At 36.6% G+C, this 68,083-nt stretch overlaps 12 protein-coding genes and 1 non-coding gene across 20 annotated transcripts; 7 read left to right on the top strand and 6 right to left on the bottom strand.

The window, feature by feature from the left end:
- The first annotated feature begins 270 nt into the window (after nt 1-270).
- On the top strand, nt 271-2,979 carry LOC132170868 (lysine histidine transporter-like 8). The gene is made up of 4 exons (XM_059582005.2): nt 271-736; nt 824-960; nt 1,053-1,477; nt 2,288-2,979. Exons 1-4 carry the CDS (start codon nt 312-314, stop codon nt 2,900-2,902), a joined length of 1,602 nt encoding a protein of 533 aa, XP_059437988.2. The 5' UTR covers nt 271-311; the 3' UTR covers nt 2,903-2,979.
- A 1,654-nt stretch (nt 2,980-4,633) lies between these two features.
- On the bottom strand, nt 4,634-11,165 carry LOC132172269 (DHHC-type zinc finger family protein). The gene is made up of 11 exons (XM_059583743.2): nt 10,955-11,165; nt 10,555-10,669; nt 9,646-9,720; nt 9,466-9,537; nt 9,197-9,334; nt 8,799-8,832; nt 7,906-8,015; nt 7,122-7,208; nt 6,748-6,831; nt 5,564-5,629; nt 4,634-5,191 (listed from the first exon to the last, which is right to left on the bottom strand). The coding sequence occupies exons 1-11, from the start codon at nt 11,010-11,012 to the stop codon at nt 5,017-5,019; spliced, it is 1,014 nt and encodes a 337-aa protein (XP_059439726.1). The 5' UTR covers nt 11,013-11,165; the 3' UTR covers nt 4,634-5,016.
- A 3,612-nt stretch (nt 11,166-14,777) lies between these two features.
- LOC132173011 (GDSL esterase/lipase 6-like) lies at nt 14,778-22,489 on the top strand. Its single transcript, XM_088512416.1, has 9 exons — nt 14,778-15,104; nt 15,594-15,740; nt 16,013-16,204; nt 17,222-17,471; nt 17,729-17,896; nt 20,722-20,898; nt 21,096-21,220; nt 21,385-21,612; nt 22,208-22,489. Exons 1-9 carry the CDS (start codon nt 14,778-14,780, stop codon nt 22,487-22,489), a joined length of 1,896 nt encoding a protein of 631 aa, XP_088368542.1.
- Nucleotides 22,490-24,032: 1,543 nt separating this feature from the next.
- Nucleotides 24,033-27,301, top strand: LOC132172044 (putative F-box protein At1g65770). 4 transcript variants are annotated; one of them, XM_059583472.2, is made up of 2 exons: nt 24,033-25,258; nt 25,729-27,301. In XM_059583472.2, the coding sequence occupies exon 1, from the start codon at nt 24,072-24,074 to the stop codon at nt 25,254-25,256; it is 1,185 nt and encodes a 394-aa protein (XP_059439455.2). In that variant the 5' UTR covers nt 24,033-24,071; the 3' UTR covers nt 25,257-25,258; nt 25,729-27,301. The 4 variants fall into 4 exon arrangements, with proteins under 4 accessions (XP_059439455.2, XP_059439454.2, XP_059439456.2 ...); XM_059583471.2 differs by having other exon boundaries at nt 25,789-27,301; XM_059583473.2 differs by having other exon boundaries at nt 26,333-27,300.
- A 1,041-nt stretch (nt 27,302-28,342) lies between these two features.
- On the top strand, nt 28,343-29,776 carry LOC132170806 (F-box protein SKIP23). The gene has a single exon (XM_059581919.2). It carries the CDS (start codon nt 28,369-28,371, stop codon nt 29,635-29,637), a length of 1,269 nt encoding a protein of 422 aa, XP_059437902.2. The 5' UTR covers nt 28,343-28,368; the 3' UTR covers nt 29,638-29,776.
- LOC132170805 (F-box protein At2g17036) lies at nt 28,817-32,603 on the bottom strand. Of its 4 annotated transcripts, none has more exons than XM_059581916.2 (2): nt 31,305-32,603; nt 28,817-28,906 (listed from the first exon to the last, which is right to left on the bottom strand). In XM_059581916.2, the coding sequence occupies exon 1, from the start codon at nt 32,462-32,464 to the stop codon at nt 31,307-31,309; it is 1,158 nt and encodes a 385-aa protein (XP_059437899.1). In that variant the 5' UTR covers nt 32,465-32,603; the 3' UTR covers nt 28,817-28,906; nt 31,305-31,306. The 4 variants fall into 4 exon arrangements, with proteins under 4 accessions (XP_059437899.1, XP_059437901.1, XP_059437900.1 ...); XM_059581918.2 differs by lacking the exon at nt 28,817-28,906 and adding an exon at nt 30,091-30,108; XM_059581917.2 differs by lacking the exon at nt 28,817-28,906 and adding an exon at nt 30,166-30,451.
- Nucleotides 32,604-34,415: 1,812 nt separating this feature from the next.
- On the bottom strand, nt 34,416-36,844 carry LOC132172000 (putative F-box protein At1g65770). Its single transcript, XM_059583419.2, has 2 exons — nt 36,755-36,844; nt 34,416-35,933 (listed from the first exon to the last, which is right to left on the bottom strand). The coding sequence occupies exon 2, from the start codon at nt 35,811-35,813 to the stop codon at nt 34,614-34,616; it is 1,200 nt and encodes a 399-aa protein (XP_059439402.2). The 5' UTR covers nt 35,814-35,933; nt 36,755-36,844; the 3' UTR covers nt 34,416-34,613.
- LOC132172001 (SEC14 cytosolic factor family protein / phosphoglyceride transfer family protein) lies at nt 36,603-38,220 on the bottom strand. Its single transcript, XM_059583420.2, has 3 exons — nt 37,908-38,220; nt 37,557-37,821; nt 36,603-37,415 (listed from the first exon to the last, which is right to left on the bottom strand). Exons 1-3 carry the CDS (start codon nt 38,029-38,031, stop codon nt 37,196-37,198), a joined length of 609 nt encoding a protein of 202 aa, XP_059439403.2. The 5' UTR covers nt 38,032-38,220; the 3' UTR covers nt 36,603-37,195.
- A 2,082-nt stretch (nt 38,221-40,302) lies between these two features.
- On the top strand, nt 40,303-40,453 carry LOC132173144 (U4 spliceosomal RNA). The gene has a single exon (XR_009439241.2). It is a non-coding gene; the product is annotated as a U4 spliceosomal RNA (small nuclear RNA).
- A 509-nt stretch (nt 40,454-40,962) lies between these two features.
- Nucleotides 40,963-45,216, bottom strand: LTO1 (NAD(P)H dehydrogenase (quinone)s). Its single transcript, XM_059581898.2, has 6 exons — nt 44,803-45,216; nt 44,282-44,538; nt 44,070-44,182; nt 42,838-42,985; nt 41,900-42,037; nt 40,963-41,314 (listed from the first exon to the last, which is right to left on the bottom strand). Exons 1-6 carry the CDS (start codon nt 45,191-45,193, stop codon nt 41,234-41,236), a joined length of 1,128 nt encoding a protein of 375 aa, XP_059437881.2. The 5' UTR covers nt 45,194-45,216; the 3' UTR covers nt 40,963-41,233.
- A 205-nt stretch (nt 45,217-45,421) lies between these two features.
- LOC132170846 (thiosulfate sulfurtransferase 16, chloroplastic) lies at nt 45,422-48,125 on the top strand. Of its 2 annotated transcripts, none has more exons than XM_059581970.2 (7): nt 45,422-45,736; nt 45,844-45,915; nt 46,069-46,182; nt 46,378-46,451; nt 46,581-46,651; nt 46,743-46,796; nt 47,785-48,125. In XM_059581970.2, the coding sequence occupies exons 1-7, from the start codon at nt 45,651-45,653 to the stop codon at nt 47,857-47,859; spliced, it is 546 nt and encodes a 181-aa protein (XP_059437953.2). In that variant the 5' UTR covers nt 45,422-45,650; the 3' UTR covers nt 47,860-48,125. The 2 variants fall into 2 exon arrangements, with proteins under 2 accessions (XP_059437953.2, XP_059437952.2); XM_059581969.2 differs by having other exon boundaries at nt 45,425-45,736; nt 45,838-45,915.
- A 1,127-nt stretch (nt 48,126-49,252) lies between these two features.
- IQD20 (IQ-domain 20) lies at nt 49,253-51,670 on the top strand. Its single transcript, XM_088512301.1, has 6 exons — nt 49,253-49,709; nt 49,799-50,056; nt 50,180-50,506; nt 50,595-50,879; nt 50,980-51,306; nt 51,413-51,670. The coding sequence occupies exons 1-6, from the start codon at nt 49,440-49,442 to the stop codon at nt 51,581-51,583; spliced, it is 1,638 nt and encodes a 545-aa protein (XP_088368427.1). The 5' UTR covers nt 49,253-49,439; the 3' UTR covers nt 51,584-51,670.
- An 895-nt stretch (nt 51,671-52,565) lies between these two features.
- LOC132171293 (serine/threonine-protein kinase STY17) lies at nt 52,566-59,548 on the bottom strand. The gene is made up of 16 exons (XM_059582577.2): nt 59,137-59,548; nt 58,743-58,857; nt 57,936-58,036; nt 57,644-57,763; nt 56,897-56,951; nt 56,659-56,769; nt 55,365-55,415; nt 55,077-55,252; nt 54,888-54,995; nt 54,473-54,546; nt 54,048-54,223; nt 53,714-53,809; nt 53,338-53,418; nt 53,130-53,183; nt 52,906-53,040; nt 52,566-52,829 (listed from the first exon to the last, which is right to left on the bottom strand). Exons 1-16 carry the CDS (start codon nt 59,334-59,336, stop codon nt 52,749-52,751), a joined length of 1,734 nt encoding a protein of 577 aa, XP_059438560.2. The 5' UTR covers nt 59,337-59,548; the 3' UTR covers nt 52,566-52,748.
- Nucleotides 59,549-68,083: the final 8,535 nt, after the last annotated feature.

Raw genomic sequence — 68,083 nt, forward strand, 5'->3', positions numbered from 1 at the left:
CCAAAACAAGTGGCTTAATTTGTCATATATATTTCTTAAATAATTCAAACATGCAATAGCAGCCAAAATTGTCCGTCAAGCCAATTACACTATTCCAACAAAACGAACGGTGTCTCTGATCATGCTGGTCATCAAAGGCTGTCTAAAACGAACGTAGTCTCGACACACACCAATCTTTCACATTCAACGTTCACCTACTTCCGTTTGTGTGTAAAAATCCACCTATATATAATATATATAACCTGCTTAATCCTCAGAGTTGTGTGCAAGACTGAGAGGCAAAGTGCAAAGTGCAAGAACCCTTTACAAAGATGAGTGAGTTGAACGAGATAAGATCGGCACCGCTGACGCCAAGACCGGGATCAGCTGTGCCGACACCTACGGTGGTGCGGTCACCGCCGGTGTCGTGTCCGCCATCTCAGCTCCACTCGCCGTCTTTGTCAAGGTCACCGCTTCTTCATGTGGACGAGAATGGAGAGGCAGCGCCACCTCGAAAGAAGGCACCCAAAACACCAATTCGAACACCCAGACTATCTTTGACTCCGAGGTTCATCACTCCTCTTGGAAGCCCAATGAGGAAGGCTCTGAGGATGACGAAGCTTGATCCTCAGGACGCTTGGCTTCCAATCACTGAGTCAAGAAACGGTAACAAATACTACGCTGCTTTTCACACTCTCTGTTCTGGGATTGGAATTCAGGCTCTTGTGCTCCCTGTTGCCTTCACAGTCCTTGGCTGGTAAGCCCCTCAAAACTCTATCTCCTTCATGTATAGCTTCTGAGTTGAATTAATTTTCAACGATTAATTTATGATCAACGATTGCAGGACATGGGGGATAATTAGTTTGACTCTGACATTTGTATGGCAACTTTACACCCTATGGTTGCTGGTTCAGCTCCACGAATCAACTGAAACTGGGATGCGCTACAGCCGATACCTTCAACTCTCCTGTGCAACCTTCGGTATGATTATGTTTTTGTTTCATTGTAATTATCTGCATCTCATGAATCATGATTACCTCAGATTGAAGCAATTTTTCTTTCAAATGTTGAAGGTAGCAAGCAGGGGAAGTTGCTGGCTGTGTTTCCAATCCAATACCTTTCAGGTGGAACATGTGTGGCTTTGATAATTATCGGTGGATCAACCTCCAAACAATTATACCAAATTATATGCGGCCCCACATGCTCGAACCCGCTGACCACCGTGGAATGGTATTTGGTGTTTACCTGCGCAGCCGTGCTGCTGTCGCAGCTGCCCAACCTGAACTCAATAGCCGGCGTGTCTTTGATCGGCGCCATCACGGCGGTTGGGTATTGCACATTGATATGGATTGTGTCTGTGACAGAAGGCAGGCTACCGGGCGTGTCCTACAATCCTCTGAGGGGCACCAGCCAGCTTGACCATGCTTTTGATGTGCTTAATGCACTTGGCATCATTTCTTTTGCTTTTAGGGGCCATAATCTTATTCTTGAGATTCAGGTATGTCACACTTAATCCCTCTTCTTTATGCTATCTTGTCATTTTCTATTGAAAAAAAAATAGGCCAAAATGAAAAGATCCTGCCCACTTTCCTCAAAACTTGGTTCATGAATTGTCATGTGAGAGGACACTTGGTTCTACCTTGTTTATGTTACTTGAGTACATGTTCAGACTGTCTGAATGCCTGTCTATATCGGTGAAAATTTAGGTGTCCTCTCACATGAGGCTTGCATGAGATTTCGATCTCGATTCTAAATTGTTAGGTGTTCCGATGAATTGGGGTGGAGTTAAAATATAATTGTGAGAGATTGGTTAATTAGTCAATTAATTGTTGAAAATACTAAAGAAATTAATGACAATATTCTACCATAGTTCACCTACCAAAAAAACTCAGTCTTCTATGCTATTCGTTGTTTGACAGCAGACAACCTATTTTTCACATTTCACTTTCTATGTTCTATTTTTATTTTATTTTACTCCTTTATATGTTTGACATTAACAGTACGTACCCATTAACGTGCTTTGAAAACGACGTTGGTGTTTGTATTCGAAAGCTCCTCGTAGTGACATCAATGTCAAAATTAGAGGGAAGACTTTTGGCATTAGCTAGATCATTCAAAGGCAGTTGGGGATACATACCCTTAATAAATAGGGCCACTATTTAATTAATACTTCAACATTCACCTTTATATATGAACTCAAATGTTTAGTCAAACAAGCTAGTAAGACCCAAAAATAGATTTGATATCACGTTAAATTATCAATTATTATTTCAAAAATTGAAGCTGAATTTGAATACTTGTATTGCAGGCCACCATGCCTTCAGATGAGAAGCATCCTTCGCGGGTGCCAATGTGGAAAGGAGTGAAGGCATCATATACGCTGATAGCTGCATGCTTATTTCCCATTGCAATTGGTGGATATTGGGCTTATGGGGAAAAGATACCATCAGCAGGAATACTTACGGCCCTCTACCAATTCCACTCACTTGATCTGCCCAAGTCTGTGCTAGCCCTAGCTGCCTTGTTCGTCATAATAAATGCAGCAAGCTCTTTCCAAATCTATGGCATGCCAATATTTGATGACATGGAGTCCATGTACACCATGAAAAAGAAAAAGCCATGCCCGTGGTGGCTACGTGCAATTTTCCGTTCTGTGTTCGGGTTCGGAGTCTTCTTTGGGGGGGTGGCACTGCCGTTCGTCGGAAGCGTTGCCGGTTTGGTTGGAGGGGTAGCACTGCCTGTCACATTGTCATACCCATGCTTCATGTGGCTCAAGATTAGGAAGCCTAAGGTTTATGGCGCAATGTGGTGGCTCAATTGGTTTCTAGGGGTCTTGGGAATGGGTCTAAGCGTTATATTTACAGCTGCTGGCCTTTATGTTGTGGTTCAAACTGGTGTTGATGTGAGCTTCTTCAACCCTTAATAAGAAAAAGAAAAAATCTATATATATATAATTTCGAGGGGAAAAGTGACGCAACTTCACCCTTTTTTTTTTTTTTTTTTTTTGGTTCTATGTTGTGGTTGACAACAAAGAATTCTTAGATGTATGTAATATCAGATATATATAATTCAAATTATATGCATTGGGTTGCAGCTCTAGCCTTTGGACCACAAGGTTAAATTAAATGCCTTCTGTTCTGTGTCATGAATTCAAGATCCACCTAAATTCCATTAAAGCATGCATAATTCAAGTTTGAATATGTCACATATGAAATTAATGCAACTCTAGTCTTTGGACCACAAGGTTAAATTAAATGCCTTCTGTTCTGTGTCATCAATTCAAGATGCACCTAAATTCCATTAAAGCATGCATAATTCAAGTTTGAATATGCCACATATGAAATTAATGATACATTTTGACCATGGAAAGGTTTGATTATTCCCAACAACAATAATTCTACCTATTTCATCATAAGAACATGTTTGACAAACTTTTTTTAGGGCTCCATTTGTCAATGGACTTGACAAGTAATTTTTGGTTTGAAAGTGATTGATGTGATATAAAGTAGATAGAAGTTTTGAACTTTTTGTACAAAAAATTGAAAATGTTTTGTTTTGTAATGTGTTTTTTGTTTGAATAGTAATAAAAAGTTATTGATATAAATATAAAAAGTAGAAATATTGGGGAGTTGAATTTAAAAAAAAAAAAAAAAAAAAATTTGGGCCCAATCCATTGCCAAATGGAGCCTTAGAAGAGGCCGGAGAAATGATGTAACATAAATGTGAAGTAAATTTTGAATATTTTGTGAGTGAAAAGTGAAAAAAGTTTGTTAATGTTGAAAAAAATTGACTTTTAGATAGAAATGAGAAATGAATAGAATAGGTTGTCAAAGACATTACGCATTTCTTATCAATAAGTCCTAACGGACAAAAAAAAAAAAAAAAAATCCTATTTTTCTTCAAAAAGGAGGAACTTTAGGACTTTTGACACCCACATTATCAAATAGATGTTTGGCGTTCCTAAAGCTTCTCGTAAACATCCACCATCAAATTTTGAAGGATGGGTTTGGCCCAAATACTGTTCATCACTATTTCCCAAAAAAATCAACTTCAAAACATTCTAACTTTTTCACTTTTAATATCAAATCATTCACTTTTTATTATTATTCAAATAAAATAACTACAAAACAAAACTTTTTCACTTCTTCATACCACTTTTTTTATTTTTTTATACCAAATATTCTTACTTTTTTCACATCAATCTACATCAACTACAGTGTTTAGGCCATTCCATTTGCCAAACACGCCCTTGGGCCTTTGCATTGAACGGTCTTTTGAAAACCATCGATTGAGACAAATTGGGTCCTGACTAGAAAAGTCGTAGTGATGGACACGTGTTCACAAATGTGATGGAGGAATTGTTGGGTAGATGCAATAACCAAGAATATGAATTGATTGGGGTGATAGCAAAGAAACATTGGATTGGAAAAAAATATAATAGCACATGGAGGAGAGCATAGGAGAGTGAACTCTAAGGAAGTGGTCCGAATGGAATCCCTTAAACAATTTAGGAGAGTATATACAGAGGTATATGAGCATATGGAAGGTCATAAAAATATACGTATGGGAAAGTTTCCCATCTAAAATTTCTTGAATAATGAAATAGGAAAGTTTTTCACAAAATAAAGAGTTCACTTTCATAAATGTTCAATTCACAAATATGGGTTGTTTTCCTCCTCCACTCATATTTTAATCATGTGGCGAACTTGTTTGCTGTTTAATTGCACTTGATAACAGTCAATATGATGGACAGATGGAAGGAAGCATGGTCAGTATACAAACTGGAACAAGAATATCTCTGAATCTTTTATTCGTAAAAACCATACGACAAGAAAAAAAAAAAAAAAAAAAAAAAAAAAAAAAAAAATCACTACGATGAACCTAAGAACCCAGCCAAAAATAAAGAGACAAACCTAAAAACCAATAAACAGCTTCAAGATAACCTTCAGACACTTAAGTCTCAAACAAATGGATATCTTCTGCGCTCCATGAATTTGCAAGGAACAAATGTGAAACTCATTGGACATTTGGAGGAGGTCAGCAACAACGACCGGTCACAAGATCCAAGCATGTGTAGGGCCTTAGCTTTTCTTCAACTTCCTGTGGTGTGGGTAATGGTTCCATACTGTATACGCTGCTTCGAGAACAGCAGAAGCTGTGCAAATTTCTGCAAATTCCTTTGCTAAAAGGATACACTCTTTCAGGAATTCCCCTGCAGATTAACACATAATACAAAGTGAACTAGCTAACAAACTGAAAATGTGTTACCATAGTCTTGCTATTGGCTTTGAATTCTGATCTCTCCAACCAGTAACCACATATTTCGTAGAATATATCAACTTGATTCAGGTGACTTTTATTAAACAGATTGTCCCACTGTCTACGCAGGGATTTCATAACCATGTATAAGTCTTTCGCTCTTTTCTTTTTTTTTCCATCACAACTTATTCTAGCATTTAAAACCATTCAATAGCAGAATGAAAAAAATGTCCAAAGTGACAAAGAGACTAAACTTATCTTGGAAGAGGCAAACAATCCTAAATGAATGATATGAAATAGAAAATTGTACAATGAATTAACCAACCTTAGATAGTTGATGCGTCTACGTCTCACAAGTTCATAGGTAGTCTGATTAGTCATAATAAGATAACTGCAGCAAAACAAAGTCCATGCCAGAAGACTTAAGATACCCAATCATTATAGATTTCTAATATCATAATACATATAGCTACTCAATCATTAAAAATAGACAAATCATTAATAAAATTTCAGAGGAACATATTCACCCATGTACACTTGACTAAGTTTTTAGAAGTTTCCCTATCCAACACCTCATGTCTGTCTAAATTTTATTTTATTTTATTTTTTTTAATGTCGGAGAACTTCTCCAAGGCAAGGCCCTTTAGACCCACCCTTACAGAGTAAATTCCGGTCCCGTGTACCACACCCTCGAAAGTTTTCCCACATGGAACTGGTTAAATTGTAGGCTTTTCACCAGGTTTGTAGCCCCAAAGAATTATTTGCACTCATGAGGTATTAAACCTTGGACCTTGAGTGGAGCAAACCCCAAGACCAAGGCCTCCACCACTTGGGCCAACCCCTTAGGGTTATGTCTGTCTAAAAATGACAGTTGAAATCAATTTACACTAATCATAGAAGTCAAAGCCAACTACACTGGATTCAGGACCTTAGCCATGCTTGGTCATTAGTAGTTTGCTTGATTTCATAATCTTTGAAAGCCAGAATTAGGCAGGGAAAAGAAAGCTTCTCGTTTATATCTAATTCTCAGGTCAAGACTTCCTAGCCTGTGTATTAACTCATAGACAATGCATTAGTGAAGCTTTTCAGTTCTGGCTTATCCTAGGTAAGTTGGCTTCCTCAATGTTCCCAATCACATGCCAAGATTACTTTGATTAGCACATATCTCCACTTCTTCAATTTGCAAATTCTTATTACATGGGACGAAAACTTTAGATAAGTATTGCATAACATTGGACCAGGGGAGTCTTACTAAATAAAATAGGATATGATTATTTTTCTTGTCAACATTATTAATTATGAAAAGACAATAGGTAACAGTAAATTTATGAAAGCATCTAGATGCACAAAGTTAGATTATAAGCAAAAAGGTGACAGCATATATATATAATTTAAAAACAAAAAAACAAATTTAGATTATAATCACAAGCAGGCACAGGAGGCAAAGTCATGAACATAAGAAATCTGATGCAGGAAAGAGCTACATTAGCATACAAACACAACCCTTACCTATGAAACAGCAGCAAGAGAAGCAGAAAGATTAGGGAGATTGACAAAGTAATCAAAAGCAGTATCATGATTGCATCCTTCCACCTAACAATAACATCATTCCAGAATCTAATTTCAGATTCAATACGACACAAAAAATCAAGAGATGTAAAAGTTGACCCACATATGGCTAATTAAATTGTCACAATAAGAACCACCAGGACCACCAATGTTACAATTCACTGACTATTTTTCAACTTCCCTCTTTCTCCCGAGGTAGTGATCTTAATAGAGCACCACCTTTGACATTGATTCGATCAAGAGTTAGATACCCACCATGACAAATGAAACTGAAACTTTTTTAGGAAATAATAAAACCTGAGAACGATGCATACCAAGCCCTTGATATATTAGCCTTCAGGTATGCAATGTACAAAATGCCAGTCCAAAGGCACAGTGCTGTCTCTCCGCAAATGTACCACCTATGGTTTTGTGACAAAAAAGAGAGATTCTCAGCTAGGAAAAATACATTTTATATGTATATAAACAAAAATGAGCAATGTGTTTATATAATTTATATTCTTTCATAGAAAGGTTGAAGTATAAAGCCCTATGTGGGATATAGACATCACTTTGAAGACTTGCAAAAAGCTTTTTATTCTCATTTATCAATTCTACAACTAAGAACAAGCAAAGTTGTTCGAGTGAAATCAGATTGTGCCCAGTAAGAAAGTAACTTTAAATCAAATCTCTTTCAAATTTAGCCAATAAGCTTTAGTTCAAATGACATGTCCTCCCCTTGTAAGAAAGGTGGAGTCGAGGTTGTTGGTTTATAACTCATTGAATGTGTTATGAAACTTAACAAACAAAAAAAAAAAAAAAAAGAACGTTTAGATTTACTATATATATTATAAGTAATAGAAATGCAAAAGGAGTAGAACACGTAAGGATCTAAAGACAAAAAGACTAGGATCTAAATATGTGCATTTCTATATTCATCAAAAAGCACCATATCTTAGCATATCCAGATCAACATTAACATGGATTACTGCTTTACTGCTGGCAAAGGACTAACATCAATTACCAGACAAGAACTCTTCAGCAAGGGCATAATTACTGGTCATTGAAATATAAAAAAATCATAATTCATGAATGAATATCACAAAGTCATAAACTCACCAAAATCGACAATGATTGCCCTGGCCAATGCATGTCCCAAGCCAAACACAATGATGATCAAACTGAAGAACACATTTATCACAGTCATGACAATGCTTTGCTCGAGGAGGCTGCACATATCCCACAAGTATGATAATAATCACCAAAAGCTAGATCAAAGGTGAACAAAGATAAAAGCAATAAACACAAAAACATTAGCTAGTACAAAAAATTTACATATCCATTTCAGTAACCATCAGAATAAAAATGGCATGATAAATGCTACTATTTTGACACACAAGCCCAGACAGCTAGAAAAAGCCGGATGACTAAAAAGTAACAAGCAGCTAAATGACAGTGCCTTATTTCTGATCTTCCACCACTTCAGTTGATAGAAACTAGTTTATTCCTAGTATCTCAACGCAAAATAGCTAAAGTTTCTCAAGAACCTTATATGCTGATCAGCGTACTAGTTCCTGACATCCTCACACTTCCTTTATGATGTTTATATTATGTTCTTTGCTTTATCTAATTAAAGAAAGAAAGAAGATAGGGGAATAAAAAGGCAAAAATTACAACTTGATGTCTTTAGTGATAGAAAACGGTTCTGTAGAGTGTAGAAGTCTTTTACTGTTCAATCCCTGGGGTTAGAAGATTGATAATATGAAAAGGTCTGACCTAGTCCATCAATAATGATCGTTTAGAACAAGATGGGTTCCCATGTATAGTCGATTATTAATAAGCATTTGTTCAGGAACTCTATTGAAGCCATAGAACATAAAAAGATAACTCAAAACATAAGGATAAAGATGCAGCATTGTTAGAAAAACAAGCATTCTAGAGGTTTGGAAGAGATTTTAATTTAAGCCCAGCTGAATGATACAAAATGAAGATGTAAACATGAGATTGACTACCTGCTCAACACTACAGTAGGTGCACGTCCAATTTCTGCAAGAGCCAAGAGGAAGGAGTTAGTAGCGTTATTTTTAATTTTTAACTCTAAAAATTGTCAAGTGCATGAGCTTTTCCCTTTCTGTATTTGTTCATATAAGGTCATATTGAAATGAAATTAATGGGCATTGAAACAAATGTTATTGGTCAAGTTAATGTGAAGCATGGGACAAAGATTACACTTGCCATGCACAAGATTCCAAGTTGAGAGCTAAAAGCACACGGAAATTAGAGTAAGCTTTTGTCCCTTTGGTATGCCAACAATGCATTTATCATTAATAAATATGCATTCATCAAATGGCTGTTTTGGAAAAGTATCACCAATAGAATATTCTTCAGAAACCTATAAACAGTAGCATACCTAGCTGACGTTCCAGGGGGATACATGTCCATAACCAGCTTTGACCATGATGTTGTGTTGCTTCCTAGAAGATTTCTTCCCAATTGACTCCCATCCACAGTAATAACCAAGCTTCCATTTTTGCTCGAAGCAGGTTGTCTTTGCTTAAACATTACAAAAATGAAATAAATAATGAGATGATGTTGAACTGTAAATTTATTCCAATTATTTTAAGTTCCTCATTTTTTTATGATAAGCCTCTGTATATAGAAATGTAAATTATTGCTTACTTTGAGGCCACTGATGTCTTTTGAAATATTACATTTTTCTCATTAACAGCTCTCGTCGCGTCAATGACATAGCTAAAAAAAAAGAATTATGTTAGACTGAAAATAAAATATAGACATCATGTGTTCTAAGCACAACCGAGAATCTTAGTCTTGAAACAATACATTAGTGTTGAAATTTACCCAGGAGAAGAACTGGAGGTAATGAAGTATTGAACCAGTGTAGCGAAAAACAACAACAAATATAAAGCAGTATACCTGAAAAACAAAGAAATTAATTAGGAAGGTTTTGGAAATGATAGCAATCATTATAAACCATTTTGAATCTAATCAACTTGATTACTTGGTATGTATAAGTTCATTTATAGTCAAAGCTTGAAAAATCCATTATTATTTCGAAAGAGCATGTTAAAATTACATTGCTAGTTTAATCCTATGAGATAGTCAAAAAAATATTAAATTAATTTTTGGGTGTAAGAGACTACAAAACCCAGGTTTCCTTTATACATGACTGATAGCTTAAAGGTTTCTCGTTGATACACTGATAAGATAAAATGGATACTGCATATGGGATATGCATCTGGGAACGAACAATAATAGTAATACAGTAGCAACAAGCACAACAACAAATCCTTGGCTTACTGTTTCCACAACTTGTTGCTTGTACAATGTGAAGAAACATTTATGTTTTAACCAATTATGCTAATTTTTTTCATAAATTATCATAAAATTCTATGCTTCAAACCCACCAACAATTACTAATTCCTGACAACAGACCAGCATCCTCTCTAGGCTAGAATGGCTAACATAATGTTGACCACACAAAATATGACATTATAATTTCATTGTTGATTATCCAACTTCCGCACATCTCTCACTAGATGGATTTGTTTCAGACCTGATACAATTTCAAACAAGCGCATACCCGAAAGCACATTATGACCAAGTCGACTCTGTCTGATTATAGCTACATTGTTTGAGAAAATTGTTGGCTACCATGGACATAAACTACGATCAAGTCTTTAACCAAAGCATCCAACGAGATATTAAAAACCCAATCCAAATTTGTTCTAGGAAGAAGCCTTAACATACCATGGCTCTGTTTTCGTCTTTTCTATCAAATCTTCATCAAACAGAAAGAGAATGCCAACGTACACGAGATGCAGCGTCACCAACGCCAATTTCAGACCTAGCGCAGATCTCCGAGCTGAAAACGCAACTCCCAAATATCAAAACCCATTAAAGAAACCAAGAAAATTTAAGAAATTATACATATTGCTCCTTTTTTAATACTGAAAATGGGAAAAAAGAATATGAACTTTTGAGCCATATTCGCCATTATAACCCAAGCTTGCCAGAATTATTTAAGGGAGAGAGAGAGAGAGAGAGAGAGAGAGAGAGAGAGCATAAAACATAAGAAATCAAATCGATTCGTTTGCACTTTCCCGAATTTTTTCTCAGCTGCCAAACAGAGAATCTAGTGCTTACGTACCAGGATCGGAGAGACAAGGAACGAGGTGGAAGCATCGGCCCATAGCTCGATCAGTCATTAAAAGAAGGAAGCGAGTAGCATCGGAAATGCAAAGTCGCTTCTCTCTCTTCAGTCGGGAAAGTTTTGTCGGTTCGGGGATAAAACTTTCTCGAGAAAATTTATTGTAACACACCCAACTGAACGAAACAATTACTACTATCCACTACGAGAAGGATGGAGAAAGACAGACAAATGTTGAATTTAGGTTTGTCTATGACTAAGTGCGCCTTGAGCACTGTAGGCCCAACCCGGCCCATGGTTTCCGTTCCCTATTTATTTTCCCAACAGCCCAACCCTTTTCTTCATTTCCTTTCTTTCTTTTTTAAATTTTTCTTGACATATTAAATTGTTGATGGACAATTTTTTGAAGGGATATGCTAAGGGTTTTTTTGATGCCCTTCCAACTGTAATATGGCTTTTAAAACCACCAATAGATTAAAAGTCAATAATGATAATCTCAAATTCAACGGTAATTTTAAAAGTCACTACAATTAGAAGGACACGAAAAAAACACTAGAAGAACACTTAGATATTCTTAATCACTAAAAATATGGATGGTGAAATTGATAATTTTTAAGTTATCTCTTATTTCAAAATTTTAAATGTATAAAAAGAATGATAATTTTAATTATTTAACTAATTCTTTAACATATTTTTTTCACGTGTAAGCTCAAACTTTTTAAATTTTGGGATAAATTTGTGATTTAAAATGATATCAAAACATAAATTATGTGATCAAACCATGATTTCAAAATTTATCTGCAATTTCAGTTAGATATTCTACGCATTTGGTCTCACTTGCTGACAAGAGTTTGAGTCCTGTTAAAACATTAATCCAATGATTAAAGTTATAATTTTATATTAACTTAAGTTTTTAAAATAATTTGTGATTTAATAATTAATATTATTATTATTATAAAATAGTTTGGTATTTTTTTTGTGTCTCTTATCCATAACTTGCTTTTTAAGATGATCAAACACTACATAAAGGACAATTATAGGACAGCAGAAGTGTTGATTGAATCAAAACTAAATTTGATTTTCCTTTTTATAGGGGCTTAGAAAGTGAAGAAATCAGAATTGTTTTAGCAATAGCCAATAGGCAAGGAACTATAAATATGTATATATCCAAACAAAAATCTTTGCTTCGTCTCCTATTTTTTCTTTTCTTTTTTCTTTTTAAATTTTATCCACAAGTTTAAATTATCTGCTTTCTTTGAAGCTCGGACCCGGTGGATCATGCGACGACTGGTAGGATACCGACTTTCCATATTTCAAAAATCCAGCGATTGATGGACCACTGAAGACTAGTAGTTGATCAACTAATAAGATGTTTACATGTCATAGTTGTATCCGTGTCCCAAGTGTCCCAGATTCAAATGGTCAAATTTTGGTCAAAATACAGGGATCTGATTGGATCTGATTAGTTAAGACCATGCAACTATCGATGGTCTGCGGAGCACCAGAAGATGTTAGTTACCTAACGACGGGTCGTCCTAACATCCATCATCCAATTAGTCAACGTCCAAACCTCATTCCTGCCTACAACTAACTTCTATTCCAAGATTAGGTTTTCTAACCAATTCAAAAACTCTGGCTAAGAGATGATGAAACGTAGAAAGTTAGTCACTCCTAATTTAGGTAAGCCCTTTTCACTTTGTGGCGTTTTTCACTCGGACACCATGTAACTCTTTTCATAGCACTCCTTTCTCCTCGAACGCATGGTGTGATGCATAATTTTGGGGATGGGCAAATGTTTCGATTGCTGCTTATGACGACTACCGAATTGTTACCGATTGTTTATTGACTTCCGACAATCGGTAGTTGAAATAAAAAAAAAAATGTTTCGACCTTGGTTTAGTTTGATAGGCTGTTTGTTGGTTAATCGAACCGATTTAATCGACTTTGGTCCTCAGTAGTTTTTTGCATCACTTGTTTAGCCCCAAAAAAAATCCATTTGGGCCCATGAAAATAGGCTTTGCCCAATATAAAAAACCCATCATGACTAACTGACTTAACCAACCAATTTTAACTGACTTCACCCCATTAACCAACTTAACCAAAATAATTGAAATTTATTCTGATTGGTATGAAGTTGGTTAATTAACTGATTTAGCTGACTTTTTTGGTTCATTGGGGGAAAATACTTTTACCCTTATCAATTTAACCGATACCCAATCCTACATTTTCTAATACCAATTGTGTTCCAAATGTACATGTGAATGAATTCTTCTTATTTAAGCTTGATGATGTGATCAAGACGGCTATCTTCTCTGAAATTATGTGTTTGAAGCCATCAATGGGATTGGCACGTCATACACTAGAAGGGTCTAGAGAGTGTTGAAGGAATGGTGTATTAGTTGGCTTGAGAGCTACATTTAGAGAGAGACGGAGAAGATAGTTGCCATGAAGATCCAGCTCATTGACTATATCAAGGAATGTGGGAATTACTTATTAATTAAGAATAACGGTATATACTCCTCGAATCACAGATTCATAAAAGGTGAGAAAAAAGATAAAATGACAAGCACATTACAAATTGCACAAACAACTACTAACTCAATGTTTATAACTTTATCGGCAACACCCATGATAAATAGAAGCTACAAAAATAGGAAACATATATAAAATAAAATAAATAAAAACTTTAAAAATATGGAAAAAGTGTTTCTTATTAAAATGAGATGGAGTTCGTTCGAACGAAAACAAACTCATTAGAATGTGTCACGATCTAACACATGCCCAATTGTCATGTCATGCGACTCATGCCATGCCATGTGTCAACATGTCAAATTGCCACGCCATGACATGTTAGATGTCTACCATGCCACGTGTTAACATGCCTGCATGTTCAATTCCACAAAACAGATGCCACTTGGCAACATGCCATGTGTCTATTGCCACATGTCAAATGTCATGCCAATTGCCACGTGTCAATTTTCTTAGAGAGTAATTAAGAGAAGGGTTTTCGTTCGAAGGAGAGACACATGTCGCATGCGGTAGACATTCGAGTTGGCCGGGACTTACTATTTAGGTGGCTGCCAAGTTTAGTTTGAACGAAACTTGATGTTTGCTATGAATATGAGCCCACACTTTACGTAATTTAAAGTATAACAAGGTCATGTGTTTGCAGGGGTGAAGATAAATAGCATGAGCACGCTAGCAATTTTTTTTTTTTTAATTAAAATATTAAAAAAAAAATTTTGCTGCCTGGCGTGCTCTCAATCACAGCTGCAGTATGATCACATGAGTCACATCACTATTGTGAAAGGAATTGAAGAAAATAGTTTTTAAAGGAAGTTGTAAGGAAAAGTTTACGTACGGTACAAAGTAAGTTTTCAAAGATATCAAGTATCTTAGTACCAAAGTTACCCAAGGCATACCCATGTGAAGCTTAATTAAATGGGTAGAAAATTATGAAATTAATTATTTAATTAATATTTAAACAATAATATTATAAATTGGAACTTGAAACACAATCTATATTATCAAATAGCATCATGGTGATCACTTGGACAATCCGCCAAACAAATCAAACCTTTTTGTTCTTTTATATATATACTAGCTAGCTAGCTCTATACAGACTGGAACTTTGGACAATGACCCCTCAATACAATTAGCATCTAGGACCTGCCGCTTGTACGTACTTCTTTCTTCTTCTTTTTTTTTGTTTAACACTTTGTACTTATAAATATGCAGTGATTAAGCATGTTAATTAGCAGAAAATAAAGCTTAGAGTGAGAATAAGATGGAGTTAACAAGATTGACGACCCTAACCCCGACCATGGCCAAGACAAGAATGTTTGTTTCAGTCTCCCTTTTCCTTGTCGTCATGACTCTGACGATGATCGGCTCGCATGTGTCTGCAAAAGCTATGACACGTACGCCTGCAGCTATTTTCATATTGGGGGACTCGACTGTGGATATTGGGACAAATAATTTCATACCAGAGAGTGGAGCAAGGGCCGATATGCCTCATAATGGTGTTGACTATCATGGTTCCCCCCCAACTGGAAGGTTTAGTAACAGCTATAACACTGCTGATTCAATCGGCGAGAGACTATATCTATCTATATATGCACCCATGCATAGCACCCTCATGACTAATTTGGTTATTATTTTTATTACATTTTTACATTTGTGTAAAGCATAGGTTTTTTTTAAAAAGAATCAACGAGACTTGGAGAGCACTCTGTTAAAAGTTTGCTAAAAGTTGGCATGAGCGAAGTCAAGACAAAACGCTCTGCTAGAAGTCCGCTCAAATTAGTTTCTTGCCTTTCTAACTCGTAAGATTGTTATAAGAGGATCATGATCGTATGGAGAATACATCTTTTGAGTTCAACATTTCAGTTTTCATTATCAACGTGTTTGTTGATTTGTGAATGCTCTAAGAATATATCCAGTTTAATAGACTCATTTAGAGAAATTTCCTTTGGTCCAACTTAGAGGGGAAAAAAAAATTCCATTTATTTAGAGCTTCATTGTTGGGTTTTTTTTTTTTTTTTAATTGGTTTCCTATATTCACTTTTACTTTTATGTCGGTTAATACAGTAATACACTGATCTTATTATTGTTACTTAATTAATTGAGATTAGTCCAGTTAATGGATTTCAAAGAGAGCCCGCCATCTTTCCTCTACGTTCTTTACAAGCATAAGCAGCATCTTAGGAGTATCCAAAACTTCAAGGGCCTTAACTTCGCCTCAGGAGGATCCGGACTTCTTGACAATACTGGAAAAGTTCCATATGTACGTAAGCTCCCTCTTTTTTCAGAATTATTAATCCATTCCCATCACCATGTTTTTCTTTTTATTTCTTCATTTTTCTTTTTTTATTGCTAGGAGTAGGATATATAAATTTAATTAAGTCAAGCATTTGCAAAAAAAAACAAAAACAAGAAAATCACAAAATTATTTTCATATTTATGTCACATCATTTATTTTATTATTATTATTATTATTTTTTTTTTTAAAAAAACATCTTCCAAAAACAGACAAAGGTTGTTCCAATGGGGGAACAGGTCCAACAATTCGCAACCGTTTGCGGCAACCTGTCTGAAGCATTAGGTGGAGATGCCGAGACTAAGATTCGCAAGTCGTTTTTTCTCATCAGCGTGGGAAGCAATGACATGTTTGAACATTTTAACATTACTCACACCTGCGAACAAGACTTCATTACTTCTTTAATCACTAATTATAGCACTCATTTGAAGGTACGTGCATGACATCCTACTACTACAAATAGATACAATTTTGCTATTTAGATTGTTAGCAATTTAGACTATAAATATGAGAGAGTTTCTATGAGAACTATTTGTCCGATGAAATTTTGAGCAACTCGCCCCTTTCTTAGATAGGTAGGCCTTATAAAAACTCTCTCATATTTATTGTCTGAATTATTAACTACCTCCCAACTTGGGCATGCAGATGGTCTCATAGGCAGAGACGGAGGGAGGGGGGGACTGGGGTGGGCCATGGTCCCCCCCCCAAAATAAGGAAAAAAAAATTATAAGTAAAAAAAATAATAAAAACCCCAAAATAAGGAAAAAAAAAATTATAAGTTAAAAAAATAATAAAAAAAAGTAAAAAAAGTAAAATTAAAGTTTTAATTTTAGTCATTTGGCCCCGTAAAAAAAAATAAAAATTGGCCCTATTTTTAAATTTTTTGGCCATATGCAATAAAATTTTTTGACCCTATTTTTAATTTTGCTGGCCCATACCCACTAAGTTTTTTTTATTTTTGGCCATTACTTTCAAATGTTCTTTTTTTTTTTTGCCTTTACAGTAGTCTTTAGTTCATAAAAAACAACAAAAATAATTTTTTTTAATAAAAAAATTCTAAAAAATCGAACAAAAAAAATTTGGCTGGCCCCCTTCCATAAAATTTTCTGGCTCCGTCCCTGCTAATCATAGGGACTCATACATTTGCTCGGATTAGAATCCAAAATGAATGGATCAAGTTTAGTTTGAATCTTGTGACAGTTTTCTTTCAAATGAGATTTGAGAACTGTTTTTAACATAATTGATTAAAGTGACATTTGTATTTAAACTGCATGATTCTCACATGCATTTTTCGCATGCTTTGTTAATCTGATTACTAAGAGAGTGAGAAATTGAAATTTGGGAAACTTCCTCTTTTCTTCTTTTTAGCTTTTTAGTTTTTTTTTTTTTTTTTTCGTTAAAAAAAAAATTATCTCATATGTTTATTTATGTGTTTTTGCGAAGCTCAGAATCTTTTAGACCTTGGAGCAGTAAAATTTGGCATAATGCGTGTGCCATCAATTGGGTGCTGCCCATACCAACGTTCTTTGAATGATACTGGTGGGTGCATGGAGGGATTGAATGCCTGTGCTCAAGTTTTCCATAAGGAATTGGAAGGCCTCTTGCAAAATTTAAGCTCAGAGTACCCAGCAATGCACTACTCTCTTGCAAACTCATATGAAATGACACAGACTATTATTAACGGCTCTCAGCGATCTCGTAAGTTTTCGCCCTCTAAACAAATCAGAAAATTATCAAACAGATGGCGTGCATGTATATATATGATGTCAAAGTTCTTATGAAGCGTATCTATTTGAACAGATAGATGGACCTTATAAAAGGTTCTCTCACATTTACTAACAATCAGACATCAAAATTGTTGGAAATTCGGATCCAAACACATTTACTTATAGATTTCCTTCACACAACTTTCATTTAAAAATGATTTATGGTTCCGAATAATGCAAAATTTGTAGCTTTTAAGGAGATCCAACAAGCTTGTTGCGGAAAAGGGAGGTTCAATGCTACTACACCATGCGAACCGGATGCCAATTTATGTCCGAAGCGCGATGACTACATGTTCTGGGACCAGTACCATCCCACAGAATTCGCTTCTCGGCTCGCAGCTGCTCTTCTATGTTCAGGTCCACAGCAAATGGTGGTGCCAATGAATTTCTGCCAACTCTATATATATGCTTGATAACTAAAAATAATATTCCACCATTTTCCTCATTTTCTTTTATGGATTAAATTTGAAAGGTTCAGTAATCTTCAATGTATAATTAAGCTCTTTGATATACAGTACTGTTTGGTGTAGATCAATGAACCCCTTGAGGGCTTTGGGCTCGATCAATGCCATTTTGATATACACTGTTTGGTGAAAATAAAAAATAAAAAAAATTGGACGCTTTCTCTCAATTGAGTTCAACCCAAAGCTAGTAGTCAAACTGAGAGATATTATTGCACAATAACCTTCTCAAAAAACAAAAAAAAAACAAAAAAACAAAAAATTGCATAATAACTTTCATAATTGGTACATTAATTAATGAACACGTATTGTAGTGTCTGCTTTGATATTAATGTTCATTAGGTAAATCAATACGTACGTCAAATCTAAGCAAGGGGGGTGAGATTAATTAAACATTTCAATTCCTAGATTTGAGTCTAATTAAATTATAAGAAAAATATAAATTTATTCCCTAAGTAATCACATAAATTCAATTTACTCCGATTTTTAAATCTGATTTTTAACTCCGATCCTAAAGTTTTCGAGTTTTTTACTTCATTCTTTCCATCCGGGACCATCTAAAACTGCTTACATGTCATTAATTAATGTGGTTAAAGTCACATTAGTTAAAAAAAACGTTACTTTTACTTAAAATAAATAAATAAATATAGAAAAAAAGATATGGTAGGGGTGGCCCCAATCCTCCACCCCTACAAGGGGTAGCCACCACCAGCAAAGGGGCGGCTCACATGACCACGACCACCCCCTCACGAGCGAGCCACTAGGGGTGTCAATCCGGTCCGGTTTCACGGTTTTTGGCCAAAACCGGAACCGGAACCGGGGTACCCCGGTTCTCAATTTTGAGAAACCGGAACCGGAACCGGGACCCCGGTTAACCGGGGTCCCGGTTACCGGCCGGTTCCGGTATTACCCGGTCCGGTAACCGGTTTTTTTTTTTAAATTGATTTTTGGGCTTATTTTAGGTATTGGGCCTAAAATAAACCAATTTTTTTTTTCATAAGTTGGCCCATTTTTTGAAAAATCTATTAGTTTTTTTGTCTAAATTAAATGGGCTTTGTTGTAATTGTTCCAAATAATTAAAAAATAAACCTTAAAAAGTCCAAAAATCCTAAAAAAATCATTGTTTTTGCCTATTTGGGCCTTAGAAATAAAAATTTAATTTTTTAAAATACCCTAAACCTAAACCTAAGTGTAAAAAATATTAATATATATAATATATATATATTAATATATAAATATAATAATATATAAATATTATTAAATAAAATGGAAACCCGGTTCCGGTATTCCCGGTAAAAACCGGGTACCAAAAACTGGTACCGGAACCGGGGTACCCGGTTTTTAGATTTTTCAAACCGGAACCGGAACCGGGACCCCGGTTTTCCGGTTTCCGGTTTCCCGGTTTTCCGGTTCCGGTTCCGGTTCCCCGGTAATTTTTGACACCCCTACGAGCCACTGGCCCACCCCTATATATTTGCCTTTTTAGATTTTTTTATAAAGTGAAAAAATTATTTTTTAACTTATGTGACAAAATTGTTTACGTTCCCTTTTTCACTTTTTGGAAAAAATGAGTGAAGTGAAAACTATCAAAAAATTCGAGAGCTAATAAGAGTTGGATTTAAAAATAAAATTGCACAATTATTAATTACTCGATCGTGGAGCAAATTTATATATTTTTTTTATAAATTATATTAATCACTCACTTTTGTCATGCTTTTTCTTAATACAAATCTGAACACTCGCATACACTCGCAATATATAGGCTTAGTTTAGCATAAGTAAATAATGTAAATAATTAATGTAAAATTCATTTTACATTATTTCATATGGTATCTACGTACACATAATTTCCAAGACTTATGCATCGGTGGCATATTAATCAACTTTGCAAGAGAGATGCTCGTCCACACATGACACAACTACTATACAATTAGTCAGACAAAAAGAACCAACAATTGATAAAACGCAACATAGCTAGTGAGAGAGACTAATATATAGAAATGAAGAACAACATACTAATTGATGAATTATCGATCCACGTCATGATGAATTATTTATACAAGAAACTTGGGAGACATAATCTGTATGAATTAATCGTAATTTTTCTGTACATGGAAAACAATGTTGTAGAGGGAACATGAACGTTGGAGTTTTCCCTTTTTCTCATTTGGTTTTTGACCGTTGCTGATGATCTTTTCCCTCATTGTTCATATTCCTATATATCCTCAACAACAATAAATATATATAGATCGACCATGCATGCACGTTTTAAAATGTTCGAACATCTTCCACAAGCAAACAGACAAGTAAATCCCTTCCTCTTTCGAATAGGAGATTATGCAATGCGACAAATATTGATATTTCCAGGATAATTTCTTGACATATTCTCCAATATTCTATAGGGAGAGCGAAGCCTATTGGGGTCTTTAGAAGCCTGAAAACGACTCAAATCGTTCTTACCTAAGACATTAAAATTTATTACTATATATATGACCATATATATATTCTCTTTGTTTTAGTAGGCTACTTTGTAGCCGGATTGGACAATGACACCATTAACGTCACCTGCTTAATTGTCATTCTTGAGACTTTCTGTATAAATACTAGAAATCCTGAAGTTGTGTAGCATATCATACAAAGAAATTCTCTCATGGCAAGCATATATATGTTGTCATGTTTCATTTTGTTGCTTTCTTTTCCTTTCTTTGGCCATGCACGTAGCCAAGGCAGAAGCGCCGGCGATTTTCATATTCGGAGATTCAACTGCCGACGTTGGGACAAACAACTTTTTGCCCAACACCACTGCGCTGGCCAACTTCCCTTATGACGGGATCGATTATCCCTTCTCGAGGCCAACAGGGAGGTTCAGTAATGGCTTCAACACTGCTGACCAAATTGGTAATTAACAAAAACTTCTTTTTAATAGTCATCTGAGATTAATTAAATAATAATAATTAATTAGCATGCATGCATGCAAATCAAAAGGCGTACGTAGTTTACGTCCATTAATTCTACTCGATCGCATTTGAATTTAATTACTGAAAAGCTTATATATATGTTTTCTGAATTGATTAGCGAGGCTATTTGGCTATAAGAGGAGTCCGCCACCTTTTCTCCTTCTTGTAGCCGTCAGTTCAGTTTTAAGCAGAACATGCTACGAGGTGTGAACTTCGCTTCTGCCGGGGCTGGAATTCTCGACGCTACAGGACTAATCAAATGGGTAAAGTATAGTTTTACCTTATTTTTGTTCTTTCATATATTTCACAGCGCTCACAATTTTTATAGAATTTGGCTCATTTAATTAAATGAGTCATATTAAAATTGGTATGTATATTTGTCAAAAATTGGACACATTCTAAACTTAGTTACGTGGAAATCTTGTAGAAAGAGGTGGTTTCAATGGGAAAGCAGGTCCAACAATTTGAAATGGTTCGTGGAAACATAAGTGAGATTATGGGTCCAACAGAGATTGCTGGTGTGCTTTCCAAGTCTTTGTTCTTCATTAGTGTTGGAAGTAACGACATCTTTGATTATCAAGATTTTAATAGCACTACTTTATCCAAGCAAGACTTCATGGACACTCTCGAATTCTCTTTCCACAACCATTTAAAGGTCTGTACGTATTTGATTCCTTGCCCTTTCCTTTTTTTTTTTTTTTCAAAGACTATAGCAACTTGATTATGGCGTATTTAAAAAGAAAAAGAAGAAGTGCATGTGGTTAGAAATATTACATTTTTATTATAAGTTTTTTTACAAATTGATGTGCATGATAGTTTATGTGGCAATGGTACTTAACATATCAGTTACTAAACAATTTGATTATAGCTAATGTAGCAATGTCACATGGATTGTCACGTTAATTTGTAAGAAATTGTAGTAAAAATTAGAGTAATGTTACTTTTCACACCAATTTTGCATTGGCTGACATAACATTTCACATTCATTTATTACATCTATATCACATCGGAAAATGTGGTGTGTTTTAAGTGAATTTTTGTGTCAGTTATTTAAAACATGTTAGATCAGCCAGTATTGCATATATAGATGTGATAAATGAATGTAAAGAATAACGTTATTCTTTTTTGAAGTATCTAACATGAAAAATTACTTAAAACACGTTATGTTAATTGACCTACAATAAGAGTGAAAAGTAACATTACTTTTGGAAAAGCATATTGAAAAAGTTTTTTGGCATTTGCAATGGCAGAATCTATATGACCTGGGGGCTCGAAAATTTGGCATTGTGAGTGTTGCACCAGTTGGATGCTTGCCATCTCAACGTGCTAACAATACCAGTGGGCATTGCAAGGAGGAGTTGAATGAGTTAGCTCGGATGTCCCACACCAGAATGGGGGGTCTCTTGCAAGCCTTGAGCTTTCAATTGAAAGAAATGAAGCATTCACTCGGAAATGCCTATGAAATGACCATTAATATCATTGAAGACCCCTTGGCCTTCGGTAAGCTCATCAAATGTGTTCATACTCATTAGGGCATAAAAAAAATAAATAAATAAAAGCCCCAATATATTTACTGTGGACCCAATTCTACTTAATTATTGACATCGATCAAAGAGTTTTATCAACTAATCAGGATCGAAAAAGATCGACAGCTTGGATTCAGTTTTAGTTAGAACTGGACCTCAAACACATGTTCCAACTCCTTGTGCCCACCCTTGAATATTCTCATCGGAGGTGGTGCCACCACCTCTTTTGGATAGTTTGATCGCCCCTAACAACCCTTTTTTTTTTATATATATTTTTTTATTGATGACATGATCTAGACCCTAAAAGAAATGATGTATTCCTCCGACGTCTCAAGCTTCAAGGACGTCAAAGGAGCTTGCTGTGGAACAGGAAATTTCACTGGAGAAGGACCCTGTGTTAAGTTTTTTGACCCAAACCTTTGCTCTAATCGTCGCGAGTACTTATTCTGGGACTTCTTTCATCCGACGGCATTTGCTTCAGTATTGGCAGCCCTAACCCTCTATGGCGGAGGACCAAGATTTGTGAAACCCATGAATTTTAGCCAGTTGGCAATGGTCCATGTTTGACCATGTCCTCTAGTTAAGCAACAACCTCATCATCTAACCCTTGAATTTGTGTCAATAATTTGAATCTGTAATCCGTAATGTTTGATGTTTATATTCAAGCATGAACAGAAATAAATATGGTTGGACCATCTTTTTCATGGATGTTTATTTTTCATCTATATTTTATTATAAACACGTAAGCTGTTGGTGCAATCCATAATTCTAACTATATTTACTAATATTACGCAGTGGCTCACTGGGTTTTGTCAATTGATTTCTCGAAGAAAATAAGTAAAATTCTGTGTTTTCATGTTATCTTGCGTATCCATTGTATATTGAATGGCATAAGACCATGTTAGAACAATTTTCTTCACAGGGAAAGATCGTGCTTCTGCGCATAATCATTCAATACAAAGAAACTAATTGAGCTCTGAGAGAGAGTATGAGAAGATGTCTTTGTACATCGTGTAGCGGCTTATTTATAGGCTTGAGAGTTGAAGTACACTTGTACTGGTTCTCATTGTTTGAGTTGGTTTGAAAATACAGAATTGAGATAGAACTCAACAGCTATCATGTAAAGATAAACCTGAATGTAGTCATCCATAATCTTGAATTCATGGGAGCTTGAGCTGGAATTGAGCTTCTTCATTTTGATATTATCATAATATTCAGAATATTTCTTATCAATTAATAGCTCTTGCTTATTAATATCTTTACTAACAATTCTTATTTTACTAGGGTGATGCGGTCATGAGCCCTTAGAATTTTATTTTTTACAATGGCCAAATTGGCAATGACCGTGTACACTATAAGTAAGAGGTGTGTATAGTATAGTATATAGCAGTAATTAATCAAGTATAATTTTTAAATCAAATATCCTCTTACACATTTGCAGATTAATTGACATAGAAAGATAATATTAAATGATAATTCCAATTTCCTTTATATATGCAGTGGCACAGATAAAACAATAAAGTACTCTAATTTAAGGTTGGTGGTTCAGATAAGTTGTGTCGAGGGTTATTAGTCAACGAACACAGATATGGGTGAAAGAGTGGAATGGTCGAATCTTCCGAGGGATCTGTTGGTAATGATCGGAAAAAGCCTCGACGCTCGCGTCGATGTTCTCCGATTTCGCGGCGTCTGTACCTCCTGGCGTTCCTCTATCCCTTCCTTTCACGCTCACTCTCCTCGCTTCCCTCTCAAATTCCCTGAACCTTTCAGCGCGCTCGAGTCAGCGTCAATGCTACGAGTCCCACAACCGCAACTTTATCTCTGCGAGAGCACTCTCTATCTTCTTCAACCGGAAAATCCTTTTCCAACTTCATCTTCTTCTTCTTGCAATAAGGGCTGGTTAATCAAGGTCCAAGAGTCAAATTCAGGCAAATTACATCTTTTAGATCCACTCCCCAGCCACAAATACAGGTTCTCCCCTGTTCCCCCAAATACTCTGAACTTATTGAACTTCCGGGTCGTGGAATTAAGAAAAGCGCATATGCTTGGATTTCACGTTCCCACTCCACGCAGATCAGAAACTGAAAGAAGTTCTGCCCTCAGTTACCGCTCTGTTCCTTGGGTGAACAAAGTTGTGATGATACCGAGTTCAGCTTGGACTGATGCTGATGAGTCTGCGGTTTTCGTGATATTTAGTGATGGGAAATTGGCTTTCGCGAAATTTGGGGATGAGAAGTGGACCCTTGTCGGTGATGCGAGTGTTGAATACGATGATATTATTGTTTACAAGGGTCAGTTCTATGTTGTTGATAGATTGGGAAATGTTTCATGGATCAGATGTTCATCTTTGGAGCTGGTACCGTTTTCGCCTCCGCTGTGTGGTTTGGGTAATCAGAAGCATCTGGTGGAGTCGTGTGGAGCTCTTTATGTTGTTGATCGATACCTTGACAGGGAATGGAGGACGATAGTGACGCAGCCATGTTTTCCCAAGACAGTTGATTTCAAAGTGTATAAGTTGGATGAAGAGGAGTGTGGATGGGTTTTGTTGAGAAGCTTGGGTGATCGAGCATTTGTTTTGAGCACTGATTGGTGTCTCTCCGTTTTGGCTCAAGAGTTTGTGGGATGTAAAGGGAATTGCATTTACTTCTTTGATCAACATGAAACTCATGTTTTTAGTTTAGAGGATAGCAGCTTTGCCGATTTCGAATTTTCCATGGATGATTCTCATCTATTCTGGGAAGCCCCAACTTGGCTTACCTCTGCTAATCCATGAATGTAAGTATGAAGGAAGCTATCCTTGAACTCTCTCTATTGGTGTGTTTACTTCTATTGTGATATGCTCTTATATTTTTCCAATAGCACGTTGTTTTAGTGGTGATTGAACTTGGTATAAATCTACTCATGAGCTAGTATTTTGTAGAAATTCCAAGCCATCTCATCTACGATATGCCTGAAATGTGATAAACCAGAAAAACTAGCCCTCAAAACTTGTTGTAATTTGCGTTGCTCTGTTTTACCTTGATTTCCAAAAGCCCAAAATGCTTGTTTTGTCATTGAAATTTACATGAACCCTGGACTTGTTTAGTTGTATTCTAAAACGGCTAAAATGTGTTTCTAGTCATCACTCACCAATGTTTAGGAAATGTTGAGTCCCTTAGTTGAGGCAAGAAGTGACTGCCCTTTTATAAATAAATGTATGTTATGTTTTTCTGAATAGCTAAACCAGCTTGGTTGTTCTCTAACAGATATTTTCTTTGGTTGGGATCCCTCACAATTGGTTGTTTGATTGCATGCGATTTGGACAGCTCCACAGAAAAGGGGGTCTGCAAGGTCATTTGTTTCAAACAAGTGGGCCTTACACCCAGACTGTATGGGAGAGGTTGGCCCTCTAGTCCCTCTCTTTATGGAGCTATTTGAATTACACCATTGGAACAGCTAATTGTAAGGAGTCCTGTTTCTATTTTGCGGGTGTTGGCAATGGGTATAATTACACATGTTTGGATCTTGTTATAGAATTAAAATGCTATGCTACACAACATGTGTCTGTCTGTCTATTCAGAACTTCAAACCTAGAGGAAGCTGAAATGGTCGAAGCATGGATTTTGCAGACCATACTGCTGCCATCTGTCTAATTTGTTTGATGGCTATGTAAAGCTGAGCAGTTTCTGACATTAAGCTTTGCTTCAACCCCTCTTAGGATATATTTTCCTACACTGTAATGATTGGAAATAAAAATGAGTGTTATCAAGAATATAAGATTCTGGAATGAAATGATCATTCTATTCATTTGTTTGGCGACAACATGCGAATGATCAATTTTCCTAACTGTAAAATTGTGAATGTGTTAAGATGCTGAGGGAAAGGGGTTTTTGGCAAATAAGAATACCGCAATTATGCTCATGGTGTTGGTGGAAAATCTTAAAGCTTAGGGGCATAACTAGGAAATGTATACAATTCAAGTTGGGAGATGGAAGAAGCATCTATGATTGGTGGCATCTGAATGGGGTTTTATATGAGAAGTTTGGATATCGTATTGTCAATGATGCTGGTGGGAGAATTGAGGATAAGGTGTCATCGGTATTAAAAGAAGGAAACTGGTGCTGGAAGGCAGCAAGAATTGAGGATAGGCTGTCAACAGAAGAAAACCTTATTAAATGGGGATTCACGGGCGATCTCTTTTTTGTTTTTTGCAGAAGTTATGTGGAGGGTAGGGGTATCTCTTTTTCCAATGTGGTTTCAGACAAAGGTTGTGGAGGGAGACATTAAGTAAATGTTTGACTAATGGTCCTATCCTCAATTGGGAAGGCATTATATCTTGAGGAGAAAAATAGTTGAAGGGTCGAACATTAAGAGCAACTCTATGCAGACTCAGCTTTGGAGCAGTGGTGTACAATGTGTGGAAACAAAGAACTGATGTTAAACATGGTAATCTATTAAAGACAGAGGAAAGAATTGTTAAGCAAACCACATGAGAGATCAGATCAAGAATTATGAGCAGATGCAAGTTTAGTTTGACAAGGGACAATGTGGAGTTATGTAACAGATGGAATCTGCTGGAGAATCACCTTAAAGAATAATTCAGATGTTGATTTTGTTTTGCAGATGTAGTGTACTTCTTTAGATTTTGGCTGAATTTTGTTTCACTTGATATACTGGAGTCTGGAGATATGGCTTTTGATTGTAGAATACAAGAGTACTGGTTGTTTCTCAGTAAGGATAGTTGTTTTTTTCATGCTTCTTCAGAAATGTGTTTCAATTACTACAATGTTGTGTAGGATAAAGGAGTCAATAACTAGGATAATATCCAATAGAGAAATGCTACAGTTCTTCTTAGTGTTTTCCTGATCCTAAGTGAATATTGTTTTCTGAAAAAATAGAAGAAAAAAATAACTTACCACAGTCCCTCATTTAAAAAAAAAAAAAAAAAACCCACGTAGAAGAACACCAGAAGGAACAATAACATTCTTCAACCCAATACAATATTTAATAGATTTTATAGATTATATGATGCTCGTGAATTCATCCTATTGCATAGAATTTACGGGTTAAAGAAATTGGAATAAAACAGGGCGCGTTTATTTCTTAATGTAGAGAGGAAAAACTATAAAATATTTGATTAAAATGGAAATTAAATTTGAGGTCAATAATTAAACTGTAGACTAATTACCATTGTTCTAGTCTATATAATAACATTCTTATAAATTGACATAATAGTCTAAGTATAAGCGTGTGATATAAGATTATTACGTGGGCTGTCACGTCCATTTGTAATGAATTATAGTAAAAGTAGTTGCATCTAAGCATTTTTCATATATAAAATAACCATTTGCTCTAAAAGTTATGGCTCCTTTTTCCTTTTTGTTTTCTCATTCTAAAACAAAAATATTAACTAATAAATAATTCAAAACTAATATCACATATCAAAACATATTGAGCCTTCTGGCGTACGCTAACACCCTCAAGGACAGCATGGCCCACGGCTCATGGCCCTCAAGGTAGTGTTGTACTGTTGTTAAAGCATTTTATGTATAAATGGATAACTAAACAAGCTTGGTCGTTATCTAACAGATATTTTCTTAGGTTAGGCCCCTCACAATTAGTTGTTCCATTGCGTGTAATTCAGATAGCTCCAAAGATAGAGGGCTGCAAAATAATTATGTCACACGTTGATGTGTATTTTAAGGTCTTAAAGAGTTAACTTAATTGGTTGAGATCACGCCTAATGAAGCGGATGCCACTAGTTCGAATCATCTTTCCCATCTTATGCGGATATGTAAAAAAAAAAAATTAATTAATTTTTTTTCAAGTGAAAAAAAAGAAGAAAAAAGTAGCAAACAAAAACAGCAGTAATAAAACACTCAAAATTATATTAACTATCATATCACATGGACCACGGCCCATACGCCATAGATATTCTTTCAAATATACACGTATGGTTCTTGTCTTTTTCCGTTGTGTGCGAAGTCACTCTGCAAGTCAACCTCCACAACAAAGCTATGGATGAGGAAGTCGTCGTTAACTGGTCCGATCTTCCGGACGAAATCTTGCCGTACATCGGAAAAAGCCTCGACGCGGGCATCGATGTTCTCCGATTTCGCAGCGTCTGTACTTCATGGCGATCCTCGATCCCTTCCTCACGCGAGATATCTCCTTGTTTCCCTCTCCCTTTTCCTTACGCCGACAGAAGCGGAAACGCCGTCGACGCCTTTGTCTCTCAGAGTACCATCTACCGCCTTGAACCTTCCGACAAGAATCCAAACCCTTCAGCGTCTTCTTCTTCTTCGTCTTCTCCAAAAGGGTGGTTGATTAAGGTTGAAGAGTCAGAAACGGGTCAAATACGCCTATTGAACCCACTTTCAAGCCTCCACACCGGACTTCTCCCGGCCTCTTTTCCAAAGCTGATAAACCTGCTGGATTTTCGGGCTGTCGAGGTAAGCAAAGCATATAAATTTCAATATTCTGCTGGAACGCCTATTTATGGTGTGAGTAAAGTAGTGCTGTACCCCAACTCTGCTTGGACTAGTGTTAAAGATTGCATGATTTTCGCCATTTATGATGGCGGAAAATTGGGTTCCGCGAAATATGGAGATCAGAAATGGACCCTTGTAGATGATGAGAATTCTCATTACGATGACATTATTGTATACAAGGGCCAATTCTATGTCATCGATAGATTGGGAATTGTTTTCTGGATCGAATGTTCATCATTGAAGCTCATACAGTTTTTCCCTCCGCTATGCGGTTTGGGCACCCAGAAGCATTTGGTGGAGTCATGCGGGGAATTCTATGTTGTCGATAGATACTTTGACGGGGAACGGAGGTTATCACGACATCATAATCTCCGTAGATACCTCGTTTGTTCAAGAACAGTTGATTTCAAAGTTTATAAGCTGGATCAAGAGTGCGGTGATTGGGTTATGGTGCACAGCTTGGGTGATCGGGTGTTCTTCCTGGGGAATGATTGTTCTTTTTCTGTTTCAGCTCGACGATTCGGTGGTGGGTGTAAAGGGAATTGCATTTACTTCAGTGATGAGAATGACATTGGGGTGTTCTACTTAAATGATCATATGATTGGGAAGATTATAAATTTCCCATACCATCCTCATATATTTTGGCCTCCCCCATCTTGGCTCACAGCCCAAACGTCTAAATGATGATTGTAGGCATTGTAGTTTCCTATTCTCATACAAAATCTAATTTGTTGTACTTTAAGGATTCGGATCTTTAGCAGTTTGTTGTCTCGATTGCTCTGAGAGTTCTCTCACATGAACTATCCGCCACAAAATTGCTGTATATCTCTATCCATCCTTGAATTCCTATAATTTTGGTTGTGCCTATTATCAATACAGTTCAATTTTATTTTGTGATGTCATGATCTGTCTCAAGTGTCACTTTGTTTAAAGACTCTGATATTAATAATGGGTTGTGGATTATTTGAAATCTTAGATTGCTTGGCCAACCCATTACAGATTAACAGTGTGTTTTGGAATTTTTCCTTCATTTTTTTTTTTTTTTTAAAATCAATTTGATTATTCCTTGGTTCCGGCCACCCCAACACATTTTGAAGATCAACGGTTTGCCAATCAAGAAGAGGCCGACGGTATTCTTCAGCGGAGCCCCGAGCCCTGATGGATAATCTAAGCAATAAATATCCAAAAAAAAACAAGTGGGAAATTGCTACGAGAAATCCAATTTCTTAGTTAAACCCCCGCCGGAATGAAAGTTGAAGTTTAAAGTACACCCATGATAAAAGCAAAATACATTTTCAAATTTCATTCAAAGGGCATGGGACTCGGGAACCCATTTACAAAACTCCAAAAGCTTACAAAAAAAAACCATAGATATAATGATCTAAGCATTTTCTTTGGTTACTGACTCAATGAATACATCTCATTGGCGTTTGGTATCTTTCTTTGACCATGTTTTACAGACAGCCCCAGCAATTAATACATCTGTTGCCTCTCTAGCCTGCGAAGATGGTGGCCTAGGGCCATAAAAGAGCATTACAAGCAATCAATCTGAACCTGTTATTCCACTTGGTTTCCTTGGGAAAAAAACTTGACTAAAAACTTCATAAAAGCATTTAAAATAGATGATCAAGAGCTAAATGGCCTTGTTCAAGTCAAGACTTCTTATTTTGGAAGGAGACTCCCTCCCTCTGGTGTTCATCCAAGCTCTCTAGCGTCCAAAAATCACTTCCATCATCTAGGATAATCCAAACCATTCATCCCTCTTGCTCTTGGAAAGCAAAGAAAATTAACAAAAGTGCAGAACTTATGCACTCATCATGTGGCATATTGAGCTCCTACCATATTCTTTTCAGGCTCCATTCCCATTTACCCTCTTCTGTAGCGGGAAAGACCTCATGGCCTATTTGTTGACCTTTTATAAGTCGTGTATGTCAAGACTATCTGTTCTTAACAGTGTCAATGACGTTGGATACATCATCTTCATCTGCCTACTGCATCTTCACTGCAAAAGCAGATGCATCTCTACAGATGTTCCTTCCTCTTTTTCTCAAGATCCTCATTTTCTAGTGCTAATTGCCTCCTATAATGACATATTGTAGACCACATATATACACAAACAAACACACATATATACACCCAATTCAATAACATGATAGATTTATGAAAGGTTCAACTTGTGATCGAGCTTTCATCTACCATCTATTTCACCACTATCACGAACTTTTTGCTAAGTAGTTGATGGACTGTTTTGTGATTAAACTCAAAATATAGTATAATAGTAAACATATAGAATTCAAGGATAGCATATGAGTGAAAAAACAAGGAAATATTATCCTGATCCACATACTTACATTCAGCAAGATGAAGAAGATGGATTGATAGGGCTAAGCCAAGTTGGGGGAGGACAGAATGGATGAGAATGATCCGTGAAAAATGTCAAACGGCCAATGCTGCGATCCTTCAAATTGAAAACACAACTTTGACTTCGGTGTTCATCGGTGAAGTAAATGCAATTCCCTTTATATCCAAAAATTTCTTGAGCAGAAACAGAGAAAGAAGAAACAGTTCCCAAGACAAACGCTCGATCACCCAAGCTTTTCACCGAATACCATTGGCCTAGCTGTGCATCCAGCTTATACACTTTGAAACAATAACGCAGTCGACCATCGTATTCGAATCTATCAACAAGATAAAGAGATCCACACGACTCCACCAAATGCTTCTGGCTACCCGAAGCCGAACAAGTTAGCGGATGCGAACACTGTACCAAATTCGACGGTGGATATTCGATCCGTGAAACTATTCCTGATCTATCAACAACATGGAGTTGGCCATTGTAAACAGAAATATCATTATAAAGAAAAGGAATCCAATCATCCACAGTGGTCCATTCCTCATCGCCAAATTTTGCGAAAGCCAATTTCCCGATGTGAAAGATGGCGAAAACCACACAACCGTCTGCACTTGTCCGTGCCGAATTTGGGATCATCAATGCTTTTTTCACGCCACAAGCAAATCGGTAACTGGGAACACATTTTCTTTCGTTGTTTGATGTGGGTCCGATGACAATTTCATCTCTAAGCGTATACGCTTTGCTTAATTCGGTGATCCGGAAGCTCGCCAAGTTCAACGTCTTCGCGTAATCAAGAGGAAAGTACCCGACATAGCGGTGGGAGAGCGGATCTAAAAGACGCAATTTGCCTGAATTTGAGTCTTCGACCTTGATCAACCAGCCCTTATTGCAAGAAGAAGAAGTAGAAGTTGGAAAAGGATTTAGCGGTTGAAGAAGATAGAGAGTGCTTTCGCAGAGATAAACTGGCGGCGCAATATAGGGTGGAGGGAATCTGAGAGGGAAGCGAGGAGAGCGAACGTGAAAGGGAGGGATAGAGGAACGCCAGGAGCTACAGACGCTGCGAGATCGGAGAACATCGAGACGGCTGTCGAGGCTTTCGCCGATCGTTTCCAGAAGTTCCTTTGGAAGACCCGACCACTCCACTACCCTCTCACCCATATCTTCCTTGCTTGACCGACTCCGAACAGCATTGAAGCACCAACACTGCGTTTCTGCTTTAATATCGCTGGATTTGGGCTCCAAGGCCTTTTGGGGCTGAATCTGCTGATACAGAGGTGTTGGGCCTGGGCCTCATCGAATAAAACCCTGTGGACCAGTGGTAGTTAATTAATGTTTTAGAGAAAATTATTAAGTAGATGAGAAATACTATTTTGCATTTTTTCAGCATTCGTTTCTGATGTGACATGCACATTCTATTTTTAGGTTCTTTACATTTATTTTGCTTTTTAATTAAGGAGTGAATTGAGCATACAAATAAGTAAATTTTTAATAGGGGTAAAAATGCGGTTAGTAAAATTCACTAACCGTCTCCCCTAACCGCTAGACGGTTAACCGGTGGTTAGTGGTTAGTAACTCTAATAATCACTAACTGCTTTTTAAAGAAAAAGTTTTAAAATTTTAAAATGACTTAAAAAAACAAAAACAAAAATGTTGTTTCTATATATATATATATATATATATATATATATAAGTTAACGAGGTTAATGGTTTTTAAAAAAACTAAAACGGTTTAGGCGGTTAGCGATTTTTTCTAACCGCCTTTAAAAACAGTTAGTAGTTAGTGCGGTTAGCAGTTAGTGTCGTTAGCGGTTAGCGGGTTAGTTATTAACCGTCTGTCTTTTCACCCCTAATTTTTAGGGTCTCAACATGATCTTATAAATCCTTACGGTATGTTTTTCCTGTCAAAATAATTTCTCCATAAAAATTCGTGCCATTTTTACGACATAGCCTTTAAAAATTACAAGTTTACCCTTTAATAAAAACTATAAAATAAATAAATAAACTTAGGTTTTTTTTTTTTTTTTTGTCAAATAAATAACCTAAAATAAACTTAGTTTAAAAGTGACTAAACCACCCCATAGACCCTTAAAGAGATTCTTTGACAGATTCCATCTAATACATAATTCCACATTGTCCCTTGTCAAACTAAACTTGCCTCTGCTCATAATTCTTGATCTGATCTCTCATGTGGTTTGCTTAACAATTCTTTCCAATGTATTTAATAGATTTCCATGTTTAACACAAGTTCTTTGTTTCCACACATTGTACACCACTGCTCCAAAACTGAGTCTGCTTGCTTAGGGATAGCTAAAGGAAACCAAATCACCTTCCACCAATTAGCCTTTCGACGCTTGTATCTAATAGATTCCCACGTTTCAGCACATGAGTAAATACCTTTCAACACGCATTTTTATGTCCAATTATTTCAGCTTCTTCTTTAGGTTTGAGGTTCTGAATAAACAGACAGACACATGCTGCGTAGCATAGCATTCTAATTCTGTAACAAGATTCAAATATGTGTAATTATGCCCATTGTCAACACCCGCAAAATAGAAATGATGTAATTCAATTAGCTCCATAAAAAGAGGGATTGGAGGACTTCTCCCGTACAACCCGAGTATAAGGCCCACTTGTTTGAAACAAATGAGCATGCAGACCCTTTTTTGTGGAGCTGTCCGAATCGCATGCAATTAAACAACCAATTGTAAAGGCTTGTTTAGTTATTTGAAAAAACATAACATACATTTATTTATAACACGGCAATCACTAGTTGCCTCAACTAAGGGATCAACATTTCCTAATTATTGGTGACGGATGACTAAAAACACATTTTAGCCGTTTTAGAATACAACTAAACAAGGTCAGGGTTCATGCAACACACTAAGTTTTGAGGGCTAGTTTTTCTGGTTGTACATTTCAGGCATATCGTAGATGAGAAGATGGCTTGGACATTCTACAAAACACTAGCTCATGAGTAGATTTATACCAAGTTCAACATGTGATCAAGTTTTAATGTCCGTTCTATTTAAGATGGATGATTAAACGGTGAGTATGTGATCATCATAATCACCATCGAAACAATGTGTTATAGGAAAAGTATAAGAGCATATAACAGTAAAAGTAAATAGAGGCCTTCACAATATTTCAACGCAATATAATCAATATACAAGATGTAGTCTATATGTGCTGCCGCCCTCTCGTCTCTCTCCTCCCTCTTTTATATTTTACGTAGCACAACGGGAGAGAGAGGGTAAATTCCCAGTGAAAACACAACGAAGCGCTATCCTTTGGGTTTTCATACTTACATTCATGCATTAGCAGAGCTAAGCCAAGTTGGGGCTTCGCAGAATGGATAAGCATTATCCACGGAAACTAAATCGGCAATACTACTATCCTCTAAACTAAAAACATGACTTTCACGTGGATCAACGAAGTAAATGCAATTCCCTTTACATCCCACAAATTCTTGAGCCGAAACAGAGAAACAACAATCAGTACCCAAAACAAATGCTCGATCACCCAAGCTTTTCAACAAATCCCATTTACCCCCCTCTTCATCCAGCTTATACACTTTGAAATCAACTGTTTTGGGAAAATCTCGGCGCCTAATATTGTTCCCCATCCTCCTTCGTTCCCTGTCAAGGTATCGATCAACAACATAAAGGGCTCCACACGACTCCATCAGATGCTTCTGATTACCCAAACCACACAGCGGAGGGGAAAACGGTACCAACTTTAAGGATGAACATTCGATCCAAAAAACAGTTCCCCATCTATCAACAACATAGAACTGGCCCTTGTAAACAATAATATCATCATATTCAAAGCTCCGATCACCTACAAGGGTCCACTTCTCATCCCCACATTTCCCGAAAGCCAATTTCCCCTCATTAAAAATCACGAAAACAGCATACTCGTCAGCATCAGTCCAAGCTGAAATCGGAAACATCACTACTTTGCTCACCCCATGAATAGAGCGGTTACAACGGTAACGGGGGGCATAACTTCTTTCAGTTTCTGATCTTGGTGGAGTGGCAACATTAAGTCTAAGCACATACGCCTTTCTTAATTCCACGACCCGGAAGTTCAACAAGTTCAAAGTATTTAGGGTAACAGGGGAGCACCTGTATCTGTGGTTGGGGAGTGGATCTAAAAGATGCAATTTGCCTGAATTTGACTCTTGGACCTTGATCAACCAGCCCTTAATCTTATTGCAAGAAGAAGAAGATGAAGTTGGAAAATGATTTACCGGTTGAACAAGATAGAGAGTGCTTTCGCAGAGATAAACTGGCGATCGTGACCTTGGCGCTGACTCAAGCGCGCTGCGGGGTTCAGGGAATTTGAGAGGGAAGCGAGGAGACCGAGCTTGAGAGGGAGGGATAGAGGAACGCCAGGAGGTACAGACGCTGCGAGATCGGAGAACATCGAGACCGCTGTCGAGGCTTTTGCCGATCACTTCCAAAAGTTCCTTTGGAAGACCCGACCAATCCACTAGCCTCCCACCCATATCTTCCTTGCTTGATCGACTCTGAAAAGCATTGAAGCATCGACACCGTGTTTCCGCTTTAATCTCGCTGGATTTGGGCTCCAGGTCTTTTGGGGCTGAATCTGCTGCATCTAAAATACCCTGTGGCCATGTGGTAGTTAATTATAATGTTTTAGGGAAAATTATTAACGAGATGAAAAATGTTATTTTGCATTTTTTTTTAAATTTAAATTTTATTTTTATTCAACAAGTGAATTGAGCACACTTATATTAAAGAGAATGCTAAATAACATATTCTTTATTAAATTGGGTGATCTAGCAACCCCTAATAATCGGATAACAATCGGATAACATGGAGGTTAAGAGTAGCCAAATCACCCTAACAATGTTTATGAGATGATTCGGCAGCCATAAAATTATACGTTAAGAATGAAAAAACCCATGAGTTGATTTACCCTTCCTCATAATCAATTGCAGAGGTGGTTTAACCACCCATAAAAGCCTTATAGGGTGGCTGAATTACCCCCAAGACCCATAATAGTGAACTCAATCCACCCATGGTAATGTAATTGTCATTATGGCAATTAAATAGAAGAGCACAAACTTGGCTAAATCCATGCACCCCAAAATAAGTTCAAATCCTTTAGCAAGGATTCAAGCCATACATCTTCTTTAGAGCACACCCTCTTCGACATTAATCTTTTCGAGCCCAACTTCAATGAAGTTACTTAACAAGTATAGAATGAGATTACTTCTAAACTGAAATTGGTTGCTCAAATCATAATCATACTAATAAAAAAAAGATTTAGATGATACAATCACTTAAGATCTTAAATTTCTGTACAATGCCAAGCAAACTGGACCATCATTTCTTCACCATATTAACAAAACTAAGTCCACCACCGAATCAAAATACAATGCAATAAGATTGTCCATCATATGAAAAATTGCCTAGACCTCACCTATTCAAACCGGAGCATGAACAGCCCGGCAACTGGCAAATGGAGCCCAAACAGCCTCTCATTGGTCTCCTAGTCCGCGGGGCACTCAAAAACAACAGCAAAAAGAACAAACTTTAAAAAAAAATTTATATAAAAAAAAAGAAGCTATAATACAATAAAAATACCATTTTTGGCCCATAAAAATCTAAGGAGACAAAAAATCATAGGTCTCATCCGTAGTTGCTGGACTCCATTCATTGATAAATGATAAGCCTATAACCTCTTACCACCTAAGATTTTTATGGGCAAAAAAATGGTCTTTTGATTGCGCTATAACATATGTTTATTACAAAAAAAAAAAAAAAAAAAAAAAAAAAAAACCAAGCAAAACTAAGAAAAGCCTGTCTATCTGATTACACCCAATAGAGGAAAATGCCACAAGGCCCACCCAATTCTATTATCTTACGAGATACATCTCATGGAGTACGTTGAGACGGGTGAATCGACCGCGGGTGCACCGTAGACCCTAGGGTGATCGCTCTCCAACCCATAATCCATCATCGGACGGTACTCCAAATCTTCATCATGATCATGCACAAAATCAGGGATCTCAATCTCGTTCCTCCTCACGTGCTCCCACAGCAAATCAAGTCTACTCACGTACCTTAGCTTCCCATACAGCCTAAAGAAATAGATTTAACTTACTTAAGCTTTGAGTAATCATAAATACTCATTTTCAATAAAGGTTGATTGTGGCGAAATTGAAAGTAGAATAACAGATTAATCTTAACCTTTTCTATCAAGATAATAAAGTAGTTATTACCCGCCGCTGAAGAGAAGGCGCCCAAAGGTGGCGAGGAAGAGCCTGGCCTGTAGGCCCGGGTGGACAAAATACACGGCCTCCAGATTCTCCTTGACGCTCATCGGGACCCCCTCGTAGATTGATCGTAGGGCTGAGATTCCCGGAAAATTCTCACACCTTTGCACACCTGTGTGCACGTACAACACCGAAAATGGCCTCTTCCCTAGCTTTGGGTACACCCTCTCCTCCAAATACTTCTTCACTACGTCAACACTCAAATTCCGAGCTACCAGAAACCAAAATCAATTCTTTTAAAAAAGAAAAATTATTTCACAAAGTTAAACAAAAATAGAGAGAGAAATGGTTTGTTACCGGAGAAGAATTTTCCGATGACGCGAACGATCTTATGGTTGCGTTTGTCTCTGCCTTTGATCTTGAAGATCTCGAGCTTCTCGATGAGTTGTTCTTGTTCGGCTTCGGAGATGTGAGCACACATTTTTTTTTCTTTTTCTTCTCAACTTTATTGTTTATTTATTTCTTCGATTTCTTGCTTTTTAAAGAAGAATCTTGGAAATGAAAGAGAGAAGAAGGTAGTCATTGATGTATGCGAGGACAAAAGTGATTATGAAGAGAATCAGAAGGGAAGGAGAGTGGTTGCTGGTCGTAGTTATTAGGGGGTATATTCGAAGCATCTTCCTTTTTTGGATTGGGATGGTGGTGAGCGTCCCGATTCGAACGCCGCGCTACAGTGACTGGCGTGCTTCGGTGGGGTCCTTCTGAGACTCCGGGTTACTTTGGATGGGACGATCCAGACCGTTCATTCGTTTCGGATCGAAATTGTGAATTTTGAAGAAGATCTCAGTCACAGTCTACGGTTTTTGGCTTCTTGGCTTTGTTGTCGAGATTGCGCTCGATTTTGTTATAGCAGGCTTGGTGTTATTGGGCAGGTTTAGATTTACATGTTTGGGAGTGTCTCGCGTGAGATTGTTAAGGAGATCTATCAATATAATAATATATTGGGGACAAAATTTTTTAAATGATTTTTTTTTTAAAAAAAAAAAAAATTTAATTGATTACATTGACATATATTTATAGAACATAGGATTTGGACTACCTATAATGTAGCCAAGATTAATGAGCCCGTCCAAAGTCCCAATAGCTATGTTTGCCAACAGCGGGGCCGGCACTGTAGTTGGAACGGCACTATTCCAGCTACAGTGCCAGCCGCAAAAATTAACTTTTTACTTAATTTTTTTTTTAAAGCAAAATATTATAAAAAAATTAAAAAAAAAAAGAGGAGAAAGATGGGGCCAGCCACCCCCTTGGCCAAAAATGGGGTGGTCCGGCCACCCCATTTTGGCCAAGGGGTGGCTGGAACCACCCCATCTTTCTCCTCCTTTTTTCTTTTTAATATTTTGCTTTAAAAATAAATTAAATAAAAAGTCAATTTTTGCTGCTGGCACTGTAGCTAGAACAATGCCGGCTCCGGCTGTTGGCAAACATAGCTAATGGCTCATGAGGCAGGTTCAGCCCAAACTCAAAACCTAAGCTCATCGAAAAGTATGCACACAATAGCACCTCCCTTGGCTTGAGCCTCAAATGAAAATAAATTAAATGAGAGATTGGGATCCATCTTATTAATGACTCGCAAGTTAAGAAATTGAGAAATATCAAGTGCTCTTTTAAATTTTAGTGTTCTCTTTATCTTAAGTGAATATTATTTTTTAAAAATTAAGTGAGAAAAATGAGAATTATTATTATTATTATTTTTTTAAGAAAATAATATAAACTTAAGACTAGGAGAACATTATGAAATGACCTAGCATTCCCACAAGAAATCACTTAGAAAAAAAAAAAAAATTAATAAACAAGTCAAATATTCACCTAAAAGGAAAGTAATCTTCAATGGCTTTCTAGTCTGACCATTAGTTCTCTTGCAAGCCTCTGGCATCGAAAACTAGATATGCGTGGTTGCATTATCAACATAATTCTTACATACATTCATAAATATTTAATAAAAATATATGTAAAAATAATGAGCTATAAATATATATGTCAATTTAATAGATGGAATTGAAAGTTCTCAAACCTAATTTGAAGGAAAATTAATATATGAAATTGAAAGTTCTCAAACCCAATTTAAAGAAAAATTAATATATGAAATTGAAAATCTTTCAACTCAATTTGAAGAAAAACTGTTTACATTTAGAATTGGTACACTTCTTGTGTATTTATATAGTTAATTTGTTCAAAATTTCTTATTAATATTCATTTTATTGGTTTATGCAGTAAGTTCAAATTCTCAAGTGAGTCATGTTCGAATCATTATATTTCAACTTTATTGATAATGAGAATTGATATTTTGATTACTCTGTTGGATTGGATGGGAAGAAAACACAATCATTTTATTCCATAATATTGGCAATCCCCAACATTTTTCCTTGAAAAGACTCAGATTGACGGTCCAATTTAGTTGACAAGGTTTTTCTTCTTTATTGGACGAATTATGAGTAACGAGGTAGCCCTCCTTCCAATAATAATCTCTCTCTCTCCCTCAAAAAAGAAAAAAAGGAGAAGATGAAAGTGAAGTTCACGTGGTGGTGGGTGGCTCCTGTTTTCTGAGGAAATAAAGGTAGCTAGACCGCCTAGACGTGAGTGAGCAGCAACGGCCTTTATGTTAAGTTTCCTGAAGTCCCACACCGAAAGCGAAGAGAACCACGGGAGGCCAAGTTGGATATAAAAGGAAAGCCGAGGTGCTGGGCTAAACATCTTTGCGCTTGGGGCAATGACGCAGCTAGTGAGGTTCTAACCGAGGCGCGTCTATTGCTGGTTGAAAACTATTTCCAACCCCCCTCTTAGGCCTGGGTTAGGCCCAGGCCTTTGAGAATTTCTGGAAGGGCTCCCTTAGGGGAAAAGCCCTACAATAATAGTTTAAATTTTTTTACCTTGGTGTGGGCTTTACTATTCGTAGGCCTGCTTGCGGCACAGCATTTGTGAATTGTTGTAGTGTCATGAGGTCGCTTCCTGTGGCTTGGGTACTTGCTAGAAGCAATGGCAATGTTCAGCCCCTCGAACGGAAAAAGGGCAACACATTACAATTCCGATAAATTTATTTTATTTTATATTACGAAGGTTGTGAAATCTAATCAAGGTTACAAATTCAACCCAAAATTAGGTTTAATGCAATTATGTTATACGTTGCATGAATTACACCGCTACCAATGACACGATAATATTATTATTGTTGGAGAGTGAGTGGTGTCTCGCACTCTAAAGCAACAGAGAACACCACCCTTTCTGTTTCGATTTGTTAAAATGAAAAATGAAAAAAAATAAAAAAATTGATCTATTAGTTGGTAGTTCTGAGATTTCAAATTCAATTAATGCAATGAGAAACTGACAGTGTACAGATACACAAACACAATCCTCACCAATTTTCGGATGCCATTTTTGATTGGCCGAAGTTCCCAGAGAATTTTTGAATTTGGGACATGTTCTCAAACACCTATCCCTCCCATTGCTTCCTTTTGTACAGAAGTTGTAAGAAACAACAATTATAAGAGAAAACTTAAACAAGCAATCTCAGGATCCGAAGGCCGTAATCAATAGAGGAAACATGCATATTTTGTAAGTGAGAAACAAGTCATCTATATGCTGTACATGTGGCATGTGCTACGATATAACCACAACGAGTCGATCTAAGTGGTCTCACTCAATTCATTGAACTGAAACCCAGATGCCTGTGCCAGCTCTGACAATTCTTGTTCACCGCTCAAAACCTGCAAAGAATATATGTTTTGCTGAGAACAAAGTGAAATGTAATAGAAATGTCACTGCCCACAAACACTTCAATTGGTTGATGGATGGCATAAATAAATAAATAAATATCAAATCCCTCCGTCTCTCTCATATATGTCATTTGAAGTGATAGCTTAGAGAGCTGAGAACATTGAATTGGGAGCTCCAGTAATTTGGACATTGCCCAAATAAATTCTAGATTGCTAAGCCACCTACTCAAACAGATGGATTCTATATGGGCTCTCTCACAATTAATACCCAAATTGCTAGATAAATCAATCCGAGAACATCTATATCACTTATTCTAGAAACATGACGACTAAAGGGGATCTTCAAAAAATTGGGTATCAACAACTCTATCGTTCAACCCCATAACTCTATCGTACATCAACTTTGGCAGAACCCAAGTTGACATCTCCAAAGAACTGACTTGCAGGCAAGAAGCTACTTTTAGAATGATGCGATCTATGGTCAAGGAACACAAAAAGTTTATTGCTGCTTTTTTATTTATTACTGATCAGATTCTCTTGTTTGAATCGATTAACAGAAAGAACAAGCTTCCTCACCTGACCATTAATCGCCCACATCGGGAAACCTTCAATTCCAGCATCTGTGCATGCCTTTATCATTTTTGTTCCTTTCCTATATCCATCAGGGAAGCATTCCACATAGTCCAACAGCTTTGCTGCCTCTCGTCCAAACTTCTATATAAATGACACAAAGCAAATAATAAAAGCAATGCTAACCTATCATAATTAGAATCAAGAGGCATGCTGATAAAAGTATTCCATGAAATGCAAGGCACGCTAAACTGATTTGGGGCAGACCAAAATGGATACTGTTTTAGCAAACACTATTCGTTCCTAATTCTTCCTTAAAATAGGCACAAAACACTAATCTGATTATCTCATTAAAAATAAGCTCCATTCGGCTACCTTTACCTGAAGAGTGTTATTTAAGCTCAATGCAGAATACTAAAGCATGGAAAGCAAGGTTGATGGACAAGTATCCAGCACCAATTGAGGATACTGATGGCAGTTGGCAGGAGGCGGGAAATGGATTTCACAAAGGACTGAAACATGCATTGATCAAGTTACAAAATAAATTTTGAAGAGATCAGAATCAAGCAAGGATTTCAAAGACACCCAATGAGTTAAATCTGATCAATCTAAAAGGAATATTCAACCCTTTTTTTAATTTGTTTTATTTTTCTTAACAGCAGTCAATGTTGCATATGCAGACTTGCATAGCTTCATGTAGCCTCTACCAGAACTTGCAGAGACTACTAGGACTTTTAATACCAACACTGATGATTTACGTTGCTTGTCTTGAAGATTCATTTCAAAATTCTGGATAATCTAGCAGAGAGGCTGAAGAGGAAACCTTCTTATTTGTTAACATTTCACACGAACATCCTATGTTTGCACTTGAACACCACCCCTCCCACCCCCCCCCCCCCCCCCCCCCCCCCCCCCAAAAAGCAAAGCTATAAAAGTAAATGTACCTGTTTTTGTTCTACACAATGTGAACACCAGAAAGCCCCATACATTTTAGCTCCCACAGAGCGCAGATGCTTTGCAAGAGAAAGAGCAAAAGAATTTGAAGTTGTTGTGATCTCAGTTGTAAAGTATGGCAGGTCAAGTTCGGCCAGGCTGTTAATGTAGACAGAAATAGGAAAAGAGAAAAAAAGGTTAGGGCAGGTGATTCCTTATCAAAAAAAAAAAAAGATGAGCATGCATGTCAATCCATGAAACTTAATAATAGTTAAAAATCCAAGCAAACAAATAAGTGACAAATGGTCCATAGGCAACTTGCAATAGCAAGGCATTCATATCAGGCAAAGGTGAGTGTGGGGGGGGGGGGGGGGGGTATGGGGGGCAGCAGTCACCTGCATAAAACTATAAAATTATGAGCAAGAAGCCTATTCATACATTATTATTGTTATTATTATTTACTTTTGTCTCTAAACATCTCTTTCCTTTACATAAATATATATTTTTTTAAGTAACTAAATTTCATTAAAAACCAAAGAACACACCCAATTAAGAAACACCTAACCATAGATTTACATAAATAATTAAAGGTTGAACTATCAAATCAATGCATCACTGTGTTCCACAATTCAACTAAGTTAATCCCAACTAATAGGGTCCGGCTATGTGGATCCTTTTCTGTCATTTTTTCTTTTACAGTACCTAGAAAGTATAATGTACCCATACAAGGGTCACATATAAGACCTAGAGGCCAATTCAATAACTTGATTATGCATTGGATATAGCATGGCTGCCACAACCGGATGCTACATCTGTACCAAAGATAAGACCACATATAATCAACATATTAACAAAGCACAATCTAGGTGATGCACGCTCCGTTGGGATTAAGGGGACCAAAAAAACCAGCCATATTGGAAATTGAAGTCCATCTAAAACTGCTACTTTGAATGACAGATTTTCCCTTTGTCTAAAAAAAATAGGCTTCTTGACATCTCATGCAGTTACAGGGAAAAAAAACAGGAATAAAAGATGGGTAGATGGCATTGAAGAGGAAATACACAAATTGAGGCTGCCATTTTGCTAACTCTTCCCAAGACATTTCCAAATGAGTACAATATGAATCCAATGCAACTCCAAGAATGATATTTACTACTTGTGTTACATAAAGAGAGGGGGAAAAAAACCAACAGAACATGCTCATGTAACAAACAAGATGCCCTTAGTAAACTAAAATCACCACCTTGTGGAGACAGGTTGAGAAGTACTGTATGAGCTGTTTAGGGTCACGAATACCAAGCTAGCTATAAATAGCTGTAAACCCACCACTTTTTGTATCTCTTGCAACTCATATTCCTACAAAATTAGCCCCAGAAACATCATATTGTTTTGAATCAACTACAGAAATTTCGGCAATTAATTAATCAAAGAAGAAAAAGAAAAAGAAAGACACACCTTTAGAGTAATGAAAAATAAGCTGAACGACAACAAAGCTGACATTAGACAGTATGAGCATGACGCTCCTGAAAATTTTGTTCCCAGAATGTACAAAAAATACGCACTGGCAGCTGCCATGGAAGTAGTGCTTCCAAGTAGAATTAAACGACCATTGGATTCACCCATTCCAAAGGGAAGATTCTTTCTTGTTAACTGTAGACCAAGTGCCGCAACTAACCCATATGCAACCATTCCTAACAATGGAAGAGGAACACCTGGCAAATGCAAAAGGATTGAAACCCTCTATCAAACACATAACCTGCAATGTAATTCATGTGCAATTTTCCAGTCAAACTAAACATTTCCTCAAAATTAAAAAAAAATATAAAAATGAAATCGCTTCGATAGTCGCACTAGTTGAAAACAATCAATCCTTGCTATGCCTTGATACAACATATTGGGCGACCACCTTAACCCAATTATGTCATACCAAATCGAATACTACGACAAATCGAACAATTTAGTCCAAGAGAAGATACCAAAAACGACAGCGTAATCGCTGTTGAGGATGTCGCCGCAATTGCCTCCTCCGGTCGGGCAAAAGGCTTCAGAATTCGTGAGCTTGAGGTACGTCAAGTACGTCGTCTCAACAAAGCCTATGCCTCCAAGCCCCGCACACCATTTGTATGTCAAATTACTCGCAGAAGAAGAAGAAAAAGAAGACACGGAAGTCGTCGTTTCAGCTTCCGAATCGGCATCTTCACCACTCGGCCCCGAACTCGAGCACTTCGCCGGAAGCACCAGAAGTCTCCGGCAACCCCAACCGTTCCTGGCGAAGTCCATTCTGCCTTGGGAGTAATAGGAAATGGAACGAGGTGGACATCTTAGAGACAAGAATGAAGGAGATGATAAGCTCACCAAGCTCGCCATTGCTGAAATTGGAGCTCAGTTTACTCTTGAACAGACTAAATTGCACACATTTGATTGAGGGATGGTGACAACTTGACTGGATCATCGGGTCGGGTTGACTGCAAGCCCAATATCAAGTGAGCCCGTTGATGGGAAGCTGTAGGCCCAAAGAAAAAAAAAAAAAAAAAAGTAGATGTGATAAATCCTGTCGGTTTTCGCGGTTCAAGCTTATCCATGCAAACATTTGTTTGTGTGCCAAGATGACACAGTCATCAACATCTTGGCTTCCATCGGAATTTTATCAGAAAGCAGAGAGCTGGCGTGGCAGTTACACCCATACCTGATACCCCCATTAAATAATCACCTATAACTACCACACCATCCTTGCCATACACACGCACACTCCCACACGCAAATCTCAGAGACGCAGCAAAAAGATTGAAGGAAAACCCAACCACACTCTGTGAATCAAGAAGAAATGGCGGTGAAGCCGTTTGTTTCCTCTGCTTGCTTCACTGGCTTTTCAGTTCCAACAGTTTTCTACCCTCCTGATCTCAATCAAAGGTGTGTCCTTTATTTGTCAATTCAATTACTGCCCCTTTATCGGTTCATCCTCCTCTCTCTGTTTTCTCTAATTGATACGATTGAAAATCCATTTCTTGTAGTTGTAGGTGTTTACTGTCATCAATGGCGAATCCGCAGCGCTGTAGGATTGGTAGTAAGCGAAAAGTTTCCAACTTGAGGTTCGTTTGAATATATGAATGTGATGGGTCAGTTCAGTTGCGCGATTCCCATGTTTTATTTTCTTTGAAAAACAAACAGACCATTATATTTTAGAACGTTCAATTCATTTTTCTTTGTTGCTAATAATGGAACTCTTTATGGGATTAATCAAGAATTCCGAATTCTTCCCTGAGAGGGAACTTGGAGGCCACCGGCGTTCCGACGTCCGTTCCCGTCCGTGTTGCGCACGAGCTATTTCAAGCTGGACACCGATATTTGGACGTCAGGTAGTCTACTTTTCTAACATTTCTGTTCAATTCATTGGGCGGCTTATTTATATATGCTTCTGATATTTATCTCAAAATCTTTTTTTATTTTTTTATTTTTTTTTATAAGTATTTATCTCAAAATCTTATTATAATAGAAAGAATTAAATTTAATTATTTAATTAATATTCTAACGGTCCTCTATGGTCTATATAGGACTCCTGAGGAGTTCAGTGCAGGACATGCCTCTGGGGCTATTAACATCCCTTACATGTACAGAGTTGGATCAGGTTCTTTTTAATCGTTCATTGTCTTTGGCTGCTAATTGCTTTATGGTTAAAATTTCATCTAATTTTGTATTTTCTTTCTGCTGAAGAGTAATTCTTCTTCTGTAATCTTGTTTATCTGTACATCTATAGGGATGGTAAAGAACCCCAACTTTCTGGCAGAAGTATCAGCCCATTTTGGGAAATACGATGAAATTATTGTTGTAAGTTTCTGTTCCTAGAATTGTTTTTCATCGCCTGCTGGCCTGAATGTTAAAATTTTATGTTGTTTTATTAAATGTTCGGGCTTTACAGGGTTGCCAGCTTGGGAAAAGGTCGCTCCTGGCTGCCACTGATCTATTAGCTGCTGTAAGCACATCAAGCTTTAACTTGGTTCTTAAGCGATTATTTCTGGTTGTGGGAGTTTGGAAAACAAAAATAATAGTAGGGTTGAATATCAGTATCAGCTATAAATCAAGTGGGTTATATCTTACCTAATTGTTAAAGGAAGCTTTGGGCAAAAGGCAACTCTTGTTGCTGTTTATGATCAAGTAATGGGGATCAAGTTTGAATCCCTAAGAATGCACTATAGAACAAAAGGTGGAAAAGTAATGGTGCTATAGAAGTTCCTCAATTCTGATGCACATATTAGCTTCTCATCTCCTTTTGAACATAAAAGTCGCAATTGATTTTCTTAATGCTTGAAGGGTTAAGTTAACTCTACCAATTAATGTAGTGAACAGAGCAAGGAAAGCAGTCTTCCATTTTGAAGTTGTTTCTATTACCTTCTTGCAAGATTAATATATGTCAAAGTTTACTGGAAGCAGTTGTTCATTTAGGGTTCTGACCATTTGCGGATTGTAAAATTTTCCCTAGTGATTACCAAATAGACAAAGTTGTCCTCTAAATTGGGTCGGAGGAAATTCCTCTAATCCAGTCTATTAAAATGACATCTTTTCACATGCATTTTTAATAAAATTTGGAAAAGAAACTTTATCTAACATTAATTTCCACCTAATGAAAGGTAGGGTGCTTCCACTTTTTTAAGCTCCATTGTTTGTTATGTTCTTTTACATCAATATTGTTTTGAAACCCAAAAAGTTAGTCCTACATTGAGAAGAGGAATTACTCGCATCGAGTGGATATAATTCATAGGTGAGTTTTAACAGTATTAATAGTGAAGAAATGATGCAATATTTCGTCTTTGAAACATACATCTGAATGCAATGGTTCCTGTCAAAAGAGTGATGCAATACTTTCTCTTTTATAATCCACCCATCTAAATGTCTTTTGTTCAGCAAATACTTTTACCCAAATAATTGAATAAAGCTGAAAGGAACTTCACTCTATTCTGCAGGGTTTTAGTGGCATTACAGACATAGCTGGTGGGTATGCTGCCTGGACACAGAATGGACTTCCAACAGAAATGTGAAGTGCATTTGCTCATAGCATCTTCACCTCCTGATATAATAGAACTCAGGAAGAGCAAAGGTGATATGCAGAAAATAACTTGCCAGTGTTATAGCAAAAGAGATCCTGGTAAAAAGTATACTGAGAATGTATGTAAAAAATTAAAAATAAATAAAAGTGGAAGGCCATGTATGATCTGTGTTAACACAAAAATAACAGATGATTAAGTTCTGGTCAACTTTGTAAAGAATATGCTGTGTATAAAGATATTATGACTGCTTCTGTGACGAGGGAGGAAAAGTGCCTACTTAAATCCCTACTCTAAATGTATTTATAGAGCTTTTTTAATATAAAAAACCAACATTGGACTTAGTACTATAACTATATTTATAAACTACTTACTCTGTGTGGGTTACTTATCTTCCTAATTTGAAAACAAGATGTTAGAATCTCTCCGCTCTAGGGTTTTTTTTGGTAATGGGGATGGGGTTGGCTCAAATACTATTCATCATCATTTCCCAAAAAAACCAACATCAAAATATTCTAACTTTTTCACTTTTAATATCAAATCATTCACTTTTTATTATTATTCAAATAAAAAAATCACTACAAAATAAAACTTTTTCACTTTTTCATATCATTTTTTCATTTTTTTTATACCAAACATTCTTATTTTTTTTCACATTAATCTACATCAACTACAGTGTTTAAGTCATTCCATTTGCCAAACACTCCCGTAATGTCATGGTCATGCCATGTATAGTACAAAATAGGAAAAAGAAATTGGACAAATTAAAATAGGAAAAAGAAATTGGAAAAATTTGTCGATACAAACAATGCCTTGCATTCCCGGGATAGTTGACTATTAGTCAATGCAACCAAACGAGGATAAGAAAAAAAAATTAATGAATAGAAGACTACCAATTACATCAAGAAGTAGAAATTCCCTCTCTTACATGACTTTTGGAAGGTTAAAATTTTTCTCCAAATTAAGTTGGGAGAGTTTCTAATTATAAGGTCAAATGTCAATTTAATAAATTAACTTAATAGAATTTTTTCAAACTTAAATTGGAGGAAAATTTTGTCCCAACTTCAATATTGATGTAAATATTTACTTCTTAAACTTTTGATGTACACCACCAAAAGTTTCTTCTCTCAAGTAAAATTTTTTACAGTAAAAAATTTCTTCTCTCCGTATAAAAGTTTTGGGAGGATGAAAAGAGTCATCTCCACATCCGACCCTACCCAGCAAATCGGGTATGGGACAAATATGAGTAGCAGCCCTTATTATTCTATCCAACCTGCTCGTGCTTATATAGGCCCACACTTTTCTTATACCCCCCAAAAAAAAAAGAGCCATTTTTTTATTCTTTCGAGAATCTCTTCCCGGTCTGAATCTTTGGCGGCAGAGAAATTCACCCTGCCACGTTCTCGGATATTAGGCAAGAAAACACTCTCCGTCTCCATGTCTCTCTCACAAAGCAAACATGGTGCGCATTTACACTACCTGCACGCGACCACTTCCTCCTAAGTTGTTGAGTCAAGAAGATATTAAACCAAACAAGCTCCATCACCACCAGACTAGAGAGACAGGATACGAGGATGGCGCCCATATCCAAAAAATGGTTCAGAGTGGTCCGAAGAAAGTTTCACAGATCATCTCACACAGACACCATTTTTTCCGATTCCAAAACAAGCCCAAAAAGTTCAAGTTCCAGTGAAGAAACAACAGTTGCTGGAGAAGAAATATTCAAAACAGCGAGTTTTGAAGAAGATAATATTGCAGCTTCACCAACACCATCGTCATCATCCCTACTAAAGAAGGATTCAACCAAAGCCATTAAAATCCAAGCATTTTTTAGAGGCTATCTTGTACTTTCTCCAAACCCATTTCAGCTGGCATTTATAATTTAACCTAACGGTAATATTCTTTGAGTTTTGATCATCTCAAAATTTGACAGGCAAAACCGGCATTTCGAACTCCTAAGAGCGTGGTAAAAACCTCAAGAAGTACTATAAGATTGGGGAAGTCCCGGAGTTGCTTCAGAATAGCTCAAAGAAAGTCCCGTAAACCATCTCACACCAACAATAGAGCTAGCAGTTCTATTGAAGAAGCCTCTGAAGACCCCACTGCTGCAGCTTCATCATCCCAGAAGACAGAAATGACCAGAGAAGATATGGCAGCGGTCAAGATCCAAGCATTTTTCAGGGGCCATCTTGTAGTATTCTTAATTCCAATCTATTACATTTCTTTTCAAGATTTCATTTTTTTTTCAATCGATATAATGCTAATCTAACAGTGCTCTTTCTTGGGTTTGGACCACTTTAATTAACTCAAACAGGCAAGACAAAGATTTCGAGCAGGTGATCAGAGCATTTCCACAAGCTCCAAGAAGAAAAGAAAGGGAATGTCCCGAAATTGCCTTAACATAGTCTTTCGCAGAAGATCTCATAGAGACATTCTCTTCCCCGATGGCAACATTCCAAGCGATTCCACTGAAGAAGCAATTGCTAAAGAAGAAAGCAATGAAACAGAAGTGACCAAAGAAACAATCAGTTCTGTAAACGCCAATGGTGAGGTTTCATCAACAGTGTCATCCGAGAAGAAAGACAAAACCATTGAAGATATTGCAGCCATCAAGATCCAAGCATCTTTCAGGGGCCATCTTGTAGTTATTCCATTCCATTTCCTTAATTTCAATTCATATCAATGGATAAGATTATGCATATAGCCCAACATTGATATTTCTTGAACAGGTAAGGCAGACATTTCGAGAACGTGAGACCACGAGCTCCAAGAAGAAAAGAAAGGGGATGCCCCCAAATTTCTTCAGCATGGTCCAAAGAAGGTTTCGTAGAAGATCTCCTAAAGCTAGTAGAAGCACTTCTACCGAAGAAGCAATTGTTAAAGAAGAAACCATCAAGGTCGAAGACGGCAACGGTGCAGCTGCTTCTTCATCAACATCATCATCACAAAAGGAAGAATTTACCAAAGAAGATGTTGCAGCCGTCAAGATCCAAGCAATTTTCAGGGGCCATCGTGTACTGATAATTCATCCAAGCCTTTGCATTTAGTTCTAAACTTTTTTTTATGTATTGATAATCATTTGGCTTGTAGTAAACCAAAAATGATCTTTGGCAGGCAAGACGAGCATTTCAGTCGCTTAAGAGCCTGGTATCAATATCCAGAAAGAAGGAAAACAGACCGAGAACAGTGCGAGTGTCTCGGAATCTGTTCGACATAGTCCGAAGAAAGTTCCGGAAGACGCCAAATAGAGATATCATCTTCCCCCACAACAACCCTTGTGCGAGAATTTCCACTGATGAAGCAACTGTAACGGAGGAAACAATCAACTTCGAAGACGCCGATGATGCAACTCCATCTACACTGTCATCCCCGACGAAAGAATATTTAACCAAAGAAGATGTTGCATCCATCAAGATCCAAGCATTTTTCAGGAGACATCTTGTACTTTATCCAACCCAATCCATTTCCTAGTAAAATTGTATGTGATGGACATGGGTTTTATCATGTAACAAACTAATGATCTTTCCTTGGGTTTTGTTGTTTATAGGCAAGACGGGCATATAGAGCGCTTAAGAGTCTAGTGAAGCTACAAGCAGTGGCTCGTGGGGTGTGCGCCAGGAGACAGGCACGTATAGCCCTACATTGCATGCATGCGCTCACACGATTGCAGGTCCGGGTTCGTGCACGACAATTACTTAACAGTGAAGAGGTGGTATGATGATTAACGCATCACAACGTGAGGATCAGAATCTATTTCACTTAAAATAGAGCGGATCCTATTTTGTATCTTGACAAGTTTTACGAAGTGTCCTATGTGTACCTTCATATTTTTTTAGACGCTGTAACATAAACCTTGCATTTTGAAAAGCGTCCACCATTTGTACTATTATTTTTCACAAATATTTAATTATTGATACCTTCTACTTAACTCTTTATCTATTAATTGTTAGGATTGTTGAACAATGCAAACGATTATAGATTACATGGAGTTACCATTCATCAGCAAGTAGAGCTTATTTATGTGTCCAAACCTACGAGGAACTAGGGTAGTAATCGAGTTAAGTTGAATATTGACCGTTCAAGCTCAAATTTTTCAAAAACGAGCTAAACTTGAATTTAACGCCAAGTTAAATAATATGTTCAAACTCTATTTATTTATTTTTCGAACCAACACCAGCTTGATTACTAGCTAATCAATTAACTTATTTATTCCATATATAAAATAAGTATCATGAATTTTTATTTTTTTTTTCCGTAAATTCATATTAATCATTATTTAATTATTTTGAAGATTTATTATTTGAGTAATTAGATAAATTAATTAACTCAAATTTTCAACAATCTAATCTCGAGTGATGAGTCCATATGTTTGTCATATAGTTTGTGTATATTCATTATACACATATATACACACAAATTTAAGTACCTTAACATGTTTTTATTACAAAGTTAAAAATAATATTTAAAAAAATAATAAATACAAAATAATAAACGAAACTAATTTTTTATTCAAATTGTTCGGTTAATAAATGAGTTGATTTAGTTCATTTAAAGCCCTACAAAGAAACCCCATTTTTTCCCATAAGATTCATACTACCAAGTTGGCCACTTTTCCATCCTAACCCATAATGCATTAACATTCAAAGGCATATATATAAAAGAACAGTTGGGTGAAATAATAGAGAAGGGAAGAACGAAGAAGTATGAAAGAGAACATAAATGGAAACAATAAATACACTGCCAATTTACGAGACAAAAACTATAATCAGGTTGATTCTTGGGAAAAAAAAAAATACTATGCAATACAAATTGCATCCGACTGGACATGGCCTACACAGTACGATTATGCATAGAGCACTACCATATTCACTCATCTCAGATTTTTAATGATGGCCCCTTCTGAGGGCTGAAAAGAAGCCACCATATGATCTTTCCCTTCGTCGATCTACTCCCTCATTTCTGACCTGCTTCAACACATCATGCTTAGAAAGGTTTGACAAGACTGATCTTTAAAGTGACCGACTTAGGTTATATGTTTACCTCATCAGCTATACATTGAAGGACTTCTAAAATTTCAAAGAAGTCGGGTCTTTGGGCCGCGTCTTGCTGCCAGCACCTCTCGAGCAGTTCAGCAAGTCTTGGGTTAGTGTTTTTTGGGATTGTAGGCCTTAAGCCCTGATAGACATGGTAGTTAAAGAGACGGACCATTTAAAAAACAAAAGTGGTTATGGTAGACCTTATCTTGAAATGTAAAGAATGAATACCTTTTGCACCACACCAACAGCTGCTTGTAACGGGGTTAATCGGGAGTATGGGAGCTGGTAATAAACATAGAGACCGTTAAAAAAAAGACAAGTTTATGCCATCATAAATTAATTGATAAATAAGTAATTAAAATAAAATAAAATAAAGTTCTTTTGGTCGCTGAAAAATATGGGCATCATTTTCTCTTGAAAAAACTAGAAGACTTACTTCTCTGGTTAGAAGCTCCCAAAGTACTATTCCAAAGCTGAAAATGTCTGCCTTGTGATCATATGCTTTATGTTCAATGACCTTCACTCAAGCATAAAGACCGATATAAGAAAATGCTAGGAAATGCAGAAAGCATGTAACACACTTATGTAAACTGTAAGCTACTTAGAACTAGATTATCAAAGAAAGAATGAATCACATGATGGGGCTCAGCAAAAATGACATGGCTGTGAGCATATTCTAGCGCATGGAAACTATTGTTGTTGCAATGTAAATCCAGGAGGGTTAGAAATGACAACAAAAAAATATGTTGCACTTTGCAGGAATGTAAAGAATACGAACAAGGAAAGTAAGTTGATGCTAGAAAGGTGCATACCTCCGGAGCCATCCAACGATATGTTCCAGTTTCAGCAGTCATCACCCCAGATTGAGTCTGCACTCTGGCAACCCCAAAATCAGCAACCTTTACAACCTGTTCAGAAGGGTCTAGAATTTTAGCACAAATAAATCAAGAATCTTGCTTCACTTTTTTTCAGGAATATTTGTTATTTTTATTCTTTTGTTTACTATTTGAAAGAAATTCATGGGAGTATAATAACCAAATAAAGTGAGAGAAGAAATAAATAGATGTCCTTCACATAAAAAAAAAAAAAATTAATGTTCATTAACAGAATAAATCAACCATGTGCACATTCATGAAATATTCTTACTTCGTTTTCATCCATCAGAAGATTGGCAGTCTTGAGATCCCTGTGGATTATATTATTTTGGTGCAAATAATTCATTCCCTTGGAAATATCAATTGCTACTTTGAGTAGAGATGGAAGCTTAAATAAACTCCTCTGTTTATGCAGAAAATCGTAAACACTTCCCTTAGACATAAATTCTGTTAAAGCACAAACATAAGCAAGCGAAACTAATATTAGTAAATTTGATGAGGCAGCAAAGTCATCCTACAAATATAAATATAAAATACATGATACATCTTATAAGAAAACAAATAGGTGGTTTTCTGTGTCAACTTCATAAAAACAAAGCGAGCACCAATTAACAGCATCAATCATGAGCTCCACAGGTAAAAAAATAAGAAACTTGAGTATACAGCATCATATATATTAAAGACTCGTGGATTTACCAGTCACAATACACAGGTTTGGAGGTTGCGTACATGCACCTATGAATTGCACAACATTCTTGTGACGAACTTTCCTGCAAACTAAGACAAGTCAATACAAGAAAAGGAGGAACTGTCAAGAGAGAGATGAATGCAGAGAACGGAACTACATCAAAAAACAGAAAGGCAAGTCAAATACAATCCAGTGAAATGGAACAAAACTTATAGGATATATCAACATTCAAAAGGTTCTCCATAATAATTATACATGACTAAAAGAGCAATCTCCACAAGTGAACATGTACTCCTTTTAGTTCGGAGAGAGCGAGAGTGAGCTTAAAGGAAGGAGGCATCGGTAAAATCCCAAAGCTTAAAGAATAATGTTTGAAAGGGTAAGTGGTGGCAGTAAAAATTATATGCAGGTATTCAAACCAACCTCATTATATAGACTTCCTGGGAAAACTCTTTCAGCATCTCCTTATTGACACGCTCTGGCTTGAGGAATTTAATAGCCACTTCTTGACTAAAATATGTGCCTTTATACCTGAGAATTTATTCAAGGGAAAAGAAAGATCAGCCGAAGACCAAAACACAATCAGACACTGGTTTCAAACAGATGACTCACAGATCACCAAATGACCCGGATCCAACTTTTTCACCAATTGTCAGCTGCCTGGTATCAATTTCCCAGACATCAGTCCCATCAGTCGGTATTTCTATGGCATTAGAAACAGTTTCAGTCCTTGCTGGGTTATGCTTGCAAACAGCAGAAACCGAAAGCTCTTTCGACCAATATTGCTCCTGCAGATAACACCATCAAAGGGATATTACATTTTGAACTAAATTCTGTAGAATGATACTAAACAAAAAATAAAATTAAAAAAAAAAAGTAAGTAGTATGCGGGAAAGTCACCTTAGACATCAAAATTTCTTTTTCCAATGCACCCTTAAGCTCCTCAGTTTCCTAAATTTTACATAATGCAATATATCAAATTATAGTGATGTAAAATGAAACAAAAAGTGTTATTTTGGCCATTAAAAGGTACTCCAACTGAGACACTTCAGAAATATTAAAACAAATTCAAATTGAATAAGGAATAGAAACATCGTCTTCAATATATTACAATAGACCAAAAAGAACAAACCAAATAATATTGCAACAAATGAATAACAGATGTAATATGACGAATATTTAACATAAAGTACAAAACAAACTAGAAAGTAAATACCAAATTCCCAAAAAAAAAGAAGGAAAAACATCTAGAAAGTAAATCCTTCCAGCAGTTCTGAAGCCATCTCTTAGTACTGTTGTGATGTTACATTCCAATACTCTGAATGACGCTTTTTTCATGTTTTCCCTAAAAATATTATGTTAAGATTATCTCTCTTAGTTTTTGGCACCAAACATGAAATTTAAAAAGATTGAATAGGAAGGCAAGATAAAAGAAAACTCAACACATAATGTCATAAGATTCACGTAGACAAGTCAATAAATAAAGTAAATTATTAAACTAAAAACCGCACGGAAAATTTTTGGAAAAGTTGAGAAATCCTGAGAAACACAAAAATCAATGGACAATATTTACAAATATAAGCAAGAGAAAATTAAAAAAAAAATTGTATCTAAGTATTCAAATGCAAAAAGGAAAAGTACGCTGGGAAAAGATGAATGATGAGAGTAAGATGAAGAAGATATTGCAAGCAACCTAAAAAGGCAATTTACATATTTCAGTTGACCCTCATCTAAGCCCTAACTTAAACTATCCTTCAGAGCAATTATCAGCCCAACAATAGTTTTTTGAGCCCAACCTGCCCAATTATCTTGACCCTAAAGCCAAAAAGAAAAGATAATTAGTTGCCAAATGTTTAAATTTCTTATATTTTTCAGCTGAAAATAAATTAAATAAAGAATGAAAAAAAGAAAAAGAAAAAAAAAGCCCAATCACATGCAAGCCATGTAAAATGATAACTGACAGATAAAACTTTATCGGTCAGCAGTTGCATATTACTCAGTACAACAGACAAACATGCTATGCAGAAATGACATTTTCAAAAGCAAAGGGTTACGCATTGAAAGAGATCAATTACCATAACCAGAAACCAAGATATCAAAATGTCAATGCCACATAGTAGCAAACATGTTAGTTTTCCAGATCACCAAGATGCACAAAATCAGATTCTTTATGCACAGAACTACAAGACCATACCTCATAATGCCAACCATCAACAACAAAGACATCCAGAGAGAACCCATCGACAGTGGAAAAGGCATGAGCTTCTCGAATGTTCAGTCCAATCTCAGAAAGTAATAAGGTTAACTGGAAAATTAATCATTTTTAATATTAATCAGTTGGAGAGAGAGAGAGAGAGGCTAACATGCAACCATTTTATTCAGCAATAATATCAAAACACATGATGGTACAATCCATGCACGTGTATTAGTACCTGGTTAAGGAGTTTTAGCTTGTCAACCATTGCAAATGTGATCTCATGCATAGGCCTGCAAGATTAGCAACTGTAGATTAAAACCGTGCAGAAATGAAAAGAAAGACCCAAAGAAACATCAATCAATCACTAAAAAGATTGTCTTCATGGTATATTGCATCAAAATATTTACTTCTTATTATAGATGCCTCAAGAATATAAGAAGTTAACTCTCGTCCTCCACAAGGAGTAATGTATTAAACCAACCCAAGAAAAGAGAAGAAAACTCCAATAACCAATTTTGAGGAGGGACCACAAAATATAACAAAGTATGAAAATTGGCCAAGAGAGAGAGAGGCTTACGACAAGGATTTTTTTTCCATAACATAATAAAAAGACCATCAAAAAGCTACAAATGGTTGCTTTTCTAAAACTTCCCAACATAGGAATTTATTGAACATATTCTTATTCTCGTTATCATATAGAATTCTGAGTACATCTCCATGCAAATTTACTCTCTCTCTCTCTCTCTCTCAACATACATGCATTAGCAGATGTCACGTCTAAAATGCAAGCAACCTTGATTAAATAAATCTCAATGTTATTTTGTCTAATAAGTTAAAAAGAAAAACAATCTAGCGTAATTCACTAAAATCCTCAACAGCATGAAGAAAAGTGGGGAGAAGGGGGGATGGGGAGAGCAACTTTGCATTAACTACACTGTCTGACTAACTACTCTAGATAGCGTTGAAATCTTCAATTTCTTACCGAGGAAAGGATGGTGTCACACTCATGGCACTGCCTCCATCTTCAACAGAATTTCCATTCGCTTGAAGGGCAAGTGCTTCAAGATTGGGAGATGAACCAAAGGTAGGTGGTGGATGGATTCTGTGGGACACACACACACAAATGACAGCATCATTTAATGAATATCAGAAATAATATTACAAGTACTCAAGGATGAGGAATAAGAACCCAAAACTGAAGCATCTACATGTTATTAAACATTAAATAAGAATGGAGAGTACAATTATGCAGGTAAACATGTAATGAGCCGTACCCCTGTTTACTAGGGTTATTAAAAGAACTTTGTGCATCTTCTTTCATTGAAGAATCTGAATACATAGAATCAACAGAATTTCCATTTGCAATGGGATAAACCTGCATTGAAATAAAGAGTCACAACAAAGCAATTAGGTGTATATCATTATTCCAGACTAATTAATTTGGTTAAAAAAGTCTTCACCTCCAAGACCTTATCTTTTTGTTTCTTTTTCTTTTTTAATCGAAACACATCCAAGATCTCAGAACGTTATTTAGATAAGACAAGGAACATGGTTCTTCTGGTGCAATTATTGATTGTAATCAAACAGGAGTAGATAAAATTTATCAAGGTGCACATGGTATGATTTGCAAGACTCTTAAGTCTGAGACCTTTAATAATACTATGTTGGGCAGGGTTTCGGTCAACATCAAGGCTCGTGATATAATGAGCTTTAAGTAAAACACCTAACGACATATAGGTTTATTTTAAATAAATAAAAACGAATATAGAATCAGACAAGTTAGGTTCACTTTCTGCATGCTGAGAGGTATTTAATTCGGAAGCAAAGATTCATGATAAAAACTAATTACCGATGGTGGATAACAATAGGCCACCTATGAACCAAATTGTCCAATAAACCAAATTGTGGTACTGAAATATAAATTGCAACAGCACAGTTTATTTTCATTCCTATGGCAACTTTTACAAGAAAGCATCAACTAAGTTATTGCCAAAAAATAACCAGAGTCATCAACTAAATGGCCTAAACTATTCAATTGAAAAAGGCAGAGAAAACAGTGTAGTAAATGCAAATATGCATACCTGCACAAGCCGAACTTCGAATGCAGGCCGATTAGCAGGATCTTCAGCCAATTCCAGTAATCGCTTATGAGTCAGCACATCCTCTGCCCTCTCCACGTTCACATCCAACGCATATCTATACGTTAACAACCACGCGCCCCAAACACGTTAGCTCTGAAAATGCATTCAGGGATTCGATTAAGAAAAAAAAGGTAAAACCAAAGATAAATTCACGTGTCGAAAACTATGATTTCAGAAACTAATCCCCGAAAACCCTGTTTGGTTGCATTTACAATTTAATACAGCAATTTCTTTCTCAGCAACAAACAAGCAATGCCAAACACAATAAAATTAAACAAACCAAAACACTGATTTACGAAAAAAGTTCAAAAACTAGAGCAAGGGCGGTAGGTACCGAGCAGGGAGACGATTGAAATGGAGCCAGAGCTGGTCATCGAAGCCGAGAAGGTTCGCCTCCTCGCGATTCAATTCCTGGATTCGACGAAGCACCTCGCTGTACACCTCATGCTTCTGCCTCTGCTGCCGAGGAGTCTGTGACTGCGGTGACTGCGCGGACCTACTACCGCAGCTCTCGTTGTCTTCCGCAATCGGCATTAGAGAAAGAAAAACCACACAAATCAATGAAAAACGAAGCGAAAAAATGAGTCAATTACAGATTTACACGGTGATTGAGGCACTGAAAATGGAGATGTGGAGGCCTAAGAGTGATCGCGCATGGTTCAGAAGAGATTTTGTGGAAATTAGCAGAGAAGGGAAAGAGAGAGGAGTAAGGACAAAGCTGGAGTTGGAAAAGCAGAGAGCTTGAGAGATTCTGTGCTGGTTCTTTTCTCTTCAGGAGCTCCCCACGTCAGCATCTCGCCCCACTAGGGGTGTGACTCAGCTTCGACTAGGACTTCCTTTTATTGGATAAACAAGGAAAAAAAATCGAAAACGCCGTTTGGCTTTTGTGAAAGCGTAATAAAACTTTTTTCCTCCTTTCGTTTTCTCTTTTTCAAAATAAAAATAATTAGATTTTGCTTAAGTAATGTATACTTCTACCTTATCTTTCTTTTTTAATAAATATATCTTGTATTTTTTTATAACGCTTAACCCAAATCCAAAGATAATAATAAATACTCTAAAACATAAAATAGTAAAAAATTACTTTAACATTATATCTTTCTAAATAGAAAATATAAAGTACTCACTTCAAAACATTGACAACGGAGCCAACTATTTTGGAAGAAAACTACGTTTTATGGGATAATTTTTTATTTTTATAATTTTTAAGGATGTAATAATTTTTTTTAACAATTAAGGATTTTATAATTAGTAGTCTTTTAAGAGGAGGAGATTCTATTTTACAATTCAGATTTTGTGTATGCATGGTGTTTTATGACAACATATTCATCATATAATAACACAAATAAAACTATATCTGTAAACTTTAATTTAAATTATTAAATAAACCATTTTTATTTCACTTGGACTTGGAATAAACCCAGTACTTCTCTTTAAAGCGCAATCAATCACTCCTCATAATCAACAATGGTGTTCAATGTTTGAAGGAATGGAATTGCGTGTGCTTGCAGCGAGAACTTCAGACCATAAACCTTTGTTATTGCACCTGGGCAGCTCTGCAACCATGGGACGGAAACGGGGATTCCGGTTCGAGGCGAGCTGGACACTGGATCAAGAATTCCAAGGTGTAGTGTCGGAATCTTGGGAGGCCCTTAGGAGTGGAGTCCAAGATATAAACTCCAGGCTGGATAGTTGTAAACATGCGTTGATGACTTGGAATAGAAACAAATTCCAGCAGGGGGAACATTCCATTAAGGAGCTCACGTTACGGCTTGAACACCTACAAAGACAGGAGACCCCTAGTAACCGACTGGAGATTCTGGACATTCAAAACCAACTTGAAAGGCTCATGGAGCAGGAAAGTTTAAAATGGCAGCAGAGAGCCAAACAAACGTGGTACCAGAAAGGGGATCGTAACACCCCATTTTTCCATGCCTGGGCATCCCAACGACGAAGGATAAATAAAATTGGATGTATTCTGGATGAAAGGGGTAGGGAATGGTCCAAACCGGCGGAGGTGAGTTCAGTATTCATACAATATTTTAAAAACTTATTCACCATAGGAGGGGAGTGTGAGCTGGAGACATGTTTAGCTGGATTAGAGAGGCGGGTGACCCAGGACATGAACTCAAGTTTATTGGCTGATTTTACAGCAACAGAAGTGGAGAGGGCACTGGGGCAGATGCAACCTTTAAAATCCCCGGGTCCTGACGGTTTTGCAGCCTGTTTTTTCCAAAGCACGTGGCCCATCGTTAGGCTTGAGGTATGTAACACAGTGCTTAACTTTTTAAATTCTGGAAGTTTTGATCCTGTTCTCAACAAGACTCACATAGTTTTAATCCCCAAGAAGAAGAACCCAAAAAGAGTGACTGATTTTCGCCCTATAAGCTTGTGTAATGTCATCTATAAGCTGTGCTCTAAAGTTCTAGCTAACAGGCTTAAAAGGGTATTGCCCTATATCATCTCTCCTAACCAAAGCGCCTTCATCCTGGGGAGGCTAATTACCGACAACCTGTTGGTGGCTTATGAAGCGCTTCATACGATGAATGCCCGTTTGGGGGGTCAAGAGGGGTACATGGCACTTAAAATTGACATGAGTAAGGCGTACGACAGGGTGGAATGGCCATTTTTGGAAGAAATGATGCAGCGGCTGGGTTTTGGGGAACGATGGATCCATTTAATAATGATGTGTGTGAAAACTGTCTCATATTCCATCCTTATTAATGGAATACCACAGGGACGGATTGTGCCAACAAGGGGGATTAGGCAGGGTGACCCTCTATCACCATACCTATTCCTATTATGTGCAGAAGGCTTCAGTCATTTGCTTAACAAGGCCGAGTCCACTCATGAGCTCTCGGGCCTACCCATTACAAGGCGGGGCTCCAAGCTGAACCACCTTCTGTTCGCCGATGATAGTCTCCTTTTTTGCAAGGCAAAGCTATCCGAATGGAACAAACTAAAAGAGGTATTGGAGGTGTATGAAAGAGCTTCGGGACAAAAAATAAATAGAGATAAAACCTCTATCTTCTTTAGTAAAAACACAAAGGTGCCTCATAGAGAGATAATTCATGCGGCTTCGGGTATGCAATCAATTCCTTGCTATGAGAAATATCTGGGCCTTCCGGCCCTTGTTGGGAGATCCCGAACCCGGTCTTTCCAAAATATTCTTAGTCGGGTAAAGGAGAAACTCAATGGATGGAAGGAGAGATTTTTATCTCAAGCCGGTAAGGAGATTCTTGTGAAGGCGGTGATTCAAGCAATCCCCACGTACACGATGAGCGTTTTTAAGCTCCCAAAACTTTTGTGCAAAAAGATTAATTCCTTGATGGCCAAGTTTTGGTGGGGGCATAAGGAAAATCTCTCAAGGGTAGCTTGGATGAGTTGGGAAAAACTAAGTCGACCCAAGAATAGGGGTGGTATGGGTTTTCGGGACTTAGAGGTTTTCAACCAAGCTTTGCTTGCAAAGCAAGGGTGGAGAATTTTGAAAAATCCAGACTCCTTGATGGCAACTATCTTCAAGGAGAAATACTTTCCGAGGGGCACCCTGCTGGAGTCATCTTTGGGGACTCGGCCATCCTATGCGTGGAGGAGCATTTGGAATTCTTTGAAGATCCTCAAACAAGGGCTGATCTGGAGAGTGGGGAATGGAAATTCAATTAGCATATGGGGTGATCGCTGGCTGCCATCCCCTTCTACTTATATGATACAATCGCCACCCAGACTGTTATACAGAGAGAGGAAGGTATGTGATCTTATTGACCCTCACACCAGAGGGTGGAATTCTGAGCTACTACATGAACTCTTTTCGGAAGAGGAGATTGACAGAATCTGCAGCATAATTCCAAGCCCTGGTGGATTGCCGGATCAGCTGGTTTGGCTAGGAACAAAGAATGGTCTCTTTACAGTCCGAAGTGCTTACTATATTTGTAAGTCTTTGGAAGATGAGAGCAAGGGGGAAAGCTCGGTCATGACCTCACTTACAGAATTCTGGAAACAAGTCTGGAGGATTAGGGGACCACCGATAGTGAAATCCTTTCTGTGGAAAGCTTGTAATAATGTGCTGGCAACCAGAGAGAATCTTCACAGGAGAAACATTACTCGAGATCCACTTTGCCCCATCTGTGAATTGGAACCCGAAACGCTGGGCCACATTCTCTGGAATTGTGGCTCGGCCAAGGATGTCTGGATGGAAGTTTCTCGAAAATTACAGAAGAGCTCTTTCAGTGATGCAACTTTTGCCGGAGTCTTCGAGCAATTATTGATTCAGCTGAGCACGGAGGAGATGCAACTTTTTGTCACTGTGGCGCGACAGATTTGGCTCAGGCGAAATGACTTTGTTTTTGGGAAGCCATTGGTAGCTCCAGCTGAAGTGATTCGAAGGGCACGGGAACAAATCTCTGTTTTTGAGGAAACAGAGGCTGGCAGATACAAGCCCCACGTAACACTGAGCAGGCCGGTCAACCATAGCTGGCAGAAACCACCGACAGGCTTCATAAAGATCAATTGGGATGCCTCCATTGATGAGAAGCACAAACGGGTTGGAGTTGGGGTGGCTGCACGTAATTCCGATGGTAAGCTGTTAGCTTCGTTATGTGTTTCCAAGCCAATCCTCACAGACTCTGGAACAGCCGAAGCTTTAGCAGCATGGTCTGCAGCTGAAGTTGCATGCAGGCTGAATCTGAGGCACGTCATCTTAGAGGGGGATGCGCTGGAAGTTATAAATGTTCTCAATATGGACGGCGACTGGCTTGGTATATATGGACAGATCATACAAGACGCTAAAAATCTTATGGGGCATTGCGTGGAATGGAGGGCTAGCCATACTCTTCGTGATGGTAACAAGGTCGCTCATAGTCTTGCCAAATTGGCTTTAGCAATAGATCAGGATATATTCTGGATTGATAATTTTCCTCTATGTATTCTAGAGATTGTTCACTCTGAGCAAGGCTCGATTTAAGTCAATAAAAGCTACCAATTCTCAAAAAAAAAATCACTCCTCATAAAAAAAGAAAAAAATGATAATTAATTTCAAGTTAAATGATTAAAATTTTATCATATTATTTTTTTCGAATGCAACATAATATAGTAAATATTGAATTTAATAAAAATGATAAATGTTGATATGTAAATATTTTAATCATTTAATTTAAAATCAGTGGTTGAGATCTAAAGAATTATACATTAGAATATATAAAGTCATTTCCTTGTCTTAAAGACTTGTCATGTTAAGATGCTTTTGGTGAAACATAATTTTTTAATTTTATTTTATATAGATAATGATGTATAAGGAATAAGGCGAGAAAAATGCAGATAAATATGGCAAGTCTTAAAGGATTGGTTTAAATGGACAATAATCACTATGATTGGCTTAAATAAAATATCAATATATATCTCACCTGTTCCTATTTTTTCCACCCAGTTTCAAAGGAGTATCTACTTCTGCCGGGTTACGAAACATAATGCCATTTGGTAGTAGCAATACTGCTCTTTTTTTTAAGATGAGAGTTGCAGGTGTTCTTCATATATTCTAATTTGATACCAAGCAGGTTTTGATCACCTCTCTTATTTATACACCACTATTCTAGTACTAGAGTTTCTCGAAATATGTGTTGCTCTTCAGACACATATAAATGATGTCATGTTGCGCCGTTACTCTAAAGCCCGCTCTGCTGCTAGCAATTCAATTAATGGAGATCTTTCTAACAACTTTAAACATGAGAAACGTGTTTAGAAGCTCTTGAAGAATCTCAAAGGAATGCTAATCAAGTAAAGCCTTAAAGTTTCAAGTACTTGAACTTGAAAATAAGTTTGAAGGGGTCACAAAAGAAGAGTTGGCTGTTGTTGAGTCAACTCTTGCTGTCAGGAACTCTGATTTGGCTTCATTACAAAATAATCTAAGGGAATTAGAGGAATTGAGAGAAATGAAAGAGGATACTTTTCATCTTATTCCCAATGCTTTATGTCTCAGTTTCTACTTTAATTGCATCACAATATTTTAGGCCTTGATATGAATGTATTTTCAATGGAGTACATTTTGCTTGTTACTTTCTACTTTCATTTAGGACATCGATAGAAAGAATGAGCAAACTGCTGCCATTTTGAAGATGCAAGGGGCTCAACTTGCTGAGTCCTTTATATATAAGGAGGAACAAGTTTTAAGAAAGCGTTATTTTAATACTATTGAAGGTTGACATTTTCTAAAACCTTCAAAATGAAGTGCATTTTCAACTGCATTAGATGTGTTGGTCTTTATTTTTGTTAGTCTTGAAGAATCTTTATAAATGACATGAGCAAAATATTGTCCTTTTGATACATTTCAGATTAAGACCACTTAATGAGAAAGAGACTGCTTAAAAAGAAAGAGATGTACTCACAACTCTTGATGAGTTTACAGTTGAACATCCATAGATGATAAAGCCAAGTAGAAAGCGAAGCAGCATATATACGATCATGTATTGGATGGCAGTGCTACCCAAGAAGACGTGTTTGAGGATACAAGGGCAAGTTTGATTGAGTTTGAATACATTATCAACTTAGGGGATCATAGGTTGTAATTTTCTCATATATATATTCGAATTTTAATTCGTAATTATGTCTTTTACTTTTGTTATTACAATGCAGTATTTGGTGCAGCCTGTTGTAGATGGTATAATGTGTGCATATTTGCTTATGGTCAAATTGGTTATGGAAAGACATTTACAATATATGGTTCTGAAAACAACCCTGGACTTACTCCCAAGCTCCAGCAAAACTAAATTTTAATTCGTAATTATGTCTTTTACTTTCGTTATTACAATGCAATATTTGGTGCAGCCTACTGTAGATGGTTATAATGTGTGCATATTTGCTTATGATCAAACCGGTTATGGAAAGACATTTACAATATATGAATCTGAAAACAATCTTGCACTTACTTCCCAAGCTACGGCAGAATTATTTAAAATTATAAGACGAGATGACAACAAATTCTCATATTCATTGAATGTGATTTTTCCCAATGCCATATATTGAACTGTTATTACAACTTAAATTATTTGTCATGTAAACTTTTACATCAATTTTTTTATTCAATTTATTTAAGAGTTTGAATGTTACAAACCACATCCAAAATCAAGTTGTAGCGGTTGTTCTCTTACTGTTCGTCATCTACATGATAATGTTTCTAATTAGTTGTCCATCTGTATAATTTGTATATATTGTCTTAGAATAGACATCGATCTTGTATTAATGCAGGCATATATGATGGAGTTATACCAAGGTACACTTATAGATCTTCTTCTACCAAAAATGTTAAACGCTTAAGATTGGATATTAAGAAAGATTTAAAGGTAAGTGTCGTTAACCGGTGCCCATGTGATTTATATTTCTATGAGAAATATTATTCGTTTCAATCGATTAAATGGTTAATGTTATCATTTATGATTGGCCCAATTAATTGATATGATATATGTTATTGATATCATCCAAAACTCAAATGAATGAAGAAAGTTCGAGATCTCATCTGATACTCTCAATTGTTATAATATTTTATCTATGAATATAGGATCTTGTATTAATGCAGGCATATATGGTGGGGTTATACCAAGATACACTTATAGATCTTCTTCTACCAAAAATGTTGAACGCTTAAGATTGGATCTTAAGAAAGATTTAAAGGTAAGTGTCGTTAACCGATGCCCTTGTAATTTATATTTCTATGTGAAATATTATATTCGTTTCAATCGATTAAATGATTAATTTTATCATTTATGATTGACCCAATTAATTGATATCATCCAAAACTCAAATGAATGAAGAAAGTTCGAGATCTCATCAGATACTCTCAATTGTTATTGAAAGTACCAACCTTTAAACTCAGTTTATTGCGATAAGAAAGGTATGGTCGTTATCAGTTATAGTATCTTATCTATGAATATATGATCTTGTATTAATGCAGGCATATATGGTGGAGTTATACCAAAATACACTTATAGATCTTCTTCTACCAAAAATGCTAAACGCTTAAGATTGGATATTAAGAAAGATTTAAAGGTAAGTGTTGTTAACCAGTGCCCTTGTAATTTATATTCTATGAGAAATATTATATTCGTTTCAATCTATTAAATTGGTAATGTTATCATTTATGATTGGCACAATTAATTGATATCATTCCCCTTAAGAAGTTGCTCTTGATGTTAGGGCATGGTATCTGTAGAAAATGTGATTGTTGTATCAATTTCAACATTTGAGGAATTGTGGAGCATTATTCAAAGAGCATCTGAACAACGGCATACATCCAGAACTCAAATGAATGAAGAAAGTTCGAGATCTCATCTGATACTCTCAATTGTTATTGAAAGTACCAACCTTCAAACTCAGCCTATTGCGAGAGGAACGGTATGATCGTTATCAGTTATAGTATCTTATCTATGAATATATGATCTTGTATTAATGCATGCATATATGGTGGAGTTATGCCAAGATACACTTATAGATCTTCTTCTACCAAAAATGTTAAACGCTTAAGATTGGATATTAAGAAAGATTTAAAGGTAAGTGTCGTTAACCGGTGCCCATGTGATTTATATTTCTATGAGAAATATTATTCGTTTCAATCGATTAAATGGTTAATGTTATCATTTATGATTGGCCCAATTAATTGATATGATATATGTTATTGATATCATCCAAAACTCAAATGAATGAAGAAAGTTCGAGATCTCATCTGATACTCTCAATTGTTATAATATTTTATCTATGAATATAGGATCTTGTATTAATGCAGGCATATATGGTGGGGTTATACCAAGATACACTTATAGATCTTCTTCTACCAAAAATGTTGAACGCTTAAGATTGGATCTTAAGAAAGATTTAAAGGTAAGTGTCGTTAACCGATGCCCTTGTAATTTATATTTCTATGTGAAATATTATATTCGTTTCAATCGATTAAATGATTAATTTTATCATTTATGATTGACCCAATTAATTGATATCATCCAAAACTCAAATGAATGAAGAAAGTTCGAGATCTCATCAGATACTCTCAATTGTTATTGAAAGTACCAACCTTTAAACTCAGTTTATTGCGATAAGAAAGGTATGGTCGTTATCAGTTATAGTATCTTATCTATGAATATATGATCTTGTATTAATGCAGGCATATATGGTGGAGTTATACCAAAATACACTTATAGATCTTCTTCTACCAAAAATGCTAAACGCTTAAGATTGGATATTAAGAAAGATTTAAAGGTAAGTGTTGTTAACCAGTGCCCTTGTAATTTATATTCTATGAG

The sequence above is a fragment of the Corylus avellana genome, chromosome 1 (genome assembly GCF_965113065.1).
Source record: "Corylus avellana chromosome 1, dhCorAvel1.hap1.2, whole genome shotgun sequence".
In the NCBI taxonomy this organism is placed as follows: domain Eukaryota; kingdom Viridiplantae; phylum Streptophyta; class Magnoliopsida; order Fagales; family Betulaceae; genus Corylus; species Corylus avellana.

Coding starts and splice junctions, on each gene's coding strand:
- LOC132171293 (XM_059582577.2), bottom strand. CDS start 59,336: ATGCCGATTGCGGAAGACAACGAGAGCTGCGGTAGTAGGTCCGCGCAG. Junction 53,419..53,713: donor ATCGTTGGATGGCTCCGGAG/GTATGCACCTTT, acceptor GCTTGAGTGAAG/GTCATTGAACATAAAGCATA. Junction 52,830..52,905: donor TTCAATGTATAGCTGATGAG/GTAAACATATAA, acceptor GTGTTGAAGCAG/GTCAGAAATGAGGGAGTAGA.
- LOC132170868 (XM_059582005.2), top strand. CDS start 312: ATGAGTGAGTTGAACGAGATAAGATCGGCACCGCTGACGCCAAGACCG. Junction 737..823: donor GCCTTCACAGTCCTTGGCTG/GTAAGCCCCTCA, acceptor CAACGATTGCAG/GACATGGGGGATAATTAGTT. Junction 1,478..2,287: donor ATCTTATTCTTGAGATTCAG/GTATGTCACACT, acceptor CTTGTATTGCAG/GCCACCATGCCTTCAGATGA.
- IQD20 (XM_088512301.1), top strand. CDS start 49,440: ATGGCGCCCATATCCAAAAAATGGTTCAGAGTGGTCCGAAGAAAGTTT. Junction 49,710..49,798: donor CATTTTTTAGAGGCTATCTT/GTACTTTCTCCA, acceptor AAAATTTGACAG/GCAAAACCGGCATTTCGAAC. Junction 50,507..50,594: donor CATCTTTCAGGGGCCATCTT/GTAGTTATTCCA, acceptor TTTCTTGAACAG/GTAAGGCAGACATTTCGAGA.
- LOC132170805 (XM_059581916.2), bottom strand. CDS start 32,464: ATGGGTGAGAGGGTAGTGGAGTGGTCGGGTCTTCCAAAGGAACTTCTG.
- LOC132173011 (XM_088512416.1), top strand. CDS start 14,778: ATGGCCAAGACAAGAATGTTTGTTTCAGTCTCCCTTTTCCTTGTCGTC. Junction 15,105..15,593: donor GCACCCTCATGACTAATTTG/GTTATTATTTTT, acceptor AGATTAGTCCAG/TTAATGGATTTCAAAGAGAG. Junction 20,899..21,095: donor CAACACTGCTGACCAAATTG/GTAATTAACAAA, acceptor TTTGGCTATAAG/AGGAGTCCGCCACCTTTTCT.
- LOC132170846 (XM_059581969.2), top strand. CDS start 45,651: ATGGCGGTGAAGCCGTTTGTTTCCTCTGCTTGCTTCACTGGCTTTTCA. Junction 45,737..45,837: donor CCTCCTGATCTCAATCAAAG/GTGTGTCCTTTA, acceptor CATTTCTTGTAG/TTGTAGGTGTTTACTGTCAT. Junction 46,797..47,784: donor CCACTGATCTATTAGCTGCT/GTAAGCACATCA, acceptor TCTATTCTGCAG/GGTTTTAGTGGCATTACAGA.
- LOC132172269 (XM_059583743.2), bottom strand. CDS start 11,012: ATGACTGATCGAGCTATGGGCCGATGCTTCCACCTCGTTCCTTGTCTC. Junction 9,721..10,554: donor AAGACGAAAACAGAGCCATG/GTATGTTAAGGC, acceptor TTTGTTTTTCAG/GTATACTGCTTTATATTTGT. Junction 9,538..9,645: donor ACCTCCAGTTCTTCTCCTGG/GTAAATTTCAAC, acceptor CTTTTTTTTTAG/CTATGTCATTGACGCGACGA.
- LOC132172001 (XM_059583420.2), bottom strand. CDS start 38,031: ATGTGTGCTCACATCTCCGAAGCCGAACAAGAACAACTCATCGAGAAG. Junction 37,822..37,907: donor CATCGGAAAATTCTTCTCCG/GTAACAAACCAT, acceptor GGTTTCTGGTAG/CTCGGAATTTGAGTGTTGAC. Junction 37,416..37,556: donor CGCCTTCTCTTCAGCGGCGG/GTAATAACTACT, acceptor CTATTTCTTTAG/GCTGTATGGGAAGCTAAGGT.
- LOC132172000 (XM_059583419.2), bottom strand. CDS start 35,813: ATGGGTGGGAGGCTAGTGGATTGGTCGGGTCTTCCAAAGGAACTTTTG.
- LOC132170806 (XM_059581919.2), top strand. CDS start 28,369: ATGGACCACGGCCCATACGCCATAGATATTCTTTCAAATATACACGTA.
- LTO1 (XM_059581898.2), bottom strand. CDS start 45,193: ATGGCGAGCTTGGTGAGCTTATCATCTCCTTCATTCTTGTCTCTAAGA. Junction 44,539..44,802: donor CGATTACGCTGTCGTTTTTG/GTATCTTCTCTT, acceptor TGCATTTGCCAG/GTGTTCCTCTTCCATTGTTA. Junction 44,183..44,281: donor TATTTTTCATTACTCTAAAG/GTGTGTCTTTCT, acceptor CTAATTTTGTAG/GAATATGAGTTGCAAGAGAT.
- LOC132172044 (XM_059583472.2), top strand. CDS start 24,072: ATGGGTGAAAGAGTGGAATGGTCGAATCTTCCGAGGGATCTGTTGGTA.